General features: G+C 48.6%; 1 protein-coding gene and 1 pseudogene across 1 annotated transcript; both read right to left on the bottom strand.

Annotated features, from left to right (window-relative positions):
- Window positions 1-3,854: 3,854 nt before the first annotated feature.
- Window positions 3,855-4,318, bottom strand: LOC105853671 (annotated as a pseudogene).
- Window positions 4,319-6,811: 2,493 nt separating this feature from the next.
- Window positions 6,812-36,583, bottom strand: DGAT2 (diacylglycerol O-acyltransferase 2). The gene is made up of 8 exons (XM_004683213.1): window positions 36,206-36,583; window positions 22,186-22,314; window positions 17,494-17,601; window positions 17,099-17,169; window positions 11,401-11,605; window positions 10,655-10,829; window positions 8,872-9,074; window positions 6,812-7,097 (listed from the first exon to the last, which is right to left on the bottom strand). The coding sequence occupies exons 1-8, from the start codon at window positions 36,324-36,326 to the stop codon at window positions 6,943-6,945; spliced, it is 1,167 nt and encodes a 388-aa protein (XP_004683270.1). The 5' UTR covers window positions 36,327-36,583; the 3' UTR covers window positions 6,812-6,942.
- Between the last annotated feature and the right edge of the window lie 27,216 nt (window positions 36,584-63,799).

Below are 63,799 nucleotides of genomic sequence, written 5' to 3'. Positions count from 1 at the left end.
AAAACCCAATTGGGAGATGTGATTGGGAAAGCTTTAGGGCCCATAAAGACTTGGAGATGTGGGCAGTGTGTCCACCCAGAGAGGGCAAGCTCCTGTCCTTCCCAAGGCAGGCAGGAAGCTTATCATTCCTATGCTCTCAGGCACCTCTGCCACATGGCTGTTGCTAGTAGTACCTGTTTATAATCAGTCAGTACGCTAGTAAGTAAATGCTTTTTTGAGTTCTGGGAACCACTTTTGGGAACCAAAGCGAGATATATAGAAACCTTAGATGACAGGACATTAGTTAAAGCACAAGTAACATCCTGGATTTGTGACTGCCAACTGAAATGGGGGCTGGGAGGAGGGCCTGGCAGTCTTGCGGGAGAGGCCCTATACCTGTGGGATCCAGGCTCTCTCCAGTAGATGGTGTCAGACGTGAGTTAAACTGTAGGACACTCAGCTAGCAGGGAAGTGCTTCATGTATGTTAATGTTCCTCCCCACCCCCACCCAATCTGGTGTCAGAAGTGTTGTAGCAGACTATAGAGAGTAGAGGAGAAAAACAAATGTTTCCTTTAGAAGTAGAATGAAGTACGATTTTTGCTAAAATGGAGATTATTAAGAAAGATGGTGAAAATTGACTAGGGTTGGAGGATTAGATGGTAAACCAAAAAAATTAAGTCCTCAAATTTAGAGATAGGTTTTATTAAGATTTGTAAATCCCAACTAATCAGTAGAAAGATATTCCAGGAATTTTAAAAGCAAGAGAAAGTAAAGATTATTTCAGATGAAGCGTCCTTTCCTTAGGGGAACTGAAGCTTCAGAGCAATAAAGGTAGAGTGAATCTCTCTCACTCTCTTTTTTTAATAACAAGTCTCTTCCAACCACAGATGAATTTATATTAGTAAATGAATTTTGGAAAGGGTGAATAATTAGGAATCTCAAAAGTCGTCTGCTATTTTACAACTGAGAAGCAGAATTTATAAAAAGGTATTTGCTACTGTGGATTAACATTTTGTAAAAAAATATAGGCTATAAAACTATATAATACATATAATAAAAATATTAGAAATGCACATACCAAAACTATAAGAGTAACTATTGGAAAATACCTTGAGAAAGAGTTTGCAAGAAAGGGAACTAGGATAATGAAAAAGTCTGAAATATGTATGGGACAGGAATTTGCTATGAAAATTATGGTTGGGGCCCTCCCTGTTGGTGCAGCAGGTTAAAGCACAGCACTGAGAAGCTAAAGCCACTTCCGCATGAGTTCGATCCCCGCCTGCCCCGGAGGTGACCACATGGCGAGGCAGACCTCTCCTGACCCGTCCGCTGCTCCCCTCAGCAGTGTACTTCCTCGATCTGCCTGTTCTGCTCCCCACTCTGTCTCTGGTGAAGCCTCTCACCCCCTCCACATCTCTGTCCTGTACTCCAGTTCTGTATGAATAAATAAATAAATCTTTAAAAAAAAAAAAGAAAGAAAGAAAATTATGGTTGAAGCCAAGGGGTGGAGGAAATTCCTATTTTTCTCCTCCCACTGATTACATTATATAACTCACTAAATAAGAATTTCTTCCACCCTCTCAGAAGTATTAGGAGGAAATGCCTCTTAAACTTGCAGTTTCCCATGAAAAAAAAAGAAAGAAATATTTTGTTGGTGAAAAGGCCAGACACTGCCACCCACTGGCACAACTCCTCATAAGCGGATATAAATACATAGAAGTTCACTCTATTAGTTTAAGCCATAAATTTCTGGTTTAAAACAACAGAAAATTAAGCCCTCCCTGGTGGCACAACAGGTTAAGTCAGCATTATTAAGCTATCTGCAGCCACTACAGCATGAGACCAATCCCTCACTAGGAGCTGACCCACATGGCGCAGCAGACCTCTCCTGTCTTGCCTGCTGCTTCCCTCAGCAGTGTATTTCACTCAGACTGCTTGTTCTGCTCCCCACTCTGCCTCTGGTGAATCCTCACACCTCTGACCTGTATCCCAGTTCTTGTATGCATAAGTAAATACATCTTTAACAAAAAAATAAAGCAACAGAAAATTCTTTCTCAGATCCAGAGGCGACAAGTCCAAGATGAAGAGCTGCACTTCCTCAAAGATTTTAAGGGAGAATCCTTGGCAGTTTCTGGTGGCTCCAGGTTATAGGAGAGCAAAATTTGGCAACCCAAAACATGTCTCTCTCTATATATATTTTTTAAAAGATTTATTTATTTGTACAGAACTGGGGTACAGGCCAGAGATGCGGAGGGTGAGAGGATTCACCAGAGACAGAGCGGGGAGCAGAACAGGCAGATCGACGAAATACACTGCTGAGGGGAGCAGCGGGCAGGCCAGGAGAGGTCTGCCTCGCCATGTGGTCACCTCCGGGGCAGGCGGGGATCGAACTCATGCGGAAGTGGCTTTAGCTTCTCAGTGCAGTGCTTTAACCCGCTGCGCCACCAGGGAGGGCCATGTCTCTATATTTTTAACCACTCCAAAAGTTTTATGAAAAAAATCATTAAGAAAATGCACATAGGGGACTCTCCCTGGTGGCACAGGGGGTTAAAGCACAGCACTAAGAAGCTAAAGCTTCTTCAGCATGAGTTCAATCCCTACCGGCCCCGGAGGTGACCACATGGCGCGGCAGACCTCTCCTGACCCACCTGCTGCTCCCCTCAGCAGTGTACTTCGTCAGCCGGCCTGTTCTGTTCCCCACTCTGTCTCTGGTGAATCCTCACACCGACCTGCACCCCTGGCCTGTACCCCAGTCTGTATGCACAAATAAACAAATCTTTAAAAAAAAACAAAAAGAAAGAAAGAAAATGCACATGACCTAATTTTGATATCATCATGGAAAGATACTGTGGAGAAAGAATAGCAAAAAAAAAAAATCTAATTTTTTTTACCATCATAATTTTTTTTTCCTTTTTTGAGGTAACATTGATTCACAGTCACATGACTTAGGGGAATACATTTACCCCTCCTCGGATGCGTGTTACCATGCCACCTCCACCAACAAGCACCCAGTGCCTGACCCCAACCCTTGAGACCTTCTCCTGTAATGGAAGTGTCATGTCCACAGAAAGGGGAGGTTCCAGTTTCCCAGCTCTGGTCAGGCAGGTCGGAGCTGAGCAGGTGAAGCTAGAAAGGTCTTGGAGGAGACACATGGGTAAAGACAGCAAGCGTCATGTTTGCTTCTTGGCCTTGGGCTTGGACCAGGGATTCGGGGCACTTGGAAGGACATCGGTGAGAATCTTGTGGGAAGGCTGACAATAGCGCTCTTTATTCCGACTCACACTTTAATTTTGCTCCTTTTGTTCCAGACTCACCTGGCCCTTCAGCCCCTCTCCTATGGGTCCTCACCAGAAGGTGCCTTAGACTTGTGAGCAGCTTTTGGGCCTCAGCAGCTCTGCTTTGGTACAGCCCTGTTTGACTGGCATTTACCCACGAGGGGGTGGGTAGCATTGGATGTTTAATTCTAAACTATATTATGTCTCTAGTGCTTTACAGTCTGGCTCCCTAATTACAATGCAAACACCTCAGAACAAAGGACATTGAATTTGGAAGGCCTTCATTTCCTGTCAAGCTGTAAATGTTGAGAAGCTACGTGATAAGAGACAAATCCTTGGACCTCTATGTGCCTTGTTTTCCAGATGAGGAGGAGTTTCGCTCTAATAATTCAAAATTCCTGTCAAGATATGAACTTGTGAGTCTGTGACTTTACTTTCTTTAGCTTCTAGCCCTGGTTGGAGCTGCATAAATGCCAAAATGTGAAGTCTGGAATGTGCCTCAGACCATCCTCCATGCCACCCCCTGGAGGCCTATCTGGGAACCACAGGCGGAATCAGATTTTTTTTTCATGGTGAATGAAAAAAAATTGTATTTAGAATTAGCCAGCTGGAATCAGTTTATATGCTCCCAATTTTTTGGCAACATCCAAAACATCATAGTTAGGAGCCAGTGAAACATACACCTTCTTCTCTCCATCAGGTCTGACAAGGGTGTTGACCTTGGTCACATCAATGTCATAGAGCTTCTTCATAGCCTGTTTGATCTGATGCTTGTTGGCCTCAACATCCACAGGGAACACAAGTTCTATTTTCTTCATGGTTGACTCAGTGGGAAGAGTAAACGTGTTTATGTCATAGCAGGGAACTTGTTTGTCCTGGGAGTGTGCTTCTGCCGATATGTGGGTTGCCTTTGGAGTAGCTATGTCTTGGGCCTCTGAGAAGTGAGCCAAGTGTATATCTCCTCATTGCTATGGACGCCTGTCAGGACTGCTTTCTTGGCCTTCAAAGTTCTTGCCTTGGCCTTTGCTTGGAAGGGGAAGGGCTTCTTTTCTTTTGGCTCCATCTTTGTGAAAAGTCAGAACAGACTCTAAACTGAGATTATAGTACTACTTTCTCATCCAAAGGCAATTTTTTCTGGAAAAGGTTTCAAATCCCTCTCCCAAGGAAACAACTCCCAAACCAACGCAGTTTACTTGGAACTGCCTCCACGCAGTGAGGCTGGCCTTTGTTGGTGTACAGGCCAACAGGGCCCTAGGTGGGGTGACCCTCCAGGATTTGGTCCTGGTTATTGACTCTTTTCCATGGCAGAGATGGACAAGTTCCCTAGTGCAGAGTAGGTTCCATTTTCATGTCAGAATTGCTGAGAATAATGGTCTGCCTTTGTGGGGTGGTCTGGGTTAGGGCCTGTGTTTAGCCTGGAGCAGAGGGGTGGACTGAGACGGTCAGAAACAGGCTGTCCCTCCATCCTAAAGGAGGCGGTACATCCTCTGACCTGACCTCTGCCACCTGAGACCTGCCTGGTACCACAGAGGTCAGCCTTTGTCGGTCCTCCAGAGCACCTGCTCTCACTGCCCTGTCCTTTGGCCCATCACCCCTGTCAATGAAGCACATTTCTGCCCTCTTTGCCACCACATGACCTCTCTGTCCTTCAAATCAGCAATGCTGTCTGTGGGTCTTTGCACTTACTGCTCTGCCCTTTAACTCCTTCCTGGCAAACTTCCAGTTACCTTTTGGATGCCGGCTGAGGCCACTATTTCCTCATGATGCACCCCGGGTTAGGTTAGGGACGTCACTATCACAGTCCTGACCAGTCCGAGTGTCCTCAGTTGTTTCCACCAGCCCGCTCATAGCCTACAGCACGAGGAGGTCCCTGAGGTGGTCAGGGCAGGGACAGGCACGGCACTCAGGCAGTGGGATGGTTGGAATGAGGTTCTTTGATCTCAGCTGGGAAGGGAAGGGTTCCCAGAGGGTTATAAACATTGAAATGAATGGAATTAGAAAACAGAGCTGGCACCCAGTGAGACCTGGGTGTGACATGAAATTACTAGGGTAAGAGCAGCCTACGCCTCCCACTTTGAGGTGGAAGTAAAGCCAGGAGCAGTCTGAGCGATACGTAAGGACCTTCCCAGCTCAGCTGTCCTAAGACCCTATAGCTAGACCTTCACCACCTCATAGCAGCTGTGAAAGGAGCTCAGTGTCTCCTGTCTCCTGGTATTCACTCATGGCACCATCCTCTTGAGTGTGAGCTGAACTGAGTGACTTGCATCTAATGAAGAGACTGGAAATGTGACAGTACATTATTTTCAAGACTAGGTTGTAGAAGACTGACTTCTGTGGCATACTCTCTCTGGCTCTCTTTTTCTCTCTCTGAAGCCAGTTCCCATGTTGTAAGCTGCTCTAGAAAAGCCCACGCAGCAAGGAAAGGAGAGGCCTCTGGTTAACCGTCAGTGGGCAAGTGAGCCCTGCCAACAGCCCTAAGAGTGATCTTGGACGTGGGTCTGTTCCCCAATCTGAGCCCTCTTGGGAGAGGCCTGGGCAGATGACCAGCCAAGCTCTGTTACCTGCGCCTCAGAAACTGTAGACACAATGCTGTTTAAATTTACTAAGTCACAGAGTGATTCGCTACACAGCCACAAATAAGGCACCATGCTGGGGTCAGCAGGTCACCCAGCCAGGGCTGTTGTTGCGGCAGATGTCAGCAGCCAGGTGTGAAAGCAGCTCCAGCAACAACTTGCAGAGGACTCTTGTTTTCATTTATTCTTTTAGGAAAATACAAAAGTCTGGTATGGCACAACGATCTCATCAAGAGAAAACAGAACACGGAGGAAGGGCCAGGTCTCCCCAGCTCCCACCCTCTCAGAAAGGCACAGATACATGAGGCTCAGGCTCAAGGTCTCCCGTCCTGGGGCCAACCTGCTGCTCAGAAGGCTGAGCCCCTCTCTAAAGAAGCCCAGGGGCCTCTTTCTCACCCACATGTGGGCTGTGGGTTGAGCAAACTGAGGTCACTGTGCAGAAGATGATTCAGACCAAGGCTGGACCTCTGCTGTTGCATATCAAACCCCCCGAGGAAGCAGTCACTCCCACACACAGTGGTGGATAACCCAAGAGGTGCTGCGTTTGGGCTCTCCTGTGCTAGTATGGGACTAGTGCCACCCCCATTCTTGTTCCGACTGGTTTGGGGCAGTGGCAGGAAGGAGACTCAAGCTGGAGCTTTCCGGATGCTTAGTGCTGTGTTCTAATGAGGATAACTGTGCCTTCTAGGTCCTCCCTTTGGAAAGAAGGACTAGTCCTTCAGTCAAGGGTAGGCAGGTGGGAATAGAGGTGTCCTTTTTAGAGGTGGCATTTGCCCCTCATCCCCCTGAGCAATATTCTAATTAGTCGAAGTAAATTAACCAGGACTGTTTTCTCTGTACTTTTGGTAAGGGAAGCAGAGTGGTTGGTTGTGAAAACATAAAGGCCCAGATGTGTTAGCCGCCACCTAGAACAGGACAAATAGGAAGTGAAAGAGGTTGGAATATTCACTTTTTCCATCTTAAAAAAGACCTAACATTGTAAAGGTTTAACAAAATTATTATAATTTCTTTTAAATAACCCACAGACACCCATGACGCTTCCAAATTTACAGAACAAAAAGCACTCAAGAACTTGGTAGAAAACGATTTGCAGTTGGCCCCATAAGGTCTGGGCTCAGTTCACCTCCAGGACCTCGGTCTCTGGGAGGCCAAACTTGGTCTTGTGCTTGTCAAAGAGCTTCACCAGGGCCTCCATGTACATGGCGTGGTACAGGTCAATGTCCTGCTGGGTCGGGTGCTCCAGCTTGGGGACGGTGATGGGCTCCCCCACTGCAAGGACGGGCAGAGGCCTCTGGTTAGTCAGTGCCATTCAGCCCACCCTCCCTAGACATCTCCTACAGGGCTGTAACAGGGGCTGGTGCTGTGCTAGTGGGCAGCCTCTCAGGTGGTTCCTGCAGCAGAGCAGAGGACGGAGGCCCAGGGCCCTGGGGAGGGGCCTGCTCAGGACTAGACAGCCACTGAGCCACAGGTGGGGTCAAGGCCCTGCACCTACTGCCCTCACACTGGCAAGCCGTGGTCCAAGGAACACGTGCCTTTTTGCCTTACTCTGGCACTTCACCTCTCAGAGCCCCAGTTTCCTCATCTGTCACAGAGGACCGTGTTGTCATAGGGGTTTGGTAAAGATTCTGTACCATACATGAATTACTTTGAAAAAGGTAACAACGACAGGAGAGGGAGGAGGAAATCAACATTCAAGTGTACTTATTATTATTTTGTTTCTTATCCTGCTTTAGTTCCAAATCCAACTCATCCCCAAATCCTGTCAGTTTCTTCCCAGGTCTTCTTTCTACCTCCCCGTCATTCCCCCAGTATAAGCCACCAACTACCACAGAAGCCTCTGGACTGGTCTTGCAGCACCCACTTTTGTACCTTCTAACCCATTTTCTATTCATCAGCTGCAAGGATCACCTTAAAATGCAAATCTGAACTTCTCCTACAACGCTCAAGTAGTTTTTTACTCATGAGGTGAAAAGCAAACTGCCACTGCCCAAGGACCCTGACCCTTGCCAGCCCCTCAAAGAGATCAGCCCTGGAGTGGATTCATGTATAACAAGAATCCGGGTGAGTTTGGATAATGTGAACTAAAACGCAGGTGGTCAGTCTCTGTCTAAATGTACAAAGCAAAACACCTGGTCTGATAATCCCAATTATCTATGTGAGCTTTAGCCCCTAAAATCACATGCTCCAGGATAATCTCTACTTCGTGAACCATTAACATAAACGCACACCTCTACAACTGATGATTCTTTGGAATACTTGAAATTGTCTCAAACTCAAAATAACACAGATGAGGGCCAACTGCAGTTAATTTTTTGCTCCACGTCTCACAGGTTTCTACTAGAGTCCTTTTCTTTACTGTCCTGAAAAAGCGGCAGCCTGCTGCTAGAACTGCAAATAGACCTTTTTTATTTTTTTTCCCCATGAAGAAACTCTCTTCCTTCCTCTTTTGCTGGGCCACTCCTTTCCATCTAACAGTGGTAAGAATCTGGGCCTCCCTGTGGTGCAGGGATTAAAGTCTCAGCACTGTCAAGCTATCAGCAGTCACTGCAGCACTGCCAGCCTCCTGACCCACTTGGTGCAGGCTTCTCCTGTCTCGCCGGCTGCCTCAACAGTGTATTTCAGGCGATCCACCTGTTCTGCTCCCCACTCTGTCTCTGGTGAATCTTCTCACTGCCCGCCTCGTATCTCTGGCCTACACCCTAGTTCTTGCATGCATAAATAAATACAAATAAAAAAAACTAAGAACGACCTCTTTTCTGGGGTCTACAACGACACTCCAGAGCCCCATACACATGTCTCACCTCTGTTGTCACAGTTCTTCCCTGATACTCATGGGTGCCACAAACCCAATCCGCATTGCCTGACTGACAGCAATGGAATCACCCCCAAATTTCCACCCCCATGGACCATTTTCATCATACACAAACATCTCCTCATGGTCGAGAGCACAGCTACCAGAGCCAGGTGGTCTGGATTCAAATCCTAACTCCACCACTTAACTGGATGGCACCCCAAGTTCAGGGTGTATGGGCTGGGGACTCACCTACAGTAGTGATGGGCTTAGAGTAGGGCACCAGGCCCCAGGTGTCAGAGGAGAAGAGGCCTCGGCCATGGAAGATGCACGGTGCAAAGCCAATGTACTTCTGGAACTTCTTCTGAACCCATCGGCCCCAGGAGCCCTCCTCGAAGATCACCTGCTTATACACCTCATTCTCTCCGAAGGAGTAGGTGGGAACCAAGTCCGCCCTGGAAGGGAAGGCCAGGGTCTGTCATGTTGCAATCATTGGCTTCAGTTCCACCTGTCAGTTCCAGAGGCCGCAGACACCAGTCAAGCTCTTATCCCACCAGAGGCGCACTTGGGGGGCCCCGAACCATGTGTATCCTCATGACCAGATTAAGATGGGGCCCTCTGTTTTTCTATTAGTGACTAGGGAACATGTCAGGGCTTTGGAACTGCTAAGCAAAAGGAAAGCTACATGGAAGTGCTGTTCTATGTCTGGTTACTGTCTCTTTGCTGTGCACAAGTTTTTTTAGTTTGATGTTTATCTTTTCCTTCATTCTCTTTACTTTGGGTGGTGAGTCTTTAAAGATGTTACTGAGATGTATGTCATGTAGTATTTTACCTATAGTTTCTTCTACGTATTTTATAGTTCCAGGTCTTAATGCCCAAATCTTTTATCCATTTTGAGTTGATTTTTGCACATTGGTATGAGGTATGGTCTAGATTCATTCTTTCGCTTATGTTGTTCCAGCTTTCCCAGCCCATTTATTGAACAAACTGTACTTGTCCCATTACATGTTCTTTGCTCCTTTGTCAAAGATAATATGGATGGAGCAAAAAGGGATCATGCTCAGAGAAATATGTCAGAAACAAAAAGAAAAGTATCAGATGGTTTCACTTATAGGAGGAATACAGGAGAAGTAAGTCAGACGTGGGGGAAAAAAAACAATACAAAACTCGACAAAGCAAAAACAGACAATTATAAACCAGAGACATCCTGCAGGGGAGGGGGAGGGAGAGGGGTGGGAAGGAGCACAGGGGACTGTGGTTTTGGTGCACCTGCAAATGGGGGAGGGAATTCTATGGGTCTACACCTGAGTGGGGAGGGGGAGTAAGTACTGTTTAAAATGAACAATGATGACAAATATACCATAAGCCAGGAGTTGCTCAGGCCTATGTCACAGCCCTGAGCACACAAAGTATTGCTGTCCCCTCCCCTCCTTCCTCTCCACCCTGAAGCTAGGCATGGGATCTGATCTGTGTCCCCAGGCCTGGCGTAGAGCCTGGATGGAAAGAGCAGCCTTGTCTGGAGCCTAAGGTAAGAAGATCCTGAGGAGCAGGAGAGAGGGGCTGGGTGGGGCCTAGGTGGCATGGTTAGTGGCACCTTAACTTGTAATGTGACCACAGGTCACACCCTCTCCCACCCCCGGGGCACCCCTGTTGGAGTGACGCAGGCCCTCTTCTGGGAGTTGCAGAGCCCACGTGTGGGAGGCAGACACTAGGCATGGAGCCCAGAGAGCCTGACCATGTGGCCCTCACCAGGTCACTTAGCCTAATGCAGTTTCCTCTATGGAAAATTGGGCTGTCACAACCTGCAGGACTGTAGAAATCAATGCGCTTTGCTAAATGGAATGTGCTGAGCAGGTGGTATCCCTGGTTTTCTAGAAAAAGTTCACAAAATCTAAGCTTCTTGTCCTCTTGGCACCCTCTCTAGTAGGACATCGTCCTCGATGTTGCCAGCAACAGCACCCTCCTGGCCTCTTGCTCTCGCTCCTAGCATGTGAGGGGTGGGGTGAGGCGTGTGTGCACACAGGCAGGCACTTACCCGTGGCGGAGGGCCAGTTTCACAAAGCCCTTGCGGTTGCGCAGGGTGACAGCGTTCTTGCCAGGCATGGAGCTCAGGGACTCGGCTGCACCCCCCACTACGATGATGATGGCGTTGCCACTCCCATTCTTGGAAAGCAAGTAGTCGATGGTGTCCCGGTTCACAGGACAGATGCCTGGGAGAAGTGAGGCGTGGTCAGGACTGCGCAGACGCATTCCCTATGCCCTGCATAGTCAAGCATGAACAGAAAGCCTGGACTTTGGCCCCAGACCTAATCTAGTCACTTATAAGTATGGACCAGTATGACCTATTTCTTTTTCTGAGCCTCATCTTACTTACCTATACAATGGGAGATAATGACACATGATTATTTAGAGAACTCACTCATTTGGCAAACATCTGCGAAGGTCTTAACCACCCGGCTGGCGCCGGGTGCCGATGGGAGCACAGGCGGGTGGATAATGACAGAACCAAGGACAATGGAAAGTTTAGAAAGGTCAGCACAGGGGGAGGGTGCCTAGAAGAGGCATAGAGTGGTTTCTTGGGGAAGATGTTATCCAGACTGAATCCTGAAGAAGTGTGCACAGCTCTCTTGCTCATCCTTGACCCACCCTGCCGGAGACTCTACAGGACCAGCCGCCAGGTACGGCATCTGGGCTTCCTAGCATCTCCACCCTCTTGCTCTATGAAGCAGATGAGGTCTCAACAATGGAGCTTAGTAGGGGCAGGCAGAGGTGGATTCTCACCTCCAGACATCAGGTACTCTCTTAGCACAGGCATCCGGAAGTTGCCTGCCAGCGTGGCCAGGTAGGGCCTTATGCCAGGGAACTTCTTGCTCACTTCTGTGGCCTCTGTGCTGAAGTTGCAGAAGGCACCCAGGCCCATGATGCCATGGGGGTGGTATCCGAAGATATAGTTCCTGGTGGTCAGCAGGTTGTGGGTCTTCACCAGCTGCAGAGAAGACCTTGGGTGAGAGGGGGCTGTGGCACCACCCAAAGGGACGGGAAGAGCTGAGTGTGTCACGCGTCTGGGTGCTCGTGGACCCGAAAGGCTGGAAGACCGTCTGCATGAGCTCCATGAGCTGCAGGTCCTCACCACTGAGCCTTGGTGCCAGGCACTTGGCAGCTGCCGTCTGGGCTGAGCCCTTGGAAGGGAGTGGGACACTTTTCCTCTTACTCCTTTCCTCTGGACCCCATCTTTAGCATAGCCCGTCCAAGACCTTTTAGTTTGACTGTTGAGGGACAGTGCAGCTGTCCTTCTAGGCAGCCAGGTTCAGCCCTGGCTCTGAGACAGGAATGACAAGGACAACCGATAGCCATGTCAGTGGCTTTGGGGGTGGGGAGTCAGCTGTACAGCCGGGCAGCTGACCTGAGGAACCATGCAGCCATCCTGGGCTGCTCTAAAGAATGCCTGGCCTCCTTTGGGGCCCACCCCTGCCCTGGGGCTGGTGCTCTGGGGGTGGGGTGGATAGTGCTGTTTCCCTAGAACCTGCACAATGGGGGTACCTACTCAACATAACCAGGAGCACAAGAGGGGGACCAGGGAGGTGTAGAGATCAAGATGATTTTGTTCAGAAGAGTTTTTTCTGAATAGAAAAATCACAAATACACACAGAGATATTTTTAAAATACAAGAAAGTAAAAAGAAACTCAAACACACCCATAATGACTGAAACTTGAAATAATGTTATAATGCATTACTTTAAAAAAACAAAAAAGCACCTACAATACCTGCATGCAGGTAAACCAGCCAGAGTCCTTTACACAAGTGCACACATGCTCCTTTTTTAAAAACCACACAATTTAGGTCAAATGGCTGCTATCATTTTCTCCAAGCACATCATCGCTACTTTCCCTCATCAAAGTCCCACAGTAGCATGTCTTCCCAGGCTACCCTCTCCTGTCCCACAGCCAAGCTACATATAACCAAGTGCAGATGATGGACCTTTAAAAAACTTCCCAGTCCTTTTTAGCTCCCTCTTCCATAAATAGTTTGTTATTGCCCACATATCTGATTTTCTTGAGACAAACTTCTAGAAATACAACTGCTGGGTCAGAGGTATGAACGTTCTTGATTTGCAGGCTGCCCTGCCTTTGGCGAGGTGGCCCTGACCACATTTCCACTGGCGGCACTGGAGGTGCCCGCTTCCCCGCACCGGTGCCAGCTGGAAGCGGAGCCGCTGACCATCACAAACAGCCAGAGCCTGGGTTTTCCATGACTTCAGATGTGGGAGCCTCTCAGCCCAGGGAGGGCTTTCTGGGACTGGGTGCTGGTGGTTTCAGGAAACTGAAACCTGAGTCTTCAGGTATCAGGTCTGAGTGGGAGGGATGGAGGGTGACTGGCACCAGTCCCAACTCTGAAACTGTCAGGAGGAGCAAAACCTTCAAGTTTTACCTTGGTGCTTGGGTACGTTGTATTCTTTCTCCTACTCTCTCTCTGGCAAGCAGGTTAAAGCTGCTCAGAAAGCCAAATGAGTATTAGCCACCGTGATTGCTGGGGAACAGAACAGCCTAACCATGGCTAGTGGGGAGGAGCCTCACGAGGGCCAAACTCGACCTGAGCTCTGCAAGGTGGGGGCCTGAGATTCTGGGATGGAGCTAGCTCTGTAACGAATTCCTCCCTCCACTAAGTCTCTACCTGCTGGGGCCATGAGAATAACGAGGAGCCTCGGGACACAGTGCAGGGAATGGCCTTGGTGCAGGCACCGGAGCAGCTTTGATCCCCTCACGTCACACGCCCCGCCCCCCCAAGGCTGAACACAGTGTTCACTCTGGAGAGAGGACACTGCTGAGGTTCTGTTGACATCTGCTCTCGTGTCCCCTGATTGCTTTCCATGGCAAAGTCTCAGCCCAAGTGGGTACCCAGGCCAGGTATGCTGGCTAACGTGACCTGGGACACATTCCTGGCAAGTCACCCTTCACTCCCTACTCCCACCGCTGGGAAGGGGCTCACACAGGCTGTTCCACTCTGGTACTAGATAGGGGGAAAAACCCAGCCCCAGGAAGGTTTCTTAAGGCTACAGAGCAGAGGAACACAGGAATGACAACATGGCTCCTGACACACAGGCTGGATTCTGTACTAGCCTTGCTAGCGACTTGCTGTGTATGTGTGTGTGTGTTGAAGAACTGGGGTATGGGCAGGAGGTGCGGGGGGAGAAAGGATTCACCAGAGAAAGAGTGGGGAGCAGAACAGGCCGATCTACTGAAACACACTGTGAGAGGTCTCTGTTGAGCCATATGTGTCTCAGCTACCTGGCTCGGCTGAACTCAGGTTGTACTGGTGATGATGCTGAGACTTAACCCCTAGGCCACCAGGGATGCCCACTTTGTGATCTTGCAATGGTCCCTCCCCTCTGGGCATCAGCAGGCCCATCTGTGACATGAAACAGGGACAGATAAAGATTCTAAGCTCTAAGAGACCTTCCTGGTCCTTGTCCAAAGACCCTGCAATACTTCAGGGTGAGATGACTGGGCACTGCTCTGTCCTCTCCCAAGTAGCCAGAGGTTCTGGTGGCTGCTGCTAACACATGAGCAGCACCTCTGTTGGAATTAGAGGCACCTGTCGCGGCAGCCGAGTGGCTCTGGTGTCAAAGAGCAAAGTGAGTCATTGAGAAAGGAGTGAGGAGGTGTGGCTGGAGGTACTGCTGAAAATCCATGTTACATAACCACTGGCATGAGGCTGGGCAAAGGGGGTGGGACAGGAGAGCCACAGAACCCAGGAGTGTCAGCCCTGACGTCAAATTCTCAAGGCCAAATCCTCCCTGCACAGAAGCAGGGCCTGGGGCCTCAAGGGGCAGGTGTGTGGCAAACGTCACCAGTGGGCAAGAGCAGAGCCCGGGCTGCACTTTGGGTTGAAGTCCAATGCCCCAACCTGCTCTAGCGCAATGTGACGTTGGTCCTACTTCAAAGAGCCCTCACATGGTCAGCTTACATGTGCCCTGGGGCCTAACTCCCAGATGACTTCTTGGAAAGTAGACGTGATAAGTGCCATGGGGTTTATTTGGTGCTTTTGGAAGGGCAGAGGTCCGTGAGGAAGGTACCCTGCCTGCCCCCGCTCTGAATGATGGTGCAGGTGGCTTCCTGTGGGGCAGGCCACTCTGGACGCTGAGGCCTGTTCCTAAGCTCAGAGCCCCAGGAGAGAGAACAGAGTCCCTCACAAGCAACCATAACTTACCACTTTTTATAACTGAAACAGCTCCATTTTGCAGTGAGGCTCAGCAAGCTTGAAGAAGAACGCCTGTGATTCCATGGCAGAGAGACTAAGTCTAACCTGATACCTTTGGGACCACCACACGGCAGGGCCTGGGGCGGGCTGACCTCCACCCCTGTGCCCAACATGGCACAGAGGGCAGCAATGGCAGGGCAGTGGGTATAGCGACAGAACAGGAACTCAAAGCAGGTTTCCAACAACTGGGCAGAGAGAGACGCAGGAAGTAGGACTCACTCAACAAGGAAGCTGGCCTTGTTGAAACCTCTCTAGAGAAAACCTCCCTAGGCAGAGGGAATCCTATGAGGAAACCTGGGACCCCAAACCCAGGAAGCCCAGATCTAATACTAACGAGGTGTGCTCTTGCTCTGCAACCTGGACCAGTGTGTAGCCCTCTTCGGGACTCAGTTTCCTCATGCCCAAAACAAGAGGGTCAGGTCCTATGATGCAACATCTTCCCAGTGACTACAGCTGAGCTCCTCGCGGCTGGAGAAGAGGGGGTCAGGAGAGGAGGAGTGGGATCCGGACTGGGTGCTCCTAAGGAAACAGGGCTCAGGCTGAGGTAGGCAGAGGGAACGGGCCCGGGTCCCACATGCGAAGCAGTGCAGGAATGTGGGGACACCTCCCCTGGACAGCACGCCCAAGGAGGTCGGGGCACTGACTCACAGCAGCAAACACACCACCCTGTGTCATGCACCAGCGCTTTCACACTCACACACTGCGGCTCCTGCCTGCCGCCGGGCTGCTCAGCCGTGAGGGCGTGCCCGGACTAGGGTGCCGAGAAAGCCAGCCAGACAGGTCTTTCTCCCATGGGGAGACCTTCAGGATTCTGCCAGAATCATCTCTAATCTACCAGCATCACCCACATGCACCAGGGCCCAGACAGAGACAGCAGCAAGAGCCAGATCAAGCCACCATTTATCCTTTCAGAACCCTGAGGTTAGTCCCTGAGGAGATGGGTGCTCAGAAGACCAGTGTGAGGGTCCCAGGGCAGCTGGCAGTACAGTGAGTGGAGCGTGCCACTTGTTCTAAACTCGCTTCACGCAGGGAGCGCGCCCTAGAGGGATGGTGCCTCGCACAGCATCACACCGGCCGTGTCTCGCTGCAGCCTGAGTAGGGCCAGGCTCCCTTGCCACAGCCGTCAGCACAGAGAGGCAGCACGCATCAGTGGGAACGCCCGGGTTTTGAGCAAGGCAGCAACTGGAATGTCACTGATCTCACCCAGCTTTGCTGCTCTCGGACCCTCAGCTTCCTCTTGCATGAAAAGGGAGCGAAGTTCACACCTGCCTTAAGGAATGCTATGAGGAGCGAAGGAGACTCCTTGGGGAAAGGTGTTAGCACATAGATGGCATCCTCTCCACGCCACGCCATCGCCGAACTGTCTCCTCCCGCAGCCCAGGTTTCAAACTCAGGAGCTGGTGCATATTTCGCCTGCCTGACGGTGTTCCTTATCCCTAAGGTGGGTTTCTAGGAGCACCTCCTCCAGAAGCCTTCCACAAGCGAGTCAACACAGAGGATCTCTCACTCTTCTTCCACTGTACATCAAATCCTGGGGCCTAAGTCCATGGCCAAACTCCCAGAGACCCACCCAAGACTGGCTGAGAGAGGTGATACTTTTAGAAGACCCATGGAAGGAAGGTAAGCCTCGCACCTGTTGCTTTAAGAGCTATCCTTGGTTCAGGTCAGGTAAGCTTGCCCTACCTTAGCTATGCTCTTGATAAATCACCTCCACTTTAAGTTATACATTTAATATTCACTGAAAGACAGACAAGCAATAGTCATAATATACCTACTCCTTACATCACTCAGAATTGCAGTTGCTGGAACATCTTTTCGATCCAGATGCTACAAAAATTCTTTTTTCTCCAAGGGATGAAAGAGCTTCTCCCTTTCCCTAAAAAAGCCAACTACCATCATATTTCCCTTTTCACCTTGGCTGCCAGAAAGCTCAGAGCTGACTATGAAGGTCAACCACTGAAATTCTGTTGATCTTTATAATTGAAATACTATTATTTTTCACCCAAGTCTTGATTTTTCTTTCCCTGTTTGGCACTGTATGTATGTACCCTAAACTGCTTCGAGTTCTATTATCAGTGGTGAGCATGAAGGGCATTTATAACAGGAGATGGCATGTGGCTCAACTCGGCTTGTGCGGCCACTGAGGATGGTGGGTTAAGGCTTCAGTTCAGCTGTCTCGTCCATTCCCACCCTCCCAAGATAACACCCACAAGTCTTTACCTGGATGGGAAAGTAGTCTCGAAAGTAGCGCCACACAGCCCAGTTTCGGACCCACTGTGACCTCCTGCCACCTGCCGGGGAACAAATACAGTGTTAGAAGGAGACGGGCTGGGGGACAGGGCAGCCAGCCATGGTCAGAGTGGAACCCTAGGTAGGGACCATTACTGTGCACAGCTCTCCACCCCATCCACATTCACTACCTCTATTCCTCATGTTACACAAACCCTTGGCTGAGTGTAAGCTTCAAAAGAGACCAGCACGGCACCCTTTGGGGAACTTTAAACCTGCCCCTCACTCACTCCAAACACTCCAGGCCTAGCCCATACATCTGACAGAGGGGTGAAGTAGGCGGGGCAGTACCAGGGTGAGGGTGGGGTAATGGGCTGTGTGTTTACCTTTCTTGGGTGTGTTCCAGTCAAACACCAGCCAGGTGAAGTAGAGCACAGCAATGAGCCAGCAGTCGGTGCAGAATATGTACATGAGGATGACACTGCAGGTCACTCCTGAGGGGAGGCAGGTAACCAGAGTCAGCCTTCAGTCTCCCCTGGCCGAGGATCACTGAATCACGGAGTGGGCACTGACTGTGACGCGAGTGAGGCACAGTCGGGGTCGTGGGCAGAGAATCCTGCAGCCACAGTCTGGCAGGAACAGGTTCAGGTGACATCGGCCTTCTATCCTCGACCCTGGTGGCCTGTCCTGGCATTGCGGGGCACCCCACATCCCTGAAGCTGACTTCAGCTTCGTGTGAAGCTATCCTTGGAGCTGTGCCTTCGGCCACCCTAGTGTCCAGCAGTGACTGTGTCTTAAAGGAGGGACCAGCTGAGTGTCTATCTTTGGACTTGGGCTGAGCCATGGGGCGGCCAGGGTGACTCTTATGCCATGTTAGAGATGTGAACACTGAAGCTAGAAGGGGGATAGCACCAGGTTTTACAAGCTCGCTAAGAGTTAGAAGCATCAGCCTGCCACTGGCAGGATTCAGAGGGAGACCGGGTCCTCTTCCAATGCAAAGGTGGGGAGGCGGGCCCAGCAGCCCCGCTCACAGAACCCCAGCAGCACCCTCAGCCTCCCCAGGGGCCCGCTTCCATTTGGTCACTCTGTCCTGCACCTGCCAGCCATACTTGGCACTGAAAGGAAGGAAAGTCATGGCTTGCCCTCACATGCCCTCAGCAGTGCCGCCAGCCTTCAAAGCCTAGTCAGACCTCATCTCTTCAAGAACTGTTCTCCAATATCACACTGCCCCACTGGATTTCTCGCCTGACTTCTCCGCCCTACAGGGAGCCACATGTTCTGCGCCCCCGGCACAGTGTGGAGACTCAGGTTTGCTAGGAACAGCCTCTGTCCAGACCCTCTCACTGCCCAGGGAGTGCCACCACCCTGGACGGCCCGGATGCCCACCCTCCCCTGGGCCTGAGGGGTGCTCTAGGGCTGCCGCCACCGTAGCCTCCTCTGCCTCCCGAGGGGCAGACAAGATTCTCAGTGAGCCCAAGGATAGGAAGTGTGATCCCTGGTCATCCTCAGTCCTGTTTCAGACCTGAATCAGCCCCTTCCCAAAGGCAGCCCCAAACAGTACAACTGTTATGGTGGGGACAATGAGCACAGAGTGACCAGGTGTCCAATTTTCAGGATGCCCTGAGGAACGTGACACTGCAGATAGGGGAGAAGCATCCAATTTGAAATTTGCAGTCCAAGAAATCTTGTTAAAGACAAACTGCAACGTCCTTGAGGTGACTTTGCAAATGGCAGTGCTAAGCAAGGTCACTTACAAAGTCACATGTGAACAGTCTGCCTCTGCGCCCCTTTCTTAGGACTGGGGAAAGGGCCTCAGCCTCACCGGTCTCCATGCGCCTTCCGATGCTAGGCAGGTACTGCCAGCAGGCCTGGGCAGGGCCATGAGCTCAGGCTAGGCCCCGAGAACCTGGCCACCTAGCTGCTACCCAAACTCCTACTCTCCCCAGGGAGGAGAGACTCCCGGGCTGAGGCCCAGGCCTGACTGCTAGATGTCTGGGCTCTCTGGGGGTCCTCACTCTGACGCGAACACAGCCTCCGTGGGGAAAGAGAAGCGCCCAAGAGTCCGCAGTCTGCATTCTGGCTTCCTCCCTTCCCAGCTCTGTTCCCACCAGCCCTATGACCCTCACCCTAGGGTCACAGCGCTCATCCTCTGACCCCTCCCTACTGGCCTCCCCCTTGATACTGCCTCCAGCAGACAGCCCTTCCAGCAGACAGACAGGTCAGGATGATCTCTCCAGCCAGCAACCAAACACAGTAAAGGTTCACTGGAAAAAAATAGACTAACTGAGCAAATGACCTTCCTCTCCTGAGCTTAATCCCTGTATTCTGAACAACGGGCATCTTCTACCACAGCACTACTGGGTCCCAGGGAGGTAAACAGCCAGGCCCAGGTACAGAAGGGTCAGGAGCCCCTCCACAGGCCCTCACCCCCCGGCCTCCCTCGACGTGGTGAGGCCCAGGACACAAGACTCTGGCCCTGGAGGGAGGGGGCGCCGGGCAGGCACAGTGGGCTGCGGCAAGCACAGACCTGCTCTCACGGTTGCCACCATTCCTGAGTCTCAATTTCCTTACAAGGCATCAGGAAGCTTGTATGAGGTGAGGTCTGAAGAGGACTTAACACACAATTGAGCATCCAGTCTACAGTTCCATGGACTTGGGTAGGGATGAAAACTGACATCTTCACCTATCTCTTATGGAAATTTAATATCTCCTTCATTTACCAACGTAGTAGACGCAAGTATCAACAGGACGTGCTGAGTGTGACACCAATAAGAATTGGGTATTTTCATATCACATTTATGGCAATAGTAGAAACCTTGAAAAATCACTTATTCTCATCACTGCTTACAAATTATAATAATGATTATACCTGCTGCTGGATAATTTTAATTAACGCAATAGAAATGCATGTGTAAAGTTTTCTCTCTTTAGCAATGAGCTCTTCAACTTGCTAATTTAAATTCTGGGTCACAAATACTCTAGTAGCTATTTCATTTCCTTTTATAATTAGATTTCCTAATGTGTGCATATCTGTATTTCAGTATCACTTATTTGCTTTGAAGTTCAATGTATTTGTATTACACATTTAAAAAGAATGGGAAAGGTTCATAGCCTTCCACAGAATGCCAGAGGGTTCATGGCACAAAGTGAGGAGAACCTCTGGGACAGAGGGATGCCGAGCGGCACCCAGCAGCCTCTGCAACACTGAGCAAGCATCTTGCAGGACTGGGCGACAAAGAGGGAGTGCTGGGCTTTCAGGGTGCTAATTAGCAGCAGTTAGCAGACCTGTCCATCCAATCAGGCTTGGCTCCCACCTACACAAGGGTGTTGGGGAGATGCTCGGCTGGTTTCTGGGTTGTGGCTGGGTATAATCAATCGTTAACCTACAGCTTGGGGCAGTCCCCATCGCATACTGCAAGGGCTGAGGTTACTCCTGGCATCAACCAAGCCCTGACCCACTCAGATGGGATAGTGGTGACTTCCCCGTACACATGGGGTTTAGGGAGCCAGGAGCAGGCAGGGGTTGGGGAGGCTGGAGTCCAAGGACTCTTTCCTACTCCCACTACTTCCTTCTCATGTGATTTTGGGAAAGGATCTGGCCTCCACTGTACCCTCCACTCCAGGATTCCAAGTGGCTGACTACAGCCAAGTTGGGGCTTTGAGCCCTGAGGGGCCAGTTGAATTTGCTCTCCTCCTCAGACCAGTGTATCTCTTTGCAGCCATATGTCCCTGCAGGAATGCGTGGACACCCTTCTCCCTAGAAACATATGCACATACCTCATGCATAGTTAGGTCTCCTTCTCCCTAGAAACATATGCACATACCTCATGCACATTCAGGAGCTGTGGACACTCCTCTCTGCTCCCATTCTGGGCTAAAAGGGGGAGACTTGTGCTTCACATCAGGACCTCTAATGCTGGGATTTTGGAAAAGTGGACTCTCTGGTGAGCGCTCTGGGTTTCCCTTCACCCCCAACTCTGCCAACTGCACAAGCTTCACAATCTCAGAGACTCTGAGCCCTTGCCAGTCTCCCTCTCTCACCTGTTAAGTGGGCACTCAAGGAAGACACTGAGTGCCTGGTTCTCCGCGAAGAGGGAGGGAAGAGGGTGGAGCTGCCCCAGAGTGTGGCCCCAGAAGCCCCTGCTTACCAATGGAAGGACAAGGTCACAACAGACTCATAACTCTGGATAATCCCCAGCCTGGACAGGGCGGAAGAGGAGCTGCTGGAGGGACTTGCCCTCGGGCACTGGAGGTCATGAAGCGGCAGCAGGTTTGTCTGCCCTAACAAGCTAGGGCAGCTACTCCTTATGCTTAGGACACCGGGGCCGGGGGAGCAGAAAGGGCTGGGGTGCCGGATCTCAACCCTTTCCTCTTCCCAGACCATCCACACTGTCCTGACCTGAGTCTGGATGGCAACCCAGGGAGTAAAGGCACCAACCTGGAACTACAGAAGCAGCAGCCTAAGCACTGCCATGAGAGAGTGGAGAGAAAGGAGCCAGCACTTCAGGGCCACAGGGAGCAGCTGTCAGTCATGGCTCTGCAGGAGGGTGAGCTGAACGCATGTTCCAATACCAGCTCCAGGTGATTGGGGCGGGGGCAACACAACCAGGCCCTGTGCGTATGCCACCACTCCATCTCTTAATCTGCACAAAGGTGACATGAAGTAGGCAGCATTTTCCTCACGTCAGAGGTGCGGGAGCTCACCGAGAGCTCACGTCACCTATGTAAGGTCATGGCGGATGTCTGTGAGAGTCAGGACCCCAGCTGGGTACCACACTACCCTAAGACAAAGGAACACACCTGATGGACACTACTGTGGCAGGCAGGATGGCACAGGGAAGACAGACCTGTGAGGCTTTGGGCAAGTGACCTACTTTCTCTGAGATTTGGTTTTCCTGTTCGTAAAACAGGAATGGCATGGCCAACAGGCATGGAAGTTAAGCCTTCGCACACGCCTCGGAGTAGAGTGCTTGATCAAGAGCCCGAAAGGTGAAATGGTGAGTGGGGAGAAGGAAGTTCTGAGCCCTCACCCCAGAGCTTCTGCTCTGCCCCCATGGTTGGTGGCCCTGCCTGCTTACCCAGCACGAGGAAGGACAAGACCCATTGCAGCACCGAGATGACCTGCAGCTGCTTTTCCACCTTGGACCTGTTGAGCCAAGTGATGGAGAAGAGGTCCTGGAGGGCGGAGAGGATGCTGGAGCCAGTGCCTGCAACAGAGACGACATGTCAGCCTGTTGTCACCTTCCCTTCAACCTCAAACTGCTGTGGGCACTTTCTAGGTATAGAGATAAGCATGAACCATAGAACCTGGGTTCAAATCCTGCCCTGCCAGACAACAGCTCTGTGATTCTGGACTACTCACATGTTTCCCTGTGCCCGTTTCTATTTATGCCCAATGGGAATGGTGTCTCTCTCCCAGGATATTTTTGATGAGGTATTCGGAGAGGCTGGCCCAGGAGCTGGGCCAAGAGGAGGCTCTTCCCTCCCCTCCCCCCCAATCAAACTCCTGTCCTCATCCTTTATCTGGATCCAGGACAAATATTTAATCTTTGCTATCTGTGTCTGTGAGGCCAAGGACAGAGGTTCAACATCCAATTTGCAATGTTTTTTTCACTCAGTGTACTTTGAGCACCCCCAGTCCCTGCCTGGCTCCACTTATTCCCAGGAAAGAGACCCTTCCCCAGGGAGTCGAGCCCTCTGACCCCACCTCCACCATCCACTACTGCCACCTTCAGAGGAATTAATACTTTATCTTCATTCATTTCAGCACCCAAAGCTTGGTGCCCAGAGAGGAAGCAGGTGGAACCTCTGCTTCCTCAAAGGCCCCAGTGACTGGCAAACTTTGGGAGGACACAGAGACTGCAATTATGTTCACTACTAAGCAAGTGGCAAACTTGGAAGTGAGGACACGCTGTGTGCTTTTGACTAGCTGTGGCTGAGCCCCAGGTGATGCCTGGACCCCAGAAGCTGATAGGCAATGAGGCCAGGACGCCTGGGGAAGAGCAAAGAGCACCAACGAAGTTCCCCAGCTACACCCAGTCGTCTGGGCAGCAGGACCAAAGGAGAGGGCCACTTCAAACCCTCACTAATATGAATTGATTTTTAAAATATTTTTTGTAGTCCTAATCACACTGCTCATTTCAGCCACAGTTAAATGTCTTCCACTGTTCATCGGATGAGCTCCAACTGATGTCTGTGCTCAGCACATTTTTACTGAGTGCCTACGGTGTGCTGGGCCAACATTTTTTCACACCAGGCACTCTGTGAGGCCTGGAGCATGGAGGACTTAGGCGCAAGATTGTCCTTGTGGGTCTCATGACCTTTTACCTGCCCTACTGCTGGGAGAGGGGTTTAGGGAATTACATTCAAGCTTTCGCAGTTCTTCAAAATCTGTAGAGCAACAAGGTCACAGCAGAGCTTAGAAAGGGGCATAACCCTCATCAGTTGAAAGTTAACAATTGCTTTGACTTTTAGAAGGCAGGGAGATAACACCAGGTCTCAAGGTAGACACACTGGTTCTGGCCCCTTTACCAGGCCTGATGAAGCAAAGGAATGGGGGAGGGCGCAGCAGCAGGGCCAGACACCAGCTCAGAATTCAGCTCCACCCACTATGGAAACCTAGGCAAGACCACAGGCTCACTGCCCCACCCCCAGGGCACACTCGGTGGCATCTAACACTCCCCGGTATTAACTGGGCTGCAGGTGCAGTGTGTGAACTCACAAAGCCTAGTAAAGAGGCTGAGCCACAGAGGCACTCCAGCCTCACAACTAATCCCTCCCCTTCTGTATAAAACTTGTACCATCACAGGTTTCCCACGGCCCACCTCCAGATTTGCCCAACAGCCATCCCGGAGCCTGAGGCCCTCTGGGGTCTAGTAGAGACCTGGCAAGGAGAGTGGGGAGAAGAGCACTGACTTGCCCAGGTTACATAGGGGGTAGGTGGCAGAGCCAGGGTTGGCACCTAGGATTCCTGACTCCCGCCAAGGCACCTCTCCCTTCCCTGACTGCCAGGTGGAACGCAGCAAGTGCAAAGGTGGGTTGTGTTCAGGGACTGGTAAATCTGTCCAGGAGTGGGGTAGGGAAGTGAGGCCCAAGTCTGGGCCTGAACCCCTGATGCCAGGGCTGGCTTGCCAGCCAACCCCCAGCAGCTGAGAGGGATGAAGCGGGGGGCAGGGGCCATGCAGCTAAGGGTAGGACAGTCCCTGCTTTGGATCTGGGGCAGGCTGGGCACCCTGGCTGGGGAGAATACAGAATGTACTCGAGCACCGTTCTACTCAAAGTGAGGTCTAGGAGCTGTTTAGAAATGCAGACCTCTGGCTCCAGTCTGGATCTAATCAAGCAAAATCGGCATTCAGCAAGATCCTCGGGCCAAAGTTTCAGGACAAGTGAGGGGAGGGGTGGGGGGAGAAAGAGGGTGGTGCTGGGGGATTTCCCCTCTGCTGGGCAGGAGGGAAAAAAAAAGGCAATGGCCCAAAGCGCATCAGACCGGTCTACTTTGACTACTTTCTACTTCAAGCAGGAGCCAAGGCCAATAGCTCCAGTGGTGGCTGAAGGAAAGGCTGGATGTTTAGACCCTGCCTTCGGGTCAGGGCCAAATGGTTCCACTCACTCTGTGGAACACTACTGCATGGGGGGAGGGATGGTAATTCCATGTTGGTGACATTTCTCCCATTGGAACTGAAAAGACCTAAAAATGCTCCTCCTGCTAACCCACATCCATCTGTTCAGCTTATTCTAGATCTCTTGAATTAGGTAAGGTTAGAGTATAAAACAAGTTCCGGCGTCTGGTTCAGCCCGTGCCCTACTATCCAGACCTGGGAAATCACACAGACCCATGGTAAGCTGGTCGGAATCAGGCTTTCCCACCCCACTCACTGTTCTCTTTTTGCCCCTTCCCTTCTTCCCTCAACCTCCTCAGCAACTAAGCAGGAAATGCCTGGTCTGCTGAAGAGTGACAGATGTTTCCATCTGAGTCAGCGAGGGCTGCTTAAAGGGAGTGGCCACTCCTGTTCATAGGCCTGGGGTCCCCTGACCAGGTCATCCCAACCGGGCTGACCCAGAACCCAGCCCTCAAGTGGAACCTGGTGCACAGTGCTTAATCTTAGCACCCTCCCCGTGCAAGCCCCCATGGCCTCACTGCTCCGCTTAGAAAACCCCCTTTTTGCCTCCCCTGCCAGATGATCCTGAATGATAAGATAAAATAGTACATCCTTCAAAATGGACACAGTGCCAAGCCTTTGGAGAACGGTCTTTCCTTCCCTGAGACAATAAATGCTAAGGCCCATGCAAGCCAGGAACTGTCAGAGGCCACCTTACCACACCCACACCCATGGAAAGAACCTAATGTGAAGAGAAACTGAAAACACAAGAGAAAGGGTGTCTCCCTCTGGGCTCCCGCAGCCCTTATGCTAACTGCTGATTCTGATATAAGCCCATTCTCCATCTCCCGGGGAGCTGTCCCAGGGGCAGGCCTGGGTCTGATCCATGCTGGATTCCCAGAGGCCTGCCAGGGCCGGGCCCAGAGCACACACTCAGGGAGGTTTGCTGAATGAGACGAAGAGCAGGGCTGCCCTGGCTGTTGCACCAAGCCCCCGCCTCCTGCCTGCAAGTTGCCCACAAGGTCAGTGAAGTTTCTGAACCTCAGCACTTCCACTGACTCCTCAACTGGCCTCTGAGTCTGGCATCATTACTGCATTCTGCTGGTGATAAAAAAAGGCTCAGCTAAGTGACATGGCCAACTACGGCCACTCGATCAGAGGGTGGTATAGTTGGACTCAATTCAGGGCCGAATTCCAAGCCGGCATTCTGTCTCCATGCTGCAGGTCCCCCTAAATACATCTTCCCCTCTCCCCCACCCAGCAACCTGGGGGAAGCTAGAGGGGATCGGCGTGGGCAGAGACCTGTTTTCCTACAGAGGGAAGGGCAGTCTGGAAGCAGGCACTACGCATTAGGTTAAGCAGTACTTGGGGTTCAAGTCCCAGTTCTACCACTGATCCCTCAACCACCTTGGCCAAGCCATGTCACCTCTCTAGGTTCCAGTTGCCCCATCTATAAAACAGGGGCAGGGATGAACTCACCGACAGCCTGGGCTCTGGTATTGCCTTCCTGAGGACATCACCTAAGGCCTGCCTCCTTGCAACAGCTCTGTATAGTGGGCTGGCAGATGGGAAGTGAGGGTTCGGTTGGGCAGCCCCTGGCTAGAAAGGTCCAGCAGAAGCCGGTGTGGATGCAAGTGCTGTAATCAGATACTGCCGCTGCCACCCTGAGCCTGCTGCCCGTCCTTGGTGGAGCCGGCAGAGCACCTCGCACCTAACCCAGCCCCAGCTGCCCTGTTCCTTCCCCACCTTCCCACGGCCTCTGTCGGCACTCTGCGCACTGCACCCCCTCTCAACACTGATCCCAGGGTCAATTTACTTGGTCATCGTCCCTTGCCAGTATCTCTTGGGTGCCAGGGCTGGTACCTGATTCACCTGCATGCACAGAGCTCTGCATGGGGCCTGAGGAGACAAGGAACTCAGAGGTTTACTGCGTGAGTGAACAAATCCATAAACCCCTGAGGCAGTGATGGCCTAGATGCCCAAGCTAGACTGAACGTGCCCAGCCCCACCACTGATGATGGGAACAGAGTGCCACTGGCATGTCATTTTCTCATGAAGGGAAGAGAGGTCATAGAATGGGCTGAGTAGTCCCATGAAGAAAGGTTCCCAAGAGCCAGTTCAAACAGCTGCTCCCAGCACCTGTTTTTTACACAGCTCTTTTACACAGCTCTTTTACACAGCTCACTTGTCCTGAGGTGTGGGGAGGGCAGAAGAGGGGAGGCCTTCCACAGAGGCCCAGCGCAGCTTTCTGTCATCCAGAAAGGAGCCCCTTCCCTCCACGTATATGGGGCTTCACTGGGAAAGTAGAAGCAGGGGTGAACAAATTTCACATGAATGGCACAAGGCGAGATGAAGCTGAAAGAGGTTATGCCACTTGCTCGAGGGCAGGGTGCCTGGGAGTCAGGACTCAATGCAGGCCTTTGGGTTCTGCATCCTCCTTCACTTCCAAAACGCCATGCCAGTGAGGGCTGGTCCCACAACACACACGGGTCCACACCCTGACTTCAGGAACACACCCCTGGTGAAGGGGGGGTGCTGCCTGCTCTGCCCTGTATCATGCCCAGGTCTAATGGCAATCTTCTCCTGCATATGGCTATGCAAGGAATGTGAACCCCCAACCATGTGCCTCAACAAATGGGGCTACTTACTGCAAGGCAAAACCAGAGCTGCTGTGGCAGTGGGGCCTGACAACCCTCAGTCCCAGGGCCCTACTCAGGGGTGGGGGTGGAAGTGGGTGTGTCTGAATAGCTCCTTGTCCAATATCTGATAGCAGAGTGACCAGAGAGGCTGCACCAGCAGCTGACAAAACCAGGGTTTCCTGGGCTCCCGTTGGCACATGCTGAGTGGGATAGGATCTGAGTCCCAAACACCCAACTCAGATAGGACTGGTTCTGTCTGGGCATGGCTGTGACCTTGGGCAGGGCACTTATCCTCCTTTAGCTTCAAATTTTCTGATTTGTTAGGTGAGGCTAAAAATCTTCACAGGGTTGATGGGAAACCTAAATTAAAAAAATGCACCTAAGGCACATTTGGCATCTGTTGGATGACTGAATGGTCACTGCCGACACTGCACCTACCACCAACCGGAGCAAGAGGGGTATGACAGATAGACACGGTTTTCTAGAGGCATGGTCGTGAGCTTGTGTGTTAAGAGGACGGGGTGGCAGTGGAGTCTCCAAGGCCTGGGAGAAAAGATAGGGGGTAAGGGGAGGAAAGTGGGCACTGTACTCAGGGGCAAATGCCAGAGAAAAGATTCGGAAAGAGACCGAAGCACAGAATGTTCATCAGTCCAGGAATGGGGGTTCATGTTTACCCAAAACAGAAGGTGTGAACAGAGAAGGGCTTGTGTAACCGTACGTGGCTTCCTGGAGGAGGTGGGTGGGGAGGGATAAGACTTGAAGCATGGAGCATTGAGGAGGTGCCCAGCACCATACAGCAACGGGGGAAATGGCAGTGAACAGAGCAGGTGGCCTCACCTGTGGGGGCTTAAATCCCACAGGAGAGAGAAAGCACTAAACATAATATCTTGTGTCAATCAGGCAGCATTGAGAACTATGATCAAATAATTTGGGTAAAGAGCTGGAGGGAGCGGAAAGAGGATCCTATGACCCATGAGGAGGAGGCACTGGGCAAGGCGGCCCCCCTGCGCAGCAGGGGCACTACTGGCAGCTCCAACTCATGCCGCTGGGCCCACACTGCTTCCTCCACCCTCCTGGACCACCGGCATCTGGGGAGACATGGCAGCCTGGGGCAGGTGCAGAGGACAGAAGGCTGGGTGCTGGGAGTGCCTGGCCCCGACTTGCAGGAAGTGCAGCCCTGATGAATCACTTCCTGCGCAAGCCTCAGTTTCCTCATTTGTATGGTGCTGCTAATACCTACCTCACCAAATTGTTGAGAATTAAAATGAGATAATGTATAGGCAAGAGGTCTGTAAAAAGGAAAGAGCTTTGTGAAAGCTGGTAATTATCAAGGGAGCCTGGGTGCCCTCTCCTGCTAATGCCTCTTGCCACCCCTGCCCAGCCACAAGCAGGAGCACTGGTGTCAGCAGAGCTTTCAAACCAGGACCTGACTCCTACCTGCAGCGAGACCCTGAAAGTTATTTCCCCTGAGACTCAGTGTCGTCCCTGGTGATGGTTCAGGATTGTTGTAAGGAATCTAAACAACTTATGGAGAAGAGTCACGTAGTATCTGGCATGTCAGAGAGCTATTTCACTTAATTCTCAACAACAGAAAGATGCAGGGGAGTTACAGAGATGTGAACGGCTTCAAGGGACTCCCTGAGTGGCCCTGTTCATGCCCCCAACACTGCCACACCTGGAACTACTGGACCAATGCTCTTCCCTTAGGCACCAGCTGCCAAGAAGATTGTGAAGCAGTCAGTTCATGTTACCCCAAAGGGGCTGAGTATAAGTCTGCAGAAAGGTAAAGGCATGGACACACTGACCCTGGCAGGCCCTTCTAGCCCCAGAGAGCCCAGGAAGCTGGGCCAATTGCCAAGGAGATGTCACTTCTCCAGGAGCAGAAGCAAACTCTGTCCAAGCCTCCCGGGCACTGCTCAGAGGGTGTACACATACGACGGTGAGAGGGTCGGTCCTGGCTCTGGAGGGGGACACGTGCTGCTTAGAGTCCAGTCTGGAGCTGGGCTCCTGCAAACCTTTCACGTGTTGTACCTTACCACACCCTCGCTCAGAGAGACCTGACAACACTCCTGGACAGGCCTGTAGGTACCCCCAGCATAGTTTTGTCACCTCCAGGTTTAGGCTGGTCAGTTAACTTCAGGCCAGTCACTGAGTGGTCTGCTGGAGGACATTCCCCACCCTTCCAGGTTGACGTTCCTAAAGGCAGCCTCTTCTTTCCCCACCACATGCACTCATTCCTTCATTACCGGAGAGTGTTTTTGTTTGCAGGGACCATGTCTTATTCAGTGGCATTCCTCTGCCCATCACGGGGTCAGATACAGATAAGGACTCTGTCAATGTCTGCTGAATGATGGGTGCTTGAGGGGACTGTGATGAAGATGGGCCTGGAGAAAAACAGAGCCAAATCCAACCCTGTGACTTGGGCCATGACAAAAGGTCAAATGGAACTTTCTGGGGCATCAGGAAAGACAGGTCTCCTTTGGCTGGAGGGATCAGAGTAAAAAGCAGGGGCAACAGTAGAAGCTCAAAGGACAGGAGAGAAGGGCAGAGGCTAAACAAGTGCTTTCTAAGTGCCTCACGCAAAGGCATTAACAAAAGCACAGAAGGGAGAGAATACAAGTCTGAGAGATTAATTGCAAGTCAATTCAGACCAGCTGGAGCAAAGACTATATGAGTGCTTGAGTTAAGTTAAGGAAGTGAAGAGGGAGCCATGAAGGCCTGGGTGTGCCAGGCCAGGAAGGTCTGGCCCCAACCCTGAAGGCCAGGGAAGTTGCCACCCATTCCTCCCACTCCCTGCATCAACTTGGCGCCTTAGGGACCCAAGGCACCCAGCCAGCCATTTACGGGGTCCCAATACACAGGTGAATGCTCTGGAAAGACTAATAATCACCCCCTTTAAGGGTTCTGTTTTGCAAGTTAGGTGTCTTACAGAAGAGCCCACTGGGCTATCTGGCCCAAAGAGAAGCCAAACCATTGGGAAGCCAACACACAGCTGTGGAGGGTGTGCTCAGCACTGACCAGCAGGACCTGACTGGGCTCAGTGGACTCCTGCTGGCTGATCTTCCGGCCTCCTGCAGGAAGCCACAGATTTGATAGGACCTGGGCCTCCTCCCCTCTCTGTTGTCTCAGCTTCCCCTTTAGGACATTTCAGTTGACGTTGATTTACCTGAAACCTGAGCTCCTGATACCTTGGGCCTTCTGTGCTCTAGAATGTACTAATGAATTTTACCCATGAAACATCCTCCCAAAGAGATTACCTGCCCCTCCATGGGCTACTCCAGAAACCTGCCTTGTCAGATGTTTGGTTTTCAGGAAGTAGAGTACAGTACTGCTAGGTAAGGTCAAGGATGTGGGGCTCACGGAATGCCAAGTTCCTGATACCCTGGAGCTGCAAGCAGGCCCCTTGGTGGGAGTGCTGAGGACCCCGTGACCAATTTCACCATCTCTACCTCCTGACACATTAAAAAAAATAGCTACCAACTAAAGTGGGACGGCCTCCCCATGGCAACACCATGGCCTATAGACACGTCCGTCACCAAGGAGTCTCACCACAGCAGATGAGCAAGTGCAGGCTGGGTGCCCAGCAGAATGTGAGCCCATTGCTCAAGGACAAGCTGAGGCCGAGCATGAGGAGACTGGCCCTCACGATCTCTCAGCAGCCACAGCAGTGCTGGAATCACATTTCCGAATCCACAGAAGCTGCGAATCCAGCTCCCTTTCCCGTGTAAGTGGGCAGGATCTTCCCATGATCACAGGGAAATAGTAAGGCTCAGGTCCATTGCTCACGATGACTAAATCTGCTCTAGGAATATAAGGAATTCATGATTCTTCCTCTATTGATAGGCCCTAAGTGTTTGCAGCTTTCCTGAATCTGTAGCCTGGCAGATGTCCCGTCATACAGACGAGGAGACCGAAAGTACGGAAGGGCTATTACTGAGATGCGCAAAATGTCCAGTTACAGAGCAGGGCTGGACAGACCCCAGGCCCTCAAATCTGCAGCAGCAGCTCTGTGCCCAGGAAGTGCCAGTAATGGTGGGGTCCTGGAAGTCTGACTACATCAGGCTCCCTTCCCAAGAGCTCTCATATCCCCTCGGATATAGGTGCCCCCCGCCTGGAAACAGCATCCTGTCTCTCACTCAGCCCCCTAGAACCTTAGCCAGACTGGTCTCCTAGAGGACCTGGAGCCAGACTGCCCTTCCCACCCAAATCTCTTGCCTCTATTTATACTTCCTCAACCCAAAAGTTCTTGCTTGCTTGCAAACACCTATTTATAAGATCCAAGTTAACTGTCATATCTTCCAGGAAGGCTTCCCTGACTCCAGAATGGTCAGCTGCCTTACCCTCCTTACCTCTAGGTGCTTCCTTCCCTGTCACTGTGTGGGGCACTCTGCTTTGTCATCCTTTGTACATGCTCTCATCTCACTTCCTCAAAGGTGGGAACCAGGACTGATGGACCGGTGTGTGTAGTACAGGGCCTGACACCCAGAAGTGCGCCATCCATAAAGGAAGGGCCTGAGTTCCCCCTTGGGGAAGCCATCCTGATTGCCCCAGATTAGAGTGTGCTCTCTCCCCACCTCCTTTCCCCACGAGGGGAGAGCCGCCCATGCCACGTGGGATAAATGACAAGGACTAACACGAGTGTCACAAGTTAGCTTACAAAGCACTTTCCACTTAGGTTAACTTGAATCTCCACACCCACGAGAATTTTAAGATTTATGATCCTATTTTCCAAACAGGGAGAGTAAAATCCCATCCAGCCAAGTCCAGGTAGAACCTATGGGTGTCTCCAGGGTAGAAACAGCTGCATTCTCAACATTCAGTGCAGGTGGGCAAGGAGGACACCTGAAGAAAAACTAAAGGATCACAGTGCAGTTTAAAGTGGGGCTTCCTGCCATGAACAGAGCAGCACTCGTGAGGGCTGAGGTCCATTAATGAGTCATTTATCAACAAATATTTACTGAGCGCCTACTACATGCCAGGCACTGAGCTAGAGGCTGGGGGATACCACACTGAGAAAGCAAGGCAAGGTCTCTGTTGCCAAGGGGAGGACATTCTTATGGAGACAATTGCTTAAATAGATCTGTACACATGATTTAGGCAACGATAAGGGCTGTAAAAAATAAGATGTAGCAACTAGGGGGGAGCTTTCCAGATGGGGTGGTTTGACAGGAGACTGAAAGATCAGAAACCAGTCATGGAAAGATCCAGCAAAAGGGCAGCACACAAAAAAGGTCACAAGCTAGGACTGAATTGGCGGGGATGCTGAAGGCCAGGTCCTGGCAGATGGGGCTGAGAGGCATGGGAGCCACCCAGGGAGCTTCATGGCCACAGGTAGCATCTGGAAGATCTGAAGTATGATGAGTAGCAACTAGCAGTCACCTGACTATTAAAGCTCCTGTGGGGCTCATGCAATCTCTATCCACTAGGGCAAGCTGGGGAGGCTTCAAAAAGTATGGCAGGGGATACTAGGCCACCCCCCCCCAGTGGATATTGGGGGTAACAATCACTCATTCAAGAAACCATTGAGCAGTGACAATAGCCGGTAAGACCCCAGTGCAGTCGTCAAAGCCTCACCACACTTCCCTCGGGCACTCATTCCTCTCTCACTTGCCTGTCCTTTGGCAAGGCACAGAAAGGAAGGTGGATCTGGGCGCTAACCCCGGCTTTGGTGACCCTGCAGCCCCCTTCCACTTGGGACCCCTATATTCCCATTAAGATGTGAGCACTGGGTTGGATCCAGTGCTAACTGATAGTTACGATTCTATGACTCAAGTACTTGCTGAAATCTGGAGTGGGAGGGTGGAGGTGGCACAGGATTTCCACACTGGTCACTGACTCACCCAGCCACTAATAAAATACTACTCTTGGCCCTTCTTTCCCAGCCCAGGGAAACCCACGTTAATACCTCTGAGGGTGCATCCCTGGTAGTGGGGGAGTGGTGGGGACATGGGGGGTAGAAACCTACAGAGACTTGGCAGAGAGGGGAACACGAGAGGCTACCCTTATCCTATGGATTATGACTAGACTACAAGACTGCTACCCAGTTCCAGAATCACCCCCAATAATTAGCCTCTAAGTTACATCCTCTACCAGGCCCCTGCCTGCATACCCCCAGGGCAGGGGAGTTCCATTCCCAACAAAGCCCAGTCTATTACAGTCCTCAACAGCTGTTTTGGGCTGCTACATTATATTAACCCAGTCACCCCCTTTTCAATCACTCCCCCTCCCCAATCCTACCACTTTCCTGATATGACTCAGGGGTCACATAGAACAAATCAGCTGATATTTTAGTGAGGCTTCCCTTATCTCATGTTGGGTGCTGTACTGAACCCCGGGGACATAGGCAGGTGTCAGAGGTTCTGACCTAACAGCCTTGTGTCTAGAGGCAAAGGCAGGGACGCAAATGTGACTAACTCTGCAGCCTTCACAGCGGGAATATGACAGTCTTTTAAGAGATTAGAAAGTCCCAACTCAGACCCCCACCCCTCTCCCCTGCATACACCCACCTACCCATGCTCCCACCGTAGCCTTTCTTTTGGCCAAACTCAGGTATCTAGCTCATTGGCTCACCCTTCATAGGACTTCCCTTCACAGAATCCATGGTCTCTCCTTGAACACCGCCAACGACAAAGGTGTTCACCACCTCACAAAGGTGGAATCTTATTCACAGAAGTAAACCGAGGGAGTGTCTTCAAGACCAAGGATGTAGAAATCAGGCCTAATGCAGATGCCTAGATAACATAAACTTCTCTTTAGTACCCTCCCCTACCCCTCCCAGTCTTTCACAAAATAAAGCCAGAGAGCTAAAGTAACTGGTTTGCATTTCATACCACCCATTGCTACATCCCATAATAGAAGTCCATGCAGTCAATTAAAAAAAAATTCCAAGACCTTTCACAACATGGGGGATGCTCCTGATATAATATTATATGATGGGTAAGATCATTTGCTGGAAGTCGTCCTGAATAACAAACTCTAGGTCAAGCACGTGAGAGCAGGCTCCCGGCAGACAGAGCTCGCAGCCAAGGGGCAGCACACGCAAGGGAAGGGGATCCGGAAAGGGCCACCACAAAGCGCATGCCTATCCGATCACCTAGAGACAGAAAGGCATTTCTGAAAGCACGATTGATCGTGGGCAAGTCCCTTCCCCTGTGATGGCATCAAAGCACTCTTAGAGGCCAGTCTGTCAGAGGTTCTCAGGGACCTGGGCAGCACAAGTTGTCTGCCCGAGAGTGAGCAGCCTGCTCTCTCCAAGGGCAAGGAGCAGTTCTGACAGGGACGAACGCCCATACCAGAAACTGGCTCAGTCCAGAGCGGTTACCTTGCAGTCACTAGAATATAATAAGGAATTTTGAACAACAAGATGTAACATTAAGAAGGAGAAAACAGAACTCAGGACTATATCCACAGCATGCCCTAACTTTATACAATTGTGCATAAGTAAAATTATAAAGAAATAAAGTAAAATGCCAATAGGAAACTGCCTTTGGATAGTAGATTCACTAGCAACTTAATTTTTATCCTGATTTTCTCTATTTTTCAAAGTTCCAATAATTGGCAGGTTTTATTTTTATAATGAAGGTGGGCAGAATGGGCAACTGTTACTAAAGAAAAAATCCTAAATAGGAAAGGTTCAACAGGTGGAATAAAGACTAGGGGGAAGTGGGGCTTCAAATAAGAAATTCAGAGCAGGAGAGCTGTGATGATGTCTCTGGGTCTCCCAGATTAATCTGCTAGCCAAAGTACTTAACCTGCTGGCCAAGGTATCTGCTAAGGAAACCTTATGTTAAAACTCCTCCTGCCCCAGTTCTCCAGCTGCAGGTAGGGTGGGGATGGTGGAAGGAATGCTCCTCCTGATGTGGAGAGAGTGCTGGGGTTCCTTCTCAACTCGGCTTCTGACTCACTGACTCAGTGACTCTCGGACTCTCTGGAGGGCACCCAGGGTCCTCCCTCCCACCTTGCAGGTGTGCTAGGCCCACAGTTGCTGCTGAATGGGCTCCCGAGCCTGGGCGAGAAGATGGGCGTGGGGCAGAGGACAGTTCAGACACACCTGTCCCAGCCAGGTTCCTGTCTGGTGGCTATTTCAGGGGATTGCAAAACCCTTGTCATCTGCCCCATCCGGTCTCTGTTTGCTCCACCTGGTGAGGGAGAGGGGAGGCTGTTGGGGCCCCCTGCTAACGTCAGGTGCGGAGAGTAGTTCTCCAACATCCCCAGTTGCTAAGAAGGGTGGATAGGGTGGATGGTTTGGTTGCACTCCCATCTCACAGCTGAGGAAAACAAGTTGGGGGAAGGAAAGTGATGTAACAGATCACAAAAATTGATGAGTGCCAGAGGGGAGAATAAACCCAGACTTGACTACCACACCAAGCTGCTTGGATCCGGCTAGGTAATAATTATTCTTCCTTCATCCCAGACCCAGATGATGGGGGCTGGGCGGAGGGTGCGTTCCCAGTAAGAAAACTAAGGGGTTAGGGCTTCAACCTGCCCAGGGACCAAACCTGGGCAGGAGCCTCCCTGGCGGCACGAGGGTGAGTACCGGCACTATGAAGTTATGCGTCCCAGCCAGGGAACTGACCACGTGGCTTGGCACACCTGTGCTGTCTCACCTGCCGCTCCCCGCAGCCCTGTATTTCAGTCAGTATGCCTGTTCTGCTCCCCACTCTGTGGTGAATTCTCTCTCTCTCACACCCCACCTCTGACCTGCACCCCAGCTCTTGTATATATAAGTAAAACAAATCTTTATAAAACACACACACACACACACACACAACTCCCGCCCGCCTCAGAGTCCTTCACGTTCTTTCCTGAAACTGGCGGCTTCAGCACCCCAAAGACCCTGCAGACCCTTCAGCAGTCCTCACCCCAGAGCCTGGAGCCTTCACGGGACAGCACCGGTCCTCCTTTGGGGCCCTCGCTCTGGTCAGGCGGGGTCCGACGCTCCCCTCGCAGGACCCCGGAATAGGCGGCTATGAGGGTCTTCATGCTGAGGCTGGTGCAGGTCACGGCCCCTCGGGAAGCCGCCTCACCCCGCGCCCCTGGCCCATGCCCCGGCCGCCGGGGCCAGGGCTTAGCGCCGAGCACGCGAGCCCGCGGACCACGCCGACGCGGGGGCGGCTATGGCACCCGCTGCAGGAGGCAGGCGGCCCGTCGCGGCCGGAGCAGCAGCCGAGAGCGGAGCGTCGGTGGCTGCCACCGTGCGGGCTGTTGGACCGCGCCACTTTATAACCTCACAACGGGGCGGGGCCCGACGCGGCGGGGGCGGGGCGGACCGTTCCAACCCGCGGCCCGCCCGCGTTCTGGGGGGCGGGGGAGGCTCGAGGGGCTCGGCCGGGCCTGAGCGCCCACGGCGCCCGGAACCCCGCTGTGCGCGCGTAAAGTGGCGTGTGCGAGGGACGTGGAGCTCGAGCCCCCCCGGCAAGGGGCGCGCCTGGTTGCTCCCGCGGCTCCCCTTGTCCCCGTCCCCCCCCGCGAGGATGGTACGGTCTGGCAGCTGGAACGTGGGCCGGGAAAGCCAGCACGTGCGGCGCAGGCAGAGGGCGTGTGGGAGTTGTGTTTGTCTTTTGGCGGGAGGTGCTAGGGGCGCACCTTGGAAAGGGGATTAGGGTAGGGTTAGGCTCCTGAATATCCCAAACTGCCTCGCTCTTTCCATGTGTTTATCAAAAACACCCCTGCATGTTGCTGAATGCTGGGGACCCGGGACCTGTCAGCTCCACCCAGAGCCCTGCCCGAGCCGGGCAGCCACAGACAGCCATGCACAGATCCTAGCAGCAATACTGGAACAAGAGAGGAACCTGGGAGCTATGGGGCCAAAGGCAGAGTCCCCTACCTTGGGCAGCGGTTTGTGTGCCCTTCTGGATTGCTCAGTGCTCAGCAGAGTTCAAAACATATTAAGTCCAGTTCTGGCGCTACATTTCTTTTTTTTTTTTTTTCTTTTTTAGTCCTTCCAGCCCTTCCCGCCCTGGCTTTGCATTTCTTGCAACTTTTTAAATCTATAAAATGGGCATAATAACGCTTACTTTTGTGAGCTGCCTTGAATAAGAAATAAAGTTTTTTTTTTTTAAGCCTAGCATCGTGCCAGGCAGATAGAAAGTGCTTCACTTTTTTTTTTTTTACTGCCTTCTGATAAGTAGAGAATAAGGGGGAAAGACAGAGGACAGGCATAAAATTTTAATTGAGAAGATTAAGAGGAGATGATACTGCTCCTGGACCTGGGATAATGAATACAATTCTGCCAGGCAGAAGAAAAGGAGCTTCATTCAGGCAGAGGCTTCAATATGTGTGTGTCTGGGGGTTGGGAGTGATGGTGTGGCTGAAGAGGGATGCAGGCAGGGAGGATTGGGAGATGAGGGTGGACTAGTCAGCCCAGCCCAGTCTGGCCAAGCAACATGGGCTTTGTCCTGTAGAGGATGAGGGGTGTGAAGGGCAGAGCACCTTGATTATATTGGTTAGAAAGACCAGGCAGGATGATAGTGTGGAATTGGGGAGTGGCAATAAAATCTGGTCCCTAGTTTGAGCCCTTCACACATGTGGGCATTCACCAAGGGATACAGAGGTTAGGCCAAGAGCTGGAGAGCAGTCACTTGTTTCTGGGCCACCTCAGAGAGTGACATCTTCCTCTTTTTACTCTCCCCAACCCCCACTACCATGCTCAAGGTGCTGCTTAGCAGCTTGGTTCAGATTGGCTTTGAATGGAAAACCAAACCCAGAATTAAAGTAGCACAGAGAAGAAATTTTTGGAAGCTCTGTCTACTGGGACTAATCTCCCATGTGGGAGGCAGGTGCTGGGGGCTCACGCCTGGTGCTGAGTTCTGGCCCCCTTCCCATAAATCACACCATTCCTACATTCCTGTCTGTTATGGTCTGCTCTGCTCTCTTTCCCCCTACCACCCCCACACACACATCCTCCCATCAGGATGGCTAGACAGGTCAAGTCAAGCTGCCAACCTGGGTCACAATGCCATCAGGAAATATGGGTACAGCTTTGTAGTTTGTGAGGCCTTGGGACATTGGTCCTTCTGAGAAGCCTTCCAGTGATGGCAGCCTTCAATTGTCATAGCACAGAGCGAGCCTGTAAGGCAGAGAGGATGGTGCTGCAAGAGAGGGGCAGGGTGAAAGACAGAAACATTCTCTTGCCATGCACCCTAGTCCAGCCTAGGTCTCGGCCTGCGTAAGCTCACCCCATCACAGTTACCCTGCAAGAGATGATTTTGACCCCATTTTGCCAGTGAAGTGCAGAGTGGTAAAGTGACTTGTCTAGAATAACACAGAGTAAGTTGTAAAGCTAGGACTCAGGCCTTCCTGAGTCTCGGGTTCATATGCTTCCCTGGCTGAGGTTGGGGGGATGAACCACCTCCAGCAATGGAACCACTTGACAGAAGCAAATACCCATCCAATACCTTCTTTACGCTTTCCCTGTAGCTTTGCAAGGCTGTTCCTGTTTTGCAATGAGGAAAACTGAACCATAGGGATTTGAAGAGTTTGTCAGATGTCTGTGATAGGGCTGGGATTTATATCAGTCCTTGGGCCCCAAGACTAGGGTTCGTCTGAGTCAAACTTATTCCCAGTGCTCAGCTCACTTGGAGGGTGGAAGATCAGAGGTTACCGCAAGGGGAGGAAGCCTGGCATGACCCTGTACTCATCAGGCGTTTGCCAGCTAGGACTGCTTCATGGCCTTGCCATCCGACTCCTTACCTCATCTACCAAGCTTCACCTTCCAACTGACTTCAGCACATCGGTGTGTCGTCAGGGTTAGGTGGTGGACAGCCCTGGTACCAGGCTAAGGAGTCCGACTGTCTCCTTAGCACAGTGGGGAACCAAGAGGGCTTTAGGAGTTGCATATGGTTAGTTTTGAGATTTAGAAAGGTCATCATCCGGGCAAGAACACCATCAGTTGCCACCTTGTGCACTCTTCCTCACTACTTCTTCGTGTATGAGGGCCCCTGCAGGAAACAGCCCATATGTAATTAGGTGATTTGAGGAAATTTTAGTGCAAAGACTATGGCAAAGAAATAGTTTGGGTACAGGGAAGACTCAAGGAATGGTGCATTATCCCAAGGCTAGTGCTGTTGTGGGGTGTGTGGTCTGGAGGGCCAATTGGAGGGAGCCAGGAGGAAAGGGAGCTCTGTGTGGAAGGGAGTGGGGGGTGGGGACTACCTATAGCAACTGTGGTCTTCATTGAAGGAGTCCAGACAGCCCATAGTGACCTGGCAGCGTCACTTTCTGCCCTCCTTCCTGCCAGCCTTTGGCCAGGGCTTCCTACTAGCCAGAGGAAAAGGGAGCCCATGAATGCTAGCCATACAGAGAATCAGAAGGAGTTAGGGGCAGAGAATGGTGCAAAGAGAGACGGTGTTAAGTGGGAGAGCTTCAGTATCCTTCCACTTAACCCCAATGCCGCAGAATCCCCTGGAGGAGTCTCTCCTACCTCCATGCCCCTTAAGATCCCTGGCTTCTCTCTGAGTACCTGTAACTCTTATGTTTACACACCTATCTTGCCCAAAGGCTGCTTTCCATAAAGGTGGAATCAGAGTCTAAGTGCCCGGTGCTGAGGCTGGCCCATGGGAGGGACATGGGTCCCTGGGAAGAAGTAAGGAGACAGATGATGATGCAGCCTGAATTAGAATGTAATTCATTAAATTAATTAGAGAGATGCTGAGGCCGTGGACTCTCTCAACTTGATGACATGGACTAGAGAAGAAGTTCACAAGATGATGGAAATGACTCCAGGTTTCAAGCCAGAACCCAGGAGCACAGACTTAGTGCTAAGTCTAGGCCCTGGGGCTCGCAGCAGCCTCTAGTTCTAGGGTGAGAGGTCTGGCTTATCGGAGAGGAGTAGGGCAGGGCTGAGACTATTGGGAACCTACCATCAGGGCTGCCCTGGCCCCTGTTGCAATATGTACAAAAAGCTCCCTTGCATCATTCTGCCGGCAAGTTTCTTACTCAACTCTCCCAAGACCTTTTCCCTGCGGGGAAAGATGGGGGTAAATTTTGCATTGCATTATCTGCCCCTCTGTCTGACTCACCTTTCTGAAGCCCATTTGGCCCTGTGCTGGTTTAGGGGTGCAGTCCCTGCTCTCTGGGGGAGAAACAGATGTGTTCAAAGATAATTAGCATGTGTAGTGATGGATGTTAACTATGTTGTTGATCGTTTCACAATATATGCATACATTGAAACAATATGTTGATACCTGAGACTAACAGTGAGAGTGTTATGACAGTGATATGTCAAATGTATATATATGTATATATATATATTTTTAAAGACAATTGCCATTCAGCAGTTTTCCCAGCTTTCTTTAGCAGTGAAACCCTTTTTCAAATGCAGTGAGGGGACTGGTCTGGTTCAGCAAGGGTTGTCCCAGGTCTTAGCATGGTCAGCTTCTCACTAGTCCAGCCCTCTGTACTCCAGCCTTCAAACACAGTTTAAAATTCTTGCAGTCCAGAGCAGTAACGTTGAAAGTCTGGTTCACAATATGCAAAGAAAAAAATGCAGCTTCTGAAAAATGCAGCCCCTGTGAGAATTAGTGAGATCATCTGGCATCCATCTTTCTGAGTCGGGGCTCAGGTCAGGTTTGTTGCTGGACCATTGCATAATAATTCTAGTAGGTATGCCTAGACAAGACACCTCTATGAGTCCATATGTTCTGGGCCCTAACTTAGCCTGCAGACTAAGTAAGCCCTACCCTTCATGTTGCTTGTATTCTCACCTCAGTTTCCCTGTGCTCCATCTGCACTGGAATAAGTAAAGCACCCACTTCTTAGGGCTGTTGACTGAAACAATGAATGCAAAATGCCCAGCATAGGGGCTGGCATGAAGTACTTGATAGGTGCTCAGAAGCATTATGATTAAACATAAGAATTGTGACAGATTTGTCTGGAGCTGGAGCAACCTGTCCAGACAACTTTGAATAAACATCATGGGGAAGAGAAGAGTAAAATTCCCAGAGAAACCAGTAAAATGGGGCGATCCTAGAAATGTTAAAGAAATGGTCATCTGAGCAAGAAAGATGAACACCGCAACCCCCAAAGGAAAACCACAAAGCAGCAAGAATCCAAGGAGGAGTCCAGGCCTAGTCAGAGGAAACGGTCACTGTTGCCTGCTTGCCTCAGCACATCTTTCCGGGGCAAACTGCTAGAGGTTGTCCAGTGTAGGCACAGAGATGGGTGAGACTCCATCCTTGTTCTCAGGGAACTTGTAACCCAGGGAGGCATTTTTGGGCACAGAGAAGAAGTTAGAGATGTTCTGGAGAAACCAGAAAGATTTCTTGGAGGAGGAGGCAGTGGCCCTGGGATGTATCTAAAGTTCCTAGAAGTCCTTGCTGGTCACACTTTGAGAAACTTGCTGAGCTGCTATGCAGTGGGTTTACAGGGTGGGACGGTGTGCTCTGCTGTATCAAGTTGGTCAAGTTGCATCTCAAAGAACCTGCAGGAGAACTCTACAATCTCTGGGGGATGGTGTCAGCTGGAAAAGCATTGGAGATTGGATACCTTCCGCTGCAAGTCTTCCAGAAAGAGAAACAGCAGGTTTCATGAACAGTAAATAGTAACATCTATTAAACTTCAGAATTTATCTGCCAGCAGCTATTCTATGTATGGATTTAGTTACTCCTCACTGCAACCCTATGGAGTAGATACTACAATTCATCCCATTTTACAGGTGAAGAAATTGATGCACAAAGAGGTGAAAACACCTTTCCATGGTCACACAGCTGGTAAGAGGCAAAAACAAGATTTAAACCCAGATGTTCTGGTTTCAGAGCCTCCACAGTAACTGCAAAACCCTGACTAATTCTGACTTTATGCTGTGTATGGTATATGTGCATACTTTAAAGGGTGTTTTGTGGCCTTCAAGAGAAGGAAGCATTGGTTAACAAGAACGGAGCTTACATTACCAAAGGGAGTGGTGTTAACATGTCAGTTCCTTCTCGGAAGCCCTCATTATATTCCCAAGCTGGTCTAGTCCTAGGTCCTTGGGTGTCAGCATAGTTCCTGAGCATGGAGGATGACCAGTGTGGGCCCTGCCAGGGAGGAACAGCTATCCCAGATGGACTACTCCTACATGGAGGGTTCTTGGTGCCTCCAGTCTCCTCCTTCAACTTGTCCTTTGTGTGTGTGTCTGTGTATACGTGTATTTAATCATTAACTTGTACATGAATTTTGATAACAGAGTATACAGGTGACACAAAGAAGGACAGGAAAGCAAATGTTTTAATGAGCTAACCAACATCAAAGAAGACCCCAGAAGCCTGCAGAAGAGTTTGAAGGCTGACAGAAGAATATAGAAGAGGGGCCCTCCCTAGTGGCGCAGTGGGTTAAAGCACAGCACGGAGAAGCTAAAGCCACTTCAGCATGAGTTCGATCCCCGCCTGCCCTGGAGGTGACCACATGGTGCGGCAGACCTCTCCTGACCAGCCCGCTGCTTCCCTCAGCAGTGTACTTCATCGATCTGCCTGTTCTGCTCCCCACTCTGTCTCTGATGAGTCCTCTCACCGCCCCTGCACCTCTGGCTTGTACCTCAGTTCTGTATGAATGAATAAATAAATAAATCTTAAAAAAAAAAAAGAATATAGAAGAGGAAGATATAAAGGAAGGCATGGTTCAGCCTCTTTGGTGAATTGGCTGGCCCCAGGCTTTTGGGTATGGTGGGCTGTGGACTTGAACTCGGTTGGGATTTGTCACTAGGCTGACCTGCTGTGGAAGGATGCATGTCTAGAAACATACATACTGACAACTCAAACCTCATCCCTGCTGCCTCAGGCTGTGCCATTTAGCCAACTTCACTGGCCCTCTACCTCCAGCCTTTGCTCCTTATAGACACTTAAAATATCTTTGAAACACACAATCCCTGACCTCTCAGGATAAAACCCAGTTTACATACTTGGCATTCAAGATCTCATGTGGCCTCCTGCCAACCTTTCCAGCCTTCCTCCACTCCTCTCTCTACTGTCTCTTTGATATGAACCCAGTTTCTGTTCATATCAGATCACTTGCTCTATCCTTGAATGTGCGTTTCCACCTCTGGGTCTCTCTAGAACTGAAATGCCCTTCCTCTGCCCCAGTTTCTTCTTTTCTACACCTTTCCCATTCTTTCTGTATCTATGCATCTTCCTTCAAGAAGTCTTCTTTATAACCAAGCCCACTAAAAAAAAATTTTTTTTTTTTACTTAAACTATATCATTGGGCCTGCCTGGGAACTCTGAGGTGCATATGGCAAGGTCCCTGCCTTCTGGAAGTCCACAGTTTGAAGAAATATGTAGTATGAAAGTATATATTTTGGAAAAACAGTTTGTAAAATAACTTATCTGCCTAGCTTCCTCTATGTCCAATCTGACTGTAGGCAGGACCAAGGCCTATTTCAGAGATACCAGCACCTAGCATAAGACTTGAAAAAAAGAAGGCACCAGAAAAAAAATATTACTTCTACAAGAGTAAGGCTGAGATCTTACTCATCTCTGTTCATTCCCTGTCTCTGAAATTACATGCATTCCCGCAATTTGGAAAATACATTGTGGGATCTAGTATTATACCTCGTGTTTCTTAGAATAACCACTCATTATCATTTACCATTTATTCACTTGTTACATTCATCAAATACTGTTCTTTGCCAAGATTTGTGAAGGTACTGGAGATACAATGTTGAGGAGAGAACAAATGCCTTCCTGGAGCATTTGAAGTCAAAGTTCAAATTGAAGAGTAAGTATAGCCATCACTGGGATTTTCATGAATGTGTTCCTTTAGGAAAGAGATGGATACGAACTTAGATCTTACCTGCACATAATACTTGACATATATCCTGTTATTTAATCTTCACTACCCTGGAGCTATGAGTTCACAACAACCTTAAAATAGACATGAAGAAAGTGAGACTTAGAGAAGTGACAGAAGAAAGCTGGGACTTGAATCCTGGTTGTTCTGTTGTGAAAGCTATTGCTTGTTTAAGTTCACCTAGGTCTGGATGGGGCAGGGGAGGAAGAGTAAAGGAGAGGAAGTGGAATAGATGAAGAAAGAGAGAGGAACTGAACCCAGTTTTTAGGCCACCCACTAAGTACTATGTTGGAATATAGCAGTGGAGGTGACTTGGACAGTAAGAATAGTCTAAATCTGGGGATTTTCCAACATTGCCATTGGGCAATTCCCAGAATGAAGTTCATGGTTGTAACTTTCTGTGTACTTAGTATTGAGAAAGAGGTTCAGACTTGAGACAAACTCAGGGGAAATTGAACCTGGGCAATTAGCCCAGTGTGCTTCTGCCAGGTCAACCCCCTTGGCCTAGAGGCATGTTCTCTGTTGCAGTTTGGACACTCCATAGTCCATACTTCCCTTCAGGTCTGCCCAAGCTCCAGGGTTATACCAAGCACAGAAGAGGGAGAGGTGACATGGCCGCTCCTGAGAGCCCTCCACTAAGACATCTCAACTAAGTCATCAAATATACTGATTTAATGTTTTTAATAATAATAATCACCTATCCTTTCCATATCTGTAGGAGCTATAGTGATGTCTCTTATTTATTACTGTTGCTGGTAACTTAGATCTTCATTTTTTTCTCTTGACCATATGAGTAGAGGTTTTTCAATTTTATTTTTCCAATTACAATCTTTGATTTCAATAATTTTCTGTATCTTCTATTTGATTAACTTCTGCTCTTTATTATCTCCTTTCATTGGTTTGCTTCTGTTATGATTTTTTGTTGTTGTTAGGCTTAGAGTAGTATTACGTGGTTTTATTTTCTGCTATAGCATTTAGTGCTATATATTTTCCTCTAAAAACTGCTCTATTACGTCCCATGAATTTCGATATGTTGTGTTTTCATCATTTTCACTTAACTCAAAGTATGTAAAAACTTCCTTTGTAATTTCTTTGTTGACCCATTATTTAGTAGAGTGTTATTTCTAAATATTTGGTTTATCTCAGATATCTTTTTGTTACTGATTTCTAGTGTGATACCATTTAATTAAATAACATATTTTGTAGGACTTCAGTTCTCTTAATTTGTTGAGGGTTGTTAAATGGACAGACTTTCACAATATGGTCTGTCCTGGAAAAATTTTTTTCTTCAAGACTTGTACTTGAAATGAGTGTTCTGCTCATTTCTGCTGTAATTATGTATACTGCATTATAATGTCATTTAGGTCAAATTGTTTGATACTGTTATAAGATTATATAGTAATCTTCTATAATGTTGTGATTTCCTGGCTACTGAGAAAATTTGAAATCTCCAATTATAATTGTAGATTTGTCTATTTTCCCCTCTCATTTCTATCAAATGTATCATGTCTTTTGAGGAGCCATTGATAGGATTATATGTCTTCCTTAATAAACTGACTGCCTTGTCATTAGGTAATCTCTCTATTTCAGAATAGAGTATTACCTACCATATTCCTTATTCTGAAATATTCATGTAACTTTTCTGATATTCATGTAACTACCCTGTATTTCTTGTGATGAGTGCTCTGTGAGTGTTTTCATGACTTAATTTTCCTCATCCCTTTTAAACATACCTATGTTTTATATTTAAAGTTAGGTTCTTATACATAACTGTAATTGAGACTTTTTAAAAATCTAATTTGACGTCTCTACCTTCTGTGTTCTTGGCTCTTTCTATGTTAGTAGAATATTGATGTGAAGGATTTGTATATATCACCTTGCTAGTTGTATTCTATTTTTGCAATCTTGTATCCTGTTTTCTTTTTTCAGGCTTTACTTTAGATTAATTTAGGGTTTTATTATGGTTCCATTTCATCCTACTACTAGGTTATTGGTTACACCTCTTAAATTATAGTGGTTGATCTATAGTGGTTAATATAGGGCTTACAATATAAGTAGCTAATGTATCAGAGTCTACCTTTGAATAGTAATGTACCTGTTTCACGTACAGGGTTAGAACCTTACAATGTATTTCCATTTCCTCACTCTTATCCTTTATACTATTTTTGTTATAGATGTTACTTCTACAAATGCTATAAACTGAATAATATATTGTTACCATTTTGCTTTGGATAAGTATCTTTAAAAATGATTAAAATAGGGCCCTCCCTGGTGGCGCAGCGGGTTAAAGCACAGCACTAAGAAGCTAAAGCCACTTCCGCACGAGTTCGATCCCCGCCTGCCCGGGAGGTGACCACATGGCGTGGCAGACCTCTCCTGACCCGCCCGCTGCTCCCCTCAGCAGTGTACTTCGACATCTGCCTGTTCTGCTCCCCACTCTGTCTCTGGTGAATCCTCTCACCACGCCTGCACCTCTGGCATGTTCCCCAGTTCTGTATGCACAAATAAATAAATCTTAAAAAAAAATGATTAAAATAATAAAGTCTTTTATCATGAAACAGGATATTTACAAAGGGAAAAGAAAGGAAGTATGGTACAAAAATAAAGTATACTTTTTGTTTTCTTTTACAATTTCTAGTACTTATGATTTCTTTGTGTAAATCCAAATTTTCATCTACTATCATATTCCTTTCACGTAAAGAACTTACTTTGAGATTCCTTATTTCATATGACTGCTGGCAATGAATTCCCTCAGCCTTTAATTTTAAAAAGTCTTGATTTTACCTTAATTTTGGAATAGAATTATGAGATAACAGCTTATTCTTTTCAGCTCTTTAAAAATGTCCTTCCATTATATTTAGGCTTGCATGCATTCTGACAAGAATCTGCAGTGTTGTTATCTATACTCCTTTATTTCATTATTTCTCTGGATGCTTTTAGTATTTGCTTTTGTTTTCAGTTTTTGGAAGTTTGTATATCTAGGTGTGTATTTATTTGGTACATCTGCTTGAGATTCTTTGGCATTCTTGAATCTGTGAAGTGTTGTCTTTCACTAAGTTTGACAAAATAAAAATTTCAATCATTATCTTTGAATATTTTCTCTTCCTTCTTTTTTCTCTTTGAGACTCTAAGCTTTTGATTATTTGGTATTGTCCCAGGAGCTGAGCTAGGTTTGGATGTTGTTGTTGCTTTCATTGTCATGAAGGCATCATAGGTTTCAAGTTTTTCCAGTGGTTGATACTGTTAACTTGTGTTTCAAGTGGAGTATGGGGTATCAGAGGACTTCCTTCCTTCCTTTAAAAAAAAAAAAAGTTGTACTGACATAAAGCTCATAGGCCATATAAATTAATCATTTAGGGTCTACAATTCAGTGAATTCTATTATATTCACAGGGTTGTGCAACCACGAACACAACCAATGTTAAGGCATTTAATCAATTAATAAAACTTGTAGTTGTGGGTTAGCTGAAGGGAGGGGAGAATAAATATGGAATTTCTGTTTGGGGGATGAATACTTCTGGTGTTAATTGTATAATATTGTGAAATTATTTGAAGCCACTGAATTTTGTAGTATAAAAATGTTATGATGGTACTTTTTAAGTTATGTGTTATTTTATCAGAACTATATTAATAAAAAGAAACCTGGGGCCCACCCTGGTGGCACAGCGGGTTAAAGCACAGCACTGAAAATCTAAAGCCGCTTCCACAGGAGTTCTATTCCCGCCTGCCCTGGAGGTGACCACATGGTACGGCAGACCTCTCCTGGCCCGCCCACTGCTCCCCTCAGCAGTGTACTTTGTCGATTTGCCTGTCTGCTCCCCACTCTGTCTCTGGTGAAGCCTCTCACCGCCCCTGAGCCTCTGGCCTGTACCCCAGTTCTGTATGCACAAATAAATAAATCTTTAAAAAGAAAAGAAAAGAAAAGAAAAGAAAAGAAAAGAAAAGAAAAGAAAAGAAAAGAAAAGAAAAGAAAAGAAAAGAAAAGAAACCTGGTCCCCTTTGGTGAATACTCCCCAACCCCCCGTCTCTACGAACCCTAAGCAACTACTCCTTTACTTTCTGTCTCTATATATTTCCCTATTCTGGGCATTTAATGTAAGTGGAACCATATATTACATGATCTTTTGTGCTTGGCTTCTTTCACTCAGCATGTTTTCAAGGTTCATCCTTGCTGTAAATTAAATCATGCCCTACCTCTACCTCCCTCCTCACCCCATTCATATATTGAAAATATGTCCAAGGTAATGGTGTGAGGAGGTAGGACACTTAGGAGGTGATTCCAATAAGAAGTATTATTTTATTATTTGTAATATGTGCCACAGATCTTTGTATAGGTAAAGTTTATAATCAATTTGTATGTGAATGTGTCTATGTGGACCTTTGTTTTCCAGAGAACTGGCTATTATCAGAATACCACTGCACAGAATTTCAATAAAGTAGGTACTGTCAGTGTTTTCCAGACGAGGAAACAGAAACAGAATTAAGGGACTTATTCGGAACACACAGCTAATAAGAGGTGGAGCTAGGTTAAAGCCACAGGTATTCTTAATGCCAAGATACCGACTCTTGCCACAACCCCTCATTGCTTAAAGAATCGGATTCTTTCAGTCCCACTGTGATCAGTTGCAGTGGGAGGGTTGAGATGCAGCTAGAACTGAAGAGGTGCTGCCTGAATACATGATATTTCAGTGGAGGTCAGTCCTGGATAGTAGTCCAGAGTGGAGGGCAGTGGGCAGTTGGAATTAACAAGAAACAACCTTTATAAACCTAAAGCTGATAGCAAAGATAGTAAAGACAAGTGGCTAAAAAGGAAGAAGTCACTGAATTTTGTCTTAGTTTCCTAATCTGTAAAATTAGGATATGGTATCTACCCTAAAAGACTTCAACCTTTGTACCCAGTGTCCTGACACCCTGATACTCTGCTTGGCCAGTTGACTGGAAAGTATCTCCTAGTCCTCCTGTGGATGGTTTCATAACCGTGTCCATTTCTGCATCCATTTCCTTTGGAAGAATGACAGGAGTCTGTAGAATTGTAGAAATATGTGACTTAATGTGGAGGCTAGTTAAAATAGTTAAAATTTACAGTCAACACTTGTAAGCAGTTTTAGAGTCCACAGGACCCCATCATAAACTCTCAAGGTCCCTCTCAATGTCCCTCACATGACTCTTGTGGGGACAGAAAAGAGAGGCAAGTTCACCTCTACTTTCTATTTATTTATTTATACAGAACTGGGGTGCAGGCCAGAGATGTGGGGAAAGTGACAGGATTCACTAGAGACAGAGTGGAGAGCAGAACAGGCAGATAGAGGGAAATACACTGCTGAGGGAGCAGCTGGTGAGTCAGGAGAGGTCTGCTGCGCCATGTGGGTCAGCTCCCTGGCAGGGGATCAAGTTTGTGCAGAGGTGGCTGCCAATAGCTTCACAGTGCTGCACTTTAACCCACTGCACCACCGGGGAGGGCCCTCTACTTTCTTTTTTTTCCTTGCTACCATCCCTCACACCCCTTTGACCTTTTCTCCCTCCCACCTTCCTCTTAACCTCCAAAATCTGACTTCATTTATTATGGCCCATTAGTTTTTATAAGTATTTTGCTTTGTCAAATTGTCCGTTATTTCCATTGTTTGTCTTTGTTATCTTGACTTTCTTTTTTTTTTTTTTTAAGATTTATTTATTTATTCATACAGAACTGGGGTACAGGCCAGAGATGTGGAGGGTGAGAGGATTCACCAGAGACAGAGTGGGGAGCAGAACAGGCAAATCGATGAAGTACACGGCTAAGGGGGGCAGTGGGCGGGTCAGGAGAGGTCTGCCTTGCCAATGCGGTCACCTCCGGGGCAGGCGGGAATCGAACTCATGCGGAAGTGGCTTATGCTTCTCAATGCAGTGCTTTAACCCACTGCGCCACCAGGGAGGACCCTATCTTGACTTTCTTTACGTCATATAATCCACTTGAATTCCTTCTATGTTGCTGTCAATAATATTTTATCTTCCCTAATGACTCCATAGTATTCCATTAAGTGAATACAACACAGTTTTTTGATCTAGTCATCTGTAAAGTAAGCATTTAGGTTGTTTCCATATCTTATCTATTGTAAATAATGTTTCAATAAACACTGTAGAGCATATAATGGTTTTATATTCTGTGGATCAATGCCTAAGAGTGAGACTGTAGGATATATAGCATTTCTATTTTCAGTTGTTTGTGGTAAATCTATGAATGTAGAATGGCAGTGCCAACTTACATTCTCACCAACAGAATAATAGAGTTCCTCTTTCTTCACACCCTCACCACTGATTGTTGTTGATGGTCTTTTAATATGTGACATTTTTATGGTTATTGTGGTTTTGACCTGCATCGCCCTTATTAAAAATAATGATGAACATTTCCCCATGTGTCTACTAGTTTTCATGAACTGTCTATTCAGATATCTTACTGTAACAGGAACAGGTTTCATGGACTCCGCCCCTACTCCAGATGCCCCTACTCCAAATCCCATCAGTACCAAGAAGAAGCACGCAGGGACGTGAGGGCGGAGCTGAGCAGCCAGCTTGGGATAAAACCGGACATGCGGGCTCTGGGAGGAGACCTGGTGGTTCGCAGCTGATCGTTTTGGCGCTCCATCGGTTTTCAGCGTGCCGGTGGAATCCACGTCAGCAGAACGGGTAGGACATCCTAGTTAACCTGTGTTTCTCTCCCTCTTTCCTGGGTTATTCCTTTACCTTTCTCCTTATTAATAAATCCATTATTTAACCTTTTGAGTGTGTCCATAATAGGATTGAATCGTAAGTGCATGGGTGAAGACCCGCAGACAGGCAACCCAATTCACATTGGGGTGCCCTGTAACATTACATGTATTAATTGGTTTGTTTTCATATGTTAAATTAGATTTTGGTATATATTGGCTTTTAACCTCTCGTAGGTTATATAATGTGAGAATATTTTCTCCCATTCAGTAGAATGGATTAGAACATCTGGTTTGTTTCCAAGGTTGAGATGGTTTCAGCAATTATTTCTTCAAATAAAATTTCTGTGACTCTCTTCTCCTGAGATTCCCATGATATGGCTGGTGCTTCCCTGTAAGAAAGAGCTCTGACACTTCTTATACTGTTTTCATTCTTTAGTTCTTTTTTGTCTTTATTGTTCTGTTTGTGTATAATATGTGATTTTATCTCACTAATTCTTTTATTTGTGCTTGTCTATTCTTGAGGCATTCTATCATATTTTTTTTAATTTTTAAAAAAAATTTTTTTAAGATTTATTTATTTGTACATACAGAACTGGGGTACAGGCCAGAGGTTCAGGGGTGGCGAGAGGCTTCACCAGAGACAGAGTGGGGAGCAGAACAGGCAGATCAATGGAGTACACTGCTGAGGGGAGCAGCAGGCAGGTCAGGAGAGGTCTGCTGCGCCATATGGTCACTTCCCGGACAGGCGGGAATCAAACTCATGAGGAAGTTGCTTTAGTTTCTCAATGCAGTGCTTTAACCCGCTGCGCCACCAGGGAGGGCCCATATATTTTTTAAAGATTTATTTATTTATTCATACAGAACTGGGGTACAGGCCAGAGATGTGGAGGGTGAGAGGATTCACCAGAGACAGAGTGGGGAGCAGAACAGGCAAATCGATGAAGTACACTGCTGAGGGGAGCAGTGGGAGGGTCAGGAGAGGTCTGCCACACCATGTGGTCACCTCTGGGGCAGGCGGGAATCGAACTCATGCGGAAGCGGCTTTAGCTTCTTAGTGCAGTGCTTTAACCCGCTGCACCACCAGGGAGGGCCCGCCTTCTATCATATTTTTAAATTGAGGTATTGTACTTTTAGATTCATTAATTCTAGTTGTAGCAGCCTCATATTTTCGTCATTGTTATTGTGCTCCAGCTTTCCATCACCCATTATTTTTCTTAATTCAGCAAGCATGGTTATAGCTGTTGCCTTAAATTCCTCCTCAAGCACGCTCTGCAGTTCTGCTGGATGGAGACTCTTTCTAGGTTTTGTTGTTGTTCCAAATTTGTGATATGTTCCTCTGTCTCCTTATTTCTAGTTTTTATGAGTTATAATAAGGAATTTCCTTTTCTTAGTTTAAAAGATTCACTTTAAGATATGGATACAACCCACATGCCCAAAAATAGTTGACTGGATTAAAAAGATGTGGTACATATACACAATGGAATATTACTCAGCAATCAAAATAAATAAATAAATAAGCTCATGCCTTTTGTAGCAACATGGATGGAATTGGAAAAGATCGTGCTCAGTGAAATAAGCCAGAAAGAAAAGGAAAAATACCTGATGGTTTCACTTTATACTCCTTCTACACAAAGCATGGTATAATTGTAGATTTGGTTTTGTTTTACCTCAGTATTTAATTTCTAGAGAACAATGTCCTTGAACCTGTTTAGATGACTAGGGCTCTGGTGCCACAAAGGAGTAATAAGTAGGCAGGACCTGGAGCAGTAGAGCATGGGAATTTTGCCTCCAGGGAGCACCGAAGGGTCAAGCTTGCTATAGTGCTGTTGGTACCTGGGTTGTATGTGGGGATCCACCATGCCCCCCAACTCTGGCAACTCCTCAGCCAAAACATCTCATATAGTCTCATGTCAGTCTCAGTCTCTAGCTATAGCACTGAGTTAAGGACTGTGGTTCAGACAGGACCATAACTACGGAGACTGAGCTGGGTGCATTTGCTCTCATTACAGATCCAGGTGCTTACACTCTGGTTAATATGAGTATTCAGTTGTTTCCATTTGGGGCCTGGATAGGGGTAAGGTAGATACTTTACGTCACAGCTTCAGGTGATGGGGTCTGACTCTCCCTGTTGGTACGTGACCCAACAGTTCTCGATGGGGAGCCTCAAGCTCAAGCCAGTAATCACCACTCTGAACCCTTATTACCATAGTTCTCCAGTGTTGTTCCCTCTATCCTGCAGGCCAACTCGTGTGCCCAATTTTCTAGTGCAGTACCTGGCTGCTAGCATCCCTGGCTTCCAGCATCCCTGATACAGACCTGTGCTCTGTGTCAACAATGGCAGAGGCGCTCCTCACAGCAGCCACCCTCCTGCCTCTCAGGGCTGTATTGCCCCCATAGTTCCATGATAGATTTTTTCTATTCCTTTCTGTCCTGCTGCTTTTGCTGATACATGTGGTAGCTGTTTGTTTATCTTGTAGACATTGTTGGCTTTTTGTCTTGTAAATTGGCTGTGGGTATACAGAGGAGGTGAACCTGGTATCTTCTCTCTGCCGCCATCTTGCTAGACTTCTCTTTTGCCCATTTTATATTGGATTGTTTTTCAATTATTGAGTTGTCAGAGTTCTCTGTAGATATTATCTCTTGTAGATTTCAGTCCTTTTTCAGATATATGCTTTGCATATATTTGCTACCATTCTATGGGTTCAATTTCTTGATGGTGTCTTTCCAAGCATCAATTTTAAAATTTTGATGAATTCTTCCCTGTTCTCTTGCTCCATTGTCACTTTTCCATGATGCCTCTCATCCTATGTCACAGAAGGCTCTCTCTACTTTCACGTACTTGCCTGCCCTGAGCGGTAAACTGCCATTGGCTCATTGCTCTGTGGTGGGGTCAAGCAGGCACTGCATGTTCTCTGTTGTGTGGGTTCAGCTGCATCTTAAGCAAAACTGAACACCTTGGCCTTGAAGGTCAGGCTTTCTCAGCCCTCCTGAGCCTCTTCACTGTGGCAACTCTCTGTTATATAGCAGTGACCTATTTTAGGAGGGAAAGTATTTCTTGCCCCTCTCCCAGGGTAGCCCACATCTGCCTAGGAGAAGCAATTTCTTATCTCTTCCCCAGGGGCAGAGGTGTTTTCTTCTATCCTTTCTATAACAACAATGATTCTTGATTCTTGGTCTGCATCCTAGGGGTGGGGAGAGAGATTCTTGCCCCTCCCACAGAAATAATGAATCTTGCTTCCACTCCTTCCCCAGAGGCATAGGCCCTGGAACCTAATGATGTTCTGTTCCTCCTCTAGAAGCTACAAGCTTCTGCTCTGTAGAGAGAAGAGTCAGAGCGTAGGATTGGGAGCTTAAGACAGTTCAAAGTTGTGGTGGCCCATTTTCTGTAATGCCCCCCACTCCCGGCAACATTTTGTTAGTGCCTATTCTGGAGGCCTGAGGAGAAGAGTTTGTGAGAAAGTCCAAACTCCCCTGTGTCTGAGGTTGTTTCCAACTGACAAGCTAGACTGCACTAGACCTTTAAGGATTTACTGAGATTTTATCGGATTTCTTTTTATTTACTTGTAATGTGGCCACATTTCTTCTGAGTATTGCCAAAGGTGAAAGAGTTTGTGTGTCCTGTTTAGAAGGACATGCCACATGAATGCCAAACACGATTTTTTTTTTTTAAAAAAGCATTTGTTTGTTTATGCATACAGACCTGTGGTACAGGCCAGAGGTGCAGGGGTAGAAAGAGGATTCACCAGAGACAGAGTGGGGAGCAGAACGAAGTACACTGCTGAGGGGAGCAGTGGGTGAGACAGGAGAGGTCTGCCACACCGTGTGGGTCACCTCCCTGGGTGGGGACAGAACTCATGCTGCAGTGGCTGCAGACAGCTTCATATTGCTGTGCTTTTAACCCATTGCGCCATCAGGGAGGGCCCCAAACACGAACTCTTAAACAGAGCAGAACAGAGCTCCGTTAGTTATCACTGTGGACCGACTGACCACAAGTCCTACACATCAGAGGCCTGAGAGTCAAGTATTCCTCAGGTCTGACTTTGAGCAAATTCCTGTTGTCTCCTGCACTGAGGATGCAGCTGTGTAAGGAGGGGTTTGGGTGGGGGACTTTAGATCAGATGGTCTGGGTTTGAATCACTGTATAGTATATGACCCTAGGTGAGTTACCAAAGTTTTCTATGCCTCATCTGTCCAATGTGGATTATAATAAATCTACCTCTTAGGGATGATGTGAAGATTAAATGAGACTCGTTGTGATGCCTGGCACATAACATTGGTTCCGGTCACTGTCAGCAGTAGCAGTAAGAGCAGAGCAGTGGTGCAGTCATATAGCAATAGTGTCACTATTACTGTCACTATCACTACTATTGATGGCCTCCAGTAGTTCAGTGTGAACTACTGGAGATAGTAAAAAGTATTTGTTCGCTTATTTTGGTAATGGAATCTGGACAGGCCAGGTCATGCCTCACCTGGAAAGGGGAGGCTTCTGTTTGCTGTGTGGCCTTTGCTCAGTCTCTGGCCAGTGCTGGGCCCTAATGTCCTCTGCGGAGTACAGATTGAACCCACAGGCTGGGTTATTTGAATTTTAATCAGGGAGAAGGATGCGAGTTGGAGGGAATCAGGAGCAGCTTTGGAGATGTGCTGCCTAGTTCCCAAAATTCCAAATCACAGAAGGTGGGCAATTAGAGAGCTCATGCTCACAAAGCACTGGAGTCATCCCAGTTTATTCGTAGTCAAGATTTTATTTGGACAAGGCTCTTTTGCCATGTCAGGGATTGTTGGTTCCAATTCATTTTTTTTTTAAGATTTATTTTTATAAATGCAATCAAGAGCTGGGGTGTAGGCCAGAGGTGCCGGGCGAGGGATGAGAGAGTTCACCAGAAACAGAGTGGGGATCAGAATAGGGGGTTCTACTGAAACACTGCTGAGGGAGCAGTGGTTGGGACAGGAGAGGTCTGCTGAGCCATTGTGGGTCAGCTGCCTGGCCAAGGTAGAACTGGTGCTGCAGTGGCCATTGACAGCTTCACAGTGCTCAGACTCACCCCCTGTGCCAGTGGGGAAGCCCGCTGGTTCCAATTTAAAAGCTAGTACAGTGAGGTCCAGAGAGGGGAGGGGGTTGGGCTAAGGTCACCCAGTGAGATTGGGGTAGAGCCGGCTAGATCCTAGGATCTACACCCCTGCAGTGCTCCTTCGGGAGTGCCAAACGAGGGCATGCCTGCCCCCTTACATATCTGCAGTGGCTTGTGCCTCCCTCTGGGGGAAGGTGGACAGAATCCAGAGAAGCAGAGGCCTGGGGAAGAGAACCTGGGTGTCAGGAGTTAGAGTGGTTCCCATTCTGGGCACCAGACAGGAACAGCTCCAGGGCAGAGGGCAGGGGTCCTTCATCACGGGGTTTTATTGAATGGAGAAAGAAAAACTCTTCTCTTCCATCTGTGTTCAGGCTTATTGGCCCCTTCTCATCCGGTGCTGGTGATGAGTTCTTACGGAGTAGCAGGCCTAGCAATTACGCCAGCACACAGGAAACCTCTAGTAAATATGTATAAAAGAGGTAAGCCTCTCAAGCCCAATTCTTGCACAGATTTTAAAAAAGAAAAGACAAAGGCTAAAGGGAAGCAGGGAGTTAGGCTTTATTGGGCACTGACTTTCAGCTTTGCAAGATGAAGGGCACCAAGATGGGTGTGGGTGAGAGGTGCAGCTGTGTAAATGCTGAATTGTACATGTTAGAGTGGTTAAGATGATGCATGTTAGGTTACTTACATTTACCAGAATTTAAAAATTAAATAAAAAATCTGGCCAAAAAAAAGAGATATATATAAATATATAGTAATTTGAAGCATCAAAATAAGGTTAATCCTGCATGACTTCTATCCACTTTACCAAAAGCTCTATTTCTCTAAAGGAAATAGAGTTTGGTATTGCCTTCCTGTGGACCCTCTCAGATGCCTTTCCCCTCTCACCCCCACCAGGACCTGCTGGGCACCCAGCCCTGGTCTGGAGCCCCTGGGGAGGCTGTTTCTTTTATCTGAAGCCAGAGAGGCCCCAGCAGTGAGCAGGTGGGACAGGAGGAAGGGCACCCTGTAAGCTCCTCCTGCACCAGGCAGTGTCTCCTCTCTGCTCTGGCCTCTGACTTTCACAAAGCAGGGAGTGTGTCAAGCCAGTGGGGCCATGAGGCCAATCCAGTTATACAACCCTGGAACGGTACAGAACATGAGCAAAAATAGCCACCAGCTTCCCTGAGCTCACTGCATGCTGGGGACTGGCCAAGTGCTTGCAAGAAGGTCGTGTGGTCATCTCTTGGGACAACAAAGAAACTAAGGCACTGGTCCATTCATTCAGGGTGCACACACTTAGGAAGTGGGCTGGAGCTGGACACTGTGCTCTGAAAGCCACGCTTTGCTGTCCACAGATGAGGAAACTGAGTCCTGCTGGTGGTTGATTGACTCTGAAAGTTACTCCACCAGGTGACTGCAGAACTGGCCGTTGGGGTCCAGGTCTTTCAGCTCGGTCTCTTTCCTCCCAGAGAGGGCCTCATCCGAGGAGCCCCATCTATGTATTTATCATGCATCCCCTGAAGACAGCACAGGGAAGGGTCTCACCTGGCTGACCTTGGAAAAGCTCTCTTTTTCCAATTTGACCCTAACTTTGTTTCATTTTTCAAGGAGAGATGATGGTCTCAGTGGGCACCTCCAGGAGTGGGGAACCCAAGGAAACTCAAGAACTCTTTCTAGCAGGGGGCTGTTGGGAGCTACTGCAAAGAGAAGCTGCGCCCACAGAGGAGGTGGGAACCCACTGCCAAAGTGGGCTGCAGGAAAGGGTACAACATGCTGAAGAGGGAGGCCCTAGAGACGCACACCCCCCACCCTCCGGACCTCAACATCCTCTTTGCTTGAGGGCTTGTAGGGAGAAAGCTAGAGTAAGTAGTTCCCAGCCCAAACGCGGGTTTAGGTCAGGTTTCCTAGAAGCAGACCCTAAGGGGAGCAGTCCCTGAAAGTCTGGTTTCTTGAGGAAATGCCCGCAGGAGAAACGAGGGGGTTGGAGGAAGCAGGACAAGGAAGAGGAAGAAGCTAAGCTGGGTGATGGCAGAATGAAAACAGCCTCAGCAGACCCCTGGGGAAGCTCTCCAGTGAACATTTTACCCCCTAATTTGTTCAAGCTTAGATCAAAGCAGCTGGGCTTTCAGCGGTTCATCTTGGCCAAGGGTCACTTAGGGTGGGAGACAAACTCCCAGATGTCTAGCGTACTGAGCACGTGGGGAAATGGCTGCAGTCCTCCCTGGCAGGCCTGGAGAGTTGCAGGGGCAAGTGGGTGGAAGGAAAAGTCAACTACAGCACACGGCAGGGTCAGGGGACCCAGGGGCGTGGATCCTCTGCACCACCCTCAGGATTAACCCTATTATTTCTTTTCTTTCTTTTTAAAGAGCTTATTGTTTCTATTTCTTTTCACCAAAAAATGAAAAGAAAATAAATAAAACTGAGTAATAATAAAACTGATTAATCCCTGCTAAGTGGCTCTCCAAAGAACCTACACCAATTTACTCTCTAGCATCAATTTTTGATTCCCATTGGGTATCATTAAGTGTTCTAATGTTTGTCAATATGCAGTTTGAAAATGTAACCTCGTTGCTATTTTATTTCTGGTATTGCTTGAGGTGTTGAGCTTCTGTCTTCCTTTTTTTTTTTTTTTTTTAAGATTTTCTTATCTATGCACACAAAAACTGGGGTACAGGCCAGAGGTGGGTGAGAGGATTCACTAGAGATACAGTGTGGAGCAGTACAGGCAGACGGACTGAAATACACTACAGAGGGGAACAGCAAGTGAGACAAGAGAGGTCTGCTGTGCCATATGGGTCACCTTCATGGCTGGGGATTGAACTCGTGCTGCAGTGGCTGCAGCTGGCTTCATAGTGCTGTGTTTTAATCCTTTGTGCCATCAAGGAGGGTCCAGCTCCTGTTCCTTTTATATCAGTCACTTGTTTTTCTGTAAGTGATCTGTTCAAATTTTTTACTAACTTTTGTATTTGTGTGTTTCTTGAGTTGTTTCATTAGACGTCTCTGTATATGATAACGATGATTCTTAATTCTGTTGAAGTTTTGCTCCCAGTGTCTCACTTCTTTCTCTTTTTCATCTTATTTCCTGTGTCATCTCATGTACTACCTTTCATTTAGGGAGCACATACTAGCTTCTTGAGTTAATCCTTTCCATAATCATGTGAGGTTGAGAATATATAACTCAATTCTAAGAAACCAAGGCTCTGAGAAGGTGGATGGATTTCCAGCTGCTTGAAAACAGCTCAATCCAGGGGCCCTCCCCAGTGGCGCATCAGGTTAGGACATAACACCGCAAGCAAGCCATAGCCGCCTCAGTTCGAGTTCGATCCCTGGCCCCCGAGGTGACCCACATGGCGTGGCAGACCTCTCCTGGCCTACCTGCTGCTCCCCTCAGCAGTGTACTCTGTCGATCTGCCTGTTCTGCTCCCTGCTCTGTCTCTGGTGAATCCTCTCACCGCCCCTGCACCTCTGGCCTGTACCCTAGTCTGTATGCATAAATAATTAAAATTTTTTTTAAAAAGAAAAGAAAACACCTCAATCCAGATGTCTTTCTGAAGTTTCAGTCCAAATTATTTAAACCCAAACTTTTCTCCTAAATTCACATGCTTTGCTTAAGTCTTTCCTTGTCTCTGTATTTTTCTTTTCCTTTTATTCTTTTTTTCAGATTTAGTATAGTTTATTTGTAAATTCAAGTTTTACTGTCTCATTACAGGAAAAAAAGTATTCTCTTCCAGAATATAAAAAGGGATCCAAGGAAATATTTTTAACTTTTTTCATTTATTCTGTACAGGTTGCTGCTTATTCTAAGAATGTGTAGTGATTTGAAGATGGGTTTTTTTCCCTTCCTTTATCCATAAAGAATTTATAGTGGATTCCAAAAACCCAGACCACAGAATTGTCCAAAACACTTGTGGCCACGTAAGCGTTTCCCATCTTTGACTTTCCCAGACTGGCATGCCCTTCGCTGTGCCACAGTTAGTCGTGACAATTGTGCTGTCTGGAGGGCAGATTGTAGATTTTCTTGGAAGCAAACACATCTTTTCAACTACTGCAGGAAGCAAGATCATGACTTGTGGTGGTTAAACACATGAGTTTTTGTTAAGGGTGTGTATATATTCACTTATTTGATTTTTCCCCTCCGCCAAACCACCCATGCCCATACCTGACCTATTATTTCTAGATCTTTCCCAGATGCACTGGATGGATGGAAGAGGAGGGAGGACACAGACTGACTGAAGCCTGGAGCATGTGGCTCAAGTAGTTGTGTAGTGAGACTGGACGTTCAGGGTCAGGGACCTGTAAACAGCCAGTTGTCACAGCTGGGCAGGACAGAGGGGGTTTGACCATCCTCCATCTTCACAACTGCAGCTGCTAGCCACTGTAGAGTCATACACACAGGTGAGTGCACTCGGACACATGGGGAACTGAGGAACACATTTGTGTGAATATCCTTGAAGCACACACACAGTTGTGCACAGACTCATACACAAGTGTGCCTGCTTTTACACAAGCCCATATACACACAAGGATTCTTGCACAAATAAGTCCATACACATGCACACGTACTTGCACTCTCGTGTGCCTGAGCTCTCTGGAAGCATAGCCATGCACCCACCTTCCTTTTTATTCCTGGTTTTCAATGGAGGGGAGGGGAGACAGATGAGCAGGCAGGGTTCATGGCCAGGTCAACGACTGCTGGCCACTAAAGATTGACCTTTGGCTGAAATGGTTCAGATCACACCTGTCCCAGAGCCCAGACTCCTGTCTGGGTTGCTTGTGGAGAACTGATAAAGATGTCTGGAGGTTCACCTGGCTCCCTCCTCTGTCCAGCCAGCCCACAATGTTTTGCTCCCACCTTTGATCCAGGCCTTAGTCCAGGAGTAAGTCTGGGGCCTCCTGTTCCCCCGTCCCTGTTGTATAGATGAGAATCTGCAATCCACAGAAGAAAATGAACTGGGGCTCCTTACACGTAGCTCCAGCCCTGGCCTGCATGGCTAGAAACCCTCACAGTGTGGAGGGGTAGGATCAGGGAAGGCTCTTTGGAGAAGGTGATGTCTGCAATGCCTCTTAATAAAATACTGAGAGAAATAGAAGGCAGTAGGGTAGAGGGAATTTTAGGCAGAGGGAACAGGTTGTGCAAAAGGCTGGCGCTAGGGGAAGCCAGGTGCCCTGGGGAACTGGAAGACTTTCAGCTGGAGGAGGCCAGGGAGGAGCTGGGAAGGAAGGCAGGGGCCACGTTGTGAAAGACTGTATGCCAGCCAAGGTGCTAAATAGATTCAGGGGGTGCCGAGAAACCACTGGAAAGTCTTAACCAGGGGAATGTTTTTGTCAATCTCCCCTGGGAACACCCTCTGGCTCCAAAGTGGAGGGTACACCTGGGGATAGCTGCAGACCGATTTGGGATAGAACACTGGGGTAGTGGGGGGTGGTGGAGGCTCTGCTGGCCAAGAACCAAAGAGAGTATATTATTTAGGTACTTACATAATGAGAGGAAATGAACTTCCGTGAAATTTTAATTGACGACATTCTAAGTAAACAATTGAATACAGTTTTTTCTAGTATAGGTTTACTAGTGAGGATGGGTTTTTTTTGAAAGGATGATATTTTATTTAACTGAGGCTCACAGTTAGTGTTCCCATCATCAAGTTGATTATAGATTACATTGTAAAAATCATTGGTAGCTTGCAGGTCGTTCACATATAGGCTGTAGCTTGCTGACCCTGGTTTAGACTCATGGGGCCCTGGGAGGTAGCTAATGAGAGAAAAAACTGGCTAAACTGGCTCTCCTCTTCCCTGCTCCCCACTGGCTGGGTCTCCACCACTGTAGTGACTCCTTTGAGAGACGTTCCTGCTTCCAGGGGGCACCACTCAAAATGCGCCCTTGTTACAGGAGGGATCAAGGTCCATTAGCAGCAGCATGCACACCTCCGGTGAGAGGGCCCTCAGCCGTCTCTTCCAGGGCAGCATGGGTAAATATGTCCTTGGAATCTCAATCTATCCCAGGCACAGAAAGTGACTAACTAGAGGTCACACTGCAAATTGCTGCCAGAGTTGGGATTTGAACCCAAGTCACAGGATTCCTTTCCCTGTTCTATCACAATCTTTCCATGGGTCCCATGGAACTTGGAGAGGAAAGGCATGTGGGGAAGGATTCATGGCGTCTGTGCAGAACAGGATGCCTTCCAGACTCTTTCCTTCTCACTAGCAGTTCAACAACAGATCAAGCCCCCCACTTTATATATAGCTGGATGTATAAATTTTTGATAAGGAATATGACACTTAGGATGAAGAACTTGCTTCACACGGGTAGTAGAGCAAAATATGGCCCCCAAAGATGTGCACCTCTTACTTTGTGAATTTGTGAATGTTGCCTCATACGGAGGGAGGAGAGGGTCTTTGCAGATGTGATCAAATGAAGGACCCTAGAATGAAGGGAATCTCTGGGTGAGCTCAAAGTGTGACCTCAAGTTAGTCACTTCCTGTACCTGGGATAGACTGAGATTCCAAGGACGCAGCTATGCCATGAGTCACATGTCTTCTTATGAGGAAGAGGCTGTGTGGTCTTACTTGGTACAGAAAGCTCAAGGTGAAGCGACAGTGGAAATGGAGATGCTACTCTACTGGCTTTGAGGATGGAGGGAGGTCAGGTGCACCAAGGAATTTAACTCTAAAGCTGGACAAGGCCAGGAACCAGATTTTCCCCTTCAGCCTCTGGAGGGAGCACAGACCTGCGGACACCTCAAACCAGTGACACTTGTGCAACTGACTTCAGACTCTGGCCCCCAGGGCTATGGGAGAATAAGTTTGCGGTAACTTGTTGTAGGATTCACATCTAATTTTTCTTATTGTAAACAGCTTTTAATTTTATAATAGTTTTCGATTTTTCAGAAAGTCACAAAGAAGGTAATAGTGAGTTCTTCTGTACCCCTCACCCATTTTCCTCTGTTGTTTGCATCTTCTGTTACCATAGTACATTTAGCACAACTGGAAAGCCAATGTTGCATTGGCTCGAGGTCACACTTCAAGCTAATCTCCACACTAGTTTTTCTTTCTTACAGAACTGGGGTACAGACCAGAGGTGCAGGGGCAATGAAAGGATTCTCCAGAGACAGAGCAGAGAGCAAAACAAGCAGATCCACTGAAGTATAGTGCTGAGGGGAGCAGATGGAAAGACAGAAGTCTGCTGTGCCATGTGGGTCACCTCCCTGGCCAGTAATCGAACTCATGCTGAAGTGGCTGCAGATAGCTTTGTGGTGCTGTGCTTTAACCCACTGTGCCTCCAAGGAGGGCCCTCCACAACTGGTTTTTCCAATGACATTTACTAGTTGTAGGATCCTGTCCAAGATACACTCAAGGCTCGTGTCTTCCTAGTCTCCTGAGGCCTGTGACAGTTTCTCAGAATTCCCTTGGCTTTTGATGACCTTTGATTTTGAGGAGAGCCGGTCAGGTGTGTTTTGGAGAAGGTCACTCAGTTTGGATTTAGCAGATGTTCTTCTGATTGGCCTGGGGTTCCAGGGTTCAGGAGGAAGGACAGAGGTGTAGTGATACGTGCCTGCTCCTATGTGGTACCCAGGCCACACTGTCCACACACCTTGTCACTGATGATCCTGACCTTGATCACTGCTGAGGAGGGAGTTGCCAGGTTTTCCACTGCTAAGTTCCCTGGCCTCCCCACCCCCTGCCCCTTTCCAAACTCCTCTTGAAAACAGGTTACTAAGCATATCCCAGTTCAAGTGGGGAGAGGGTGATGTTTTATCTCCTGGAGGAAAGAAAGAATATCTTCATAAATAATCTGAGATTCTTCATATGGAAGAGTTGTCTCATTCCTCCCCTATTTATTGCCCTCTCATACATTAGTAAATCAGTTCCTATTCTACCCTGGATCCCAAACTTCTTGGTTGACTTTAAAACCCAATTTCTATCACTAAGAATGCTCGCTCTGGGTGAATATATGTGCTTAC

Source organism: Condylura cristata, unplaced genomic scaffold (assembly GCF_000260355.1).
Source record: "Condylura cristata isolate star-nosed mole 26May11 unplaced genomic scaffold, ConCri1.0 scaffold00015, whole genome shotgun sequence".
Taxonomy (NCBI): Eukaryota; Metazoa; Chordata; class Mammalia; order Eulipotyphla; family Talpidae; genus Condylura; species Condylura cristata.
The sequence above is the reverse complement of the archived record's forward strand: the minus strand, read 5'-3'. Positions and strand labels throughout refer to the sequence as shown.

Excerpts from the sequence above, each read along its gene's own strand:
- DGAT2 (XM_004683213.1), bottom strand. The coding sequence starts at position 36,326 with ATGAAGACCCTCATAGCCGCCTATTCCGGGGTCCTGCGAGGGGAGCGT. Across the intron at positions 17,170-17,493 it reads CTGGAACACACCCAAGAAAG|GTGGCAGGAGGTCACAGTGG; the intron begins GTAAACACACAG and ends GTTCCCCGGCAG. Across the intron at positions 10,830-11,400 it reads AGAGTACCTGATGTCTGGAG|GCATCTGTCCTGTGAACCGG; the intron begins GTGAGAATCCAC and ends CACTTCTCCCAG.